Source organism: Gigantopelta aegis, chromosome 7 (genome assembly GCF_016097555.1).
Source record: "Gigantopelta aegis isolate Gae_Host chromosome 7, Gae_host_genome, whole genome shotgun sequence".
NCBI lineage: Eukaryota > Metazoa > Mollusca > Gastropoda > Neomphalida > Peltospiridae > Gigantopelta > Gigantopelta aegis.
The window spans coordinates 36,691,854-36,763,942 of NC_054705.1; the positions used below are offsets into that span (position 1 = coordinate 36,691,854).

At 38.5% G+C, this 72,089-nt stretch overlaps 1 protein-coding gene across 1 annotated transcript; it reads left to right on the forward strand.

Moving 5' to 3' along the window:
• Nucleotides 1-30,777: 30,777 nt before the first annotated feature.
• LOC121377656 (beta-1,3-galactosyltransferase 5-like) lies at nucleotides 30,778-44,064 on the forward strand. Its single transcript, XM_041505727.1, has 2 exons — nucleotides 30,778-30,879; nucleotides 42,774-44,064. The coding sequence occupies exon 2, from the start codon at nucleotides 42,784-42,786 to the stop codon at nucleotides 44,050-44,052; it is 1,269 nt and encodes a 422-aa protein (XP_041361661.1). The 5' UTR covers nucleotides 30,778-30,879; nucleotides 42,774-42,783; the 3' UTR covers nucleotides 44,053-44,064.
• Nucleotides 44,065-72,089: the final 28,025 nt, after the last annotated feature.

Below are 72,089 nucleotides of genomic sequence, written 5' to 3' on the forward strand. Positions count from 1 at the left end.
TTCAACAAAGGCCATGGTTTGTGCTATCCTGCCTGTGGGAAGCGCAAATAAAAGATCCCTTGCTGCTAATCGGAAAGAGTAGCCCATGTAGTGGCGGCAGCGGGTTTCCTCTCAATATCTGTGTGGTCCTTGACCATATGTCTGACGCCATATAACCGTAAATAAAATGTGTTGAGTGCGTCGTTAAATAAATAATTTCTTTCTTTCTTGTATCCTATATTTGACTAAAGTGATAATCAAAATTATACCCAACCATGTTTTCGTATATTATATATTATACGCGATTCACTTATCTTAGCTTAGATATGTTTTAAACGTGCTCATATACCTCTGTGGTTTCGAACACGCCTACCCCGAGTCCGGTGGTCTGACTCGGGGCTATTATAACAATTTAGAAATTTAAGGCCAGAATAATAAATAATAATATGTCAACATTAATGATTTTGACTGCGTCCTTAAAAGACAGATAACCCTGTTTTACACTTATAATAAAAATTTAATTTGACGCAATTGTGGCACATTCCTACGCCCGTGCTGAATAACAAAGGAAACGCAACTATTTTAATTTAATTCCAGTCTATAAATAGTCTATTGTTATAAATGTTTCCATTGGTCCAAATAATATCATGTGACTTAGAAACTGCAGGAACATTAGTTTTACACTACTTTCGACAATAATTAAAAACGTAAATACAGGTAGATTTGTTTTTAGCTATTTTATTTAGTGTTTAAATATTTCTCGTTCAAGCCAGTGCACCACGACTGGTATATCAAAGGCCGTGGTATGTGCTATCCTGTCTGTGAGATGATGCAGTGTTGCTAATGGAAAAATGACATCCAATAGCCGATTATTAATAAATAAATGTGATCTAGTGGTGTCGTTAAACAAAACAAACTTTAACTTTATTGTTTAAAATTAATAAAATAACTCTTAGTAAATATTATGTTAATGTTTATTAAAATAACATGCAGACATAATAATTTTTAAAAAGTTATTTGTCGTAAAAATGTTAGAAAACTCTTATTCGGCCACTGACGGAAAAAGCCGAATCGTACAATAGGGGTTCTTCTTGTGCCGTGTATTAATTTCCTCCAGAAAGAGTGCGATCTTTATTTGATAGTATTTTATATTGTTGAAATAGTTATCAATTCAGAATTATAAAAATGATCACGTTCAATTTTTAGGTACATTTTTTTTTTTTTTTTTTTTTGATGATAACATTTTTCAAAAAGGTTTCTTTTATGTAACGACGCCACTAGAGCACATTGATTTTTTATCTTATCATCGACTATTGGACGTCAAACATGTGGTCATTCAGGATAGCACAAACCATGGCCTTTGTTGAACCAGTTGAACCCAAGGAGCCTTACGGAGCATTCACTCAGTGTTTGGAGTCGGTATCTGGATTAAAAATCCCATGCCTCGACTGAGATCCGAAACCAGTACCTACCAGCCTGTAGACCTATAGCCTAACCACGACGCCACCGAGGCCGATGATAATAAAATTAATTCGGTAAACAGACTACTGTCAAAATGAAAGTAAAATGTTCACAAGACAATAATAACTTTAATATACACAAACAAACATTAACGACACCACTAGAGCACACTGATATGTTAATCATCGGCTACTGGATGTCAAACATTTGGTAATATTGACATATAATCTTAAAGAGGAAACCTGCTACATTGTTCCATTAGTAGCAATGGGTCATCCCACAGACAGGATAGCACATGCCACGGGCTTTGATATACCAGTCGAGGTGCGCTTGCTGGAACGAGAAATAGCCCAGTGGGCTCACCGACGGGGATCGATACCAGACCGACCGCGCATCAAGCGATAGCTTTATAACTAGGCTACGTCCCTCCCCTTAGACCCATACAATTATGAGATTCAAACTGAATCATTTATTTTAATTCAAGAAAACTGTATTAATGTTAGCGTTTCGTTTGTTGCTCAGTATAACAGGTCATTAAAGGGCCATTCCTGAGTTTGCTGCATTGTAAGATGTTTCCGACTAATAAAATATTTCTACGATTAAATTTACATATTAAATATATTTTCTTGTTTAGAATATCAGTGTCTGTATTTCAATGTGTTTTTGGTCGTCATAATATTTGTAAGAAGCCCAAAGTGAATTTTTTTTTTAGGAAATTAAATTAAATTTAACCTAGTACAAATATTAGAACGATCAGAAACACGTTTAATATACAGCCACTAATATTTTATGCATTTTTTTTTATTTGATATGTAATTACAATCGTGAAAAAGTCTGTTAGTCGATAACATCTTAAAAATTGCAGCAAATTCAGGAATGTCCCTTTAAAATGCTAATTTTGTTTTCAGAGATTTTCATTCATGAGTTAAATAAATATTATTAATATAATTTCAATATTTTTTTTTTAAAGAAATAATAAATTAGTATGTCCATAACTATTTTAATCAAAAATCGATGTTGAGATACCACAAAACGTTACTATGCCCAGAAATGCGTTGATTATAGAAATATTCATACTCTCAGCACGGAAATAATATAAGTAAATTATAAATTCTATAATTTAAAACAAGTTTCTTTGCGGAAAACCTTTTAAAAATGGCTACAAATTGAGGATAGCCACTTTATAAAAATTAAAAAAAGAGGAAAAAAAAAGACCCCCCCCCCCCCCCCCCCCCCCCAACCAACCCTCTCCCGGCAATAACAAAACAAAACAAACAACAACAAGCCCAACACAACAATAGTTCCCACCCCTCCACAAACAAAAAACCCCAAACAAACAAAAAACCCACAAAAACCCAACAACATATTTTACTGTAAAAACGTTGCTATTTTTAAAACAACAGAGAAGTGATGTTTAAAGGTGCTATGTCAAAGTTACAAAAATATTTATTAATGTTCGCTTTGAAAAATAAATTTTATACCTTCACCCATATACCTATAAAACGTTTACAACCAAATAATTCCAAATACTCGAAGAAAAAAATATTTTAGGGTCGGAGATTTTGAGATTGTGTCACATACAAGTGACGTCACTGTTTTATGCGTACACATTCAACGCACTAATGGGTTTTTTCCATAATTCTTTGCAGACAACTGACAAAGAAACAAAGATGATGGATGACTTTGCAATATTTATCCGAAAATTATTTGGAAAAACTCTCTTGTTGTCCAGTACAAGACTTTCAAACATTAATATTATAGAGTTAATTATGGAAAGATTATGCGTGGAATCGATTAATTTGGAGTTATTTATCACAAATAAATGTGAAAATAACAGAATATTGTAGTTACAACTTTGACATAGGACCTTTAATTAATGACGTGTAGCAGTGTCGCACCTGCAAAACGACCGGTCGTTGATTGGTCGCGGTAAAACATCAAAGCAGATCTCTTTCTCTGGAACAATCTCTGTACGTGACTTCTTACGTGTAATCGAAAGACGAAAATAAAAGTCGACAAGTAAATCTCTTTAGTAACGTTTTGGTTCAAATAACACACAAGTACTGCAGCTATAAAGGTAAATTATTGGACAAATAATAATTAAACAGCTTATCCCGAGTTTGTCGACATTGTTAAAGAGACAGACCCTAGTTTTTAAACACTACGGCATATCTTTCACTATTTTGAAAACATTTTAATAATTGAAATCAGACATTATCTTTTATGGTTTATGTTATCCACCTCTGAGAAGTAACGGTTATGGAGACGAGCTATAGTCTACGTTTTAAGACTATTCCTCCATTTCAACGTCACATGTTCTTGTTTTACTCTGTCGAAACTGTAACTAGGGGCGGGAAGTAGCCCAGAGGTAAAGCGCTCGTCTGATGCGTGGTCGGTCTGGGATCGATCCCCGTCGGTGGGACCATTGGGCTATTTCTCGCTCCAGCCAGTGCACCACGACTGGTGTTTTAAAGGCCGTGGTATGTGTTATCCTGTCTGTAGGATGGTGCATATAAAAGATCCCTTACTACTAATCGAAAAGAGTAGCTCATGAAGTGGCGACAGCGGGTTTCCTCTCTCAATATATGTGTGGTCCTTCACTTTATCCAGATATGTTACAGCTTTGTAGATTAACCAGTCTAACAGTTTATTTTGACGGGTTGAAAGGTGCAATATCAAAGTTGCGCAAAGACACCACTAGAGCACATTGATTTATTAATCATCGGCTATTAGATGTCGAACATTTGGTAATTTTGACGTGTTGACTTGAGAGAAAACCCGCTATATTTTTCCATTAGTATCAAGAGGTATTTTATGTGCACCATCTCACAGCATATTACCACGGCCTTTGATATACCAGTCGTGGTGCACTGACTGGAACGAGAAATAACCCAATGGTCTCACCGACGGAGATCGATCGTAGACCGACCGCGCATCCAGCGAGCGCTTTACCACTGGGCTACGTTCCGCACTATCAATACCGATAGTTTAACCACTGAACCAAACAAGGCAGGTGACTGGTCTGACATTTGTTTCCTACGCGCGTCTAAAGTACATTTACGAGAAATTAGCCGAAAAACTCGTGTCTTTCCCAGGCCGTTTAACCTGCCGTGTTACTGCGCGTCTGCTAATAACAATTAATGGAAATTAATTGCTCCGGAACGTTTTAACAACAAAAGCTCTCCCCTGCACAGGGAGCGGTGATTGTCTTAGCGCTGATTTACAAGCCACTGTTTAGATAGCTCCCCGATAAATCACGTGACACGCTAACTAACCGCCCCAGTTTACGAGTCCCCCTGGACTCGCGGAGTGACACTAGTCGCACGGTGTTGTTAGTCTTTGGCGCGTAAACGTCACACTGACAGACTTGGTTTGATTTAGTGGTCAAAGATACACGATTCTAGAAATCACAAAGTTACTCGGTGAACTAAAATAAACCGGGTTCGGCTCTAAATAGCAGTAGGTACTGGGTTTGCATTCCAGTATCGGCTTCCATTTAGCAGGGTAGTGGGAAGGGTCTGTAAGTTTTGGGGGTCAAGCAAATGTTGTTGTTTTTGGGGGTTTTTGTGTTGTTGTTTTTTGGGGGGGTTCTTTGAAGGGAGGGGGGTTCAAGTCAATTTATGGGGAAGCATGTCTCCACTCCGCCCTCTTCTACCCCCAACTGGTGGTGTAGTGGTTGAGATATCGGACTTAAGGCTGGTACGTACTGGGTTCGTATTCTGGTACCGGCTCCCACTTCACCCTCACTCTCAGAGCGAGCTTTAACTTTCAAAAAAAAGTACAGTTTGTTTTATTTAACGACGTCACTAGAGCACATTGATTTTGTTATCTTATCATCGGCTATTGGACGTCAAACATATGGTCATTCTGACACTGTTTTTAAGAGGAAACCCGCTGTCGCCACATAGGCTACTCTTTTACGACAGGCAGCAAGGGATCTTTTATTTGCGCTTCCCACAGGCAGGATAGCACAAACCATGGCCTTTGTTGAACCAGTTATGGATCACTGGTCGGTGCAAGTGGTTTACACCTACCCATTGAGCCTTGCGGAGCACTCACTCAGGGTTTGGAGTCGGTATCTGGATTAAAAATCCCATGCCTCGACTGAGATCCGAACCCAGTACCTACCAGCCTGTAGAATAAAATAATTGCTTAACGAATCAATGGGTAGCTGTAAAGCCACTACACCGATTTTTCTCTCGGGGGTGAGACGTAGCCCAATGGTACAGCGTTCGCTCGATGCGCGGTCGGTCTAGGATCGATCTCTGTCAGTGGGCCCATCGGGCTATTTCTCGTTCCAGCCAGTGCACCACGACTGGTATATCAAAGGCCGTGGTATTTACTACCCTGTCTGTGGGATGGTACATATAAAATATCCCTTGCTGCTAATCGAAAAGAGTAGCCCATGAAGTGGCGACAGCGGGTTTCTTCCTTCAATATATGTATGGTCCTCAACCATATGTCTGACAGCATATAACCGTAAATAAAATGTGTTGAGTGCGTCGTTAAATAAAACATGTCTTTTTTTCCGATTTCTCTCTCAGCAACCACTGACAACTAACCACTAACCCTCTATGCTGGATAGACAGCCCAGGTAGCTGAGGTGTGTGTGCCCAGAATAGCGTTCTTGAACCTTAATTGGATATAAACACAAAAATAAGTACAATTGAATGAATGAACGAATGAATGAATGAATGTTTAACGACACCCCAACAAGAAAAATACATCAGCTGTTGGGTGTCAAACTATGGTAAATGCAAAAATTAAGTGATGAACAACATTAATATAAAAATTCAAAGTATAATTGAATGAATGAATGAAAGACGTAACCCAGAGGTAAAGAGCTCGCTTAATGTGTAATCGATCAAGGATCGATCCCCGACGGTGGACTCACTGAGCTATTTCTCGTTCCAGCCAGTGGTACAATGTTTGTATTATCCTGTCTGTTGGATGGTGCATATAAAAGACTATTTGCTGCTAATCGAAAAATTATAGTTTAAAGTTATAGTTTGTTTTGTTTAACAACACCACTAGAGCACATTGATTTATTAATCATCGGCTAGTGAATGTCAAACATTTGAAAAATTATGACAAATTGTCTTAGAGAAGAAACCCGCTATATTTGTTTCCATTAGTAGCAAGGGATCTTTTATGTATACCATCCCACATACAGGATAGTTTCCGATATAAAAATCGTGGTGCAATGGCTGGAACTAGAAATAGCCCAGTGGTCCACTGTCGGGTTAATTGGATATAAGCACGAAAATAAGTATAAATGAATTCATGAAAAACGTAGCCCAGAGGTAAAGCGCTCGCCTGATGTGTGATGCATCTGGGATCGATCCCCATCTGTGGACTCACTGATAATTTCCTTGTTCCAGCCAGTAGTTTGTACTATCCTGTTTGTGGGATGCTGGATATAAAAGATTCCTTGCTGCTAATCGAAAAGAGTAGCCCATGAAGTGTGGTCCATAATCTGTGTGGTCCATAACGATATGTCCGAAGCCATATAATCGTAAATTAAATAAAACATTTCCTTTCCTTTCCCTTGCTGCTAATTGAAAAGAGTAGTCAATGGAGTGGCGGCAGCGGGTTTCCTCTCTAATTATATGTAATGTCTTTAACCATTTGATCGACATCATGCAACTGTAAATAAAGACGTGCTGAGTCTGTCGCTAAATAAAACAATTTCCTTTCTTCTTCCTTCTATGACCTGGACAGAGAGCCTAGATAACGGAGATGTGCGCCCAGGACAGCGTGCTTGAATTTTAATAGGATATAAGTACAAAAGTAAATTTTAAATGAAGAAATAGGAAAAGCTGGCTACTTGTCTATGGACCAATCGTGTGTTTTTCCGTTCCTACCACTATCCCACGATAGTCGTATGTGCCAATTGGTATAATTTCGCCTTACGATGTTTTCTTAGTCTCTCTCGCCTATATCTCTCTCTCTCTCTCGCTCTCGCGCGCTCGCTCTCTCGGAGAGCTCCTCTCTCGCGCGCTCTCGTCTCTCTCTCGACCACACACACACACACACACCACGCAGGACACGAGCGCGCTCTCTCTCGTATCTCTCCCTCTCTCTCTCTCTCTCCTCTCTCGAGAGCTCTCTCCTCTCTCTCTCACACACACTCACACACTCTCTCATTCACATCTCTCTTTCTCGCTCTCTCTCATTCACCTCTCTCTCTCTCTTTTATCTCTCTCTCTCTCTCTCTCTCTCTCTCTCCTCTCTCTCTCTCTCTCTCTCTCTCTCCACACACACACACTCACACACTCTCTCATTCACTCTCTCTTTCTCGCTCTCTCTCATTCACTCTCTGTCTCTGTCTCTCTCTCTGTCTCTCTCTCTCTATCTATCTATCTCTCTCTCTCTCTCTCTCTCTCTCTCTCTCTCTCTCACTCACACACACACTCTCCAACACTCTCTCATTCACTCTCTCTTTTCTAAAAGCTCTCTCCTCATAAGTAAATCTCTATACTCTCTCTCGCTCTAGATCTGGCGCCTCTAGCTCTCTCCCTCTCTCTCCTCTCTCTCCCTCACCCTCTCTCTTCTCTCTCTCTCACACACACACACACACTCTCTTATTCACTCTCTTTCTCGCTCTCTCTCTCTCATTCACTCTCTGTCTCTGTCTCTGTCTCTCTGTCTCTGTCTCTGTCTCTCTCTCTCTCTCTCTCTCTCTCTCTCTCTCTCTCTCTCTCTCTCTCTCTCTCTCTCTCTCTCTCTCTCTCTCTCTCCTTCTTTCCCCTAATTCTTCTCTTCTCGAATAAACAGCAACACATTCACATTCACATTCACCTTTCACATTGATGAGGTCGCGTGTTGGATTTTAAGTGACGATTTGTTGACTTCCCTGACTGCCTCTCGAGATCTCAGCGTGGATATCGCGTTCATAACGCTACTGACAGCAAACAAATACCATAATCAAGAGCTGATCCCATATTTGATGAGACCTGTTGGGCCATTGCGGCACTTGACGGGTTGTCACTAGCCCAAGTGTATGGCCGGAGCCGACGAGTTAAGAAACTCTCATCTTTAGCCCTCGAGGAAGAACTACCTACCGCGTTCGGTTTTCACTGAAGAGAGCGTTTTGAATAATATCTAAAGGTGCGTTGACACAGATCGATTTGTAATAACAGTGTGGCACAGCCAGGTGGAGGAGCAGGATCTAGCTCAGTCGATTGAAGGGTCGAATATGTTCCGTGTATCCATTCTCTGGTCCCAACCGGTGTGCCATAACCTGTATATCAAATATCATGGTATGTACTGTTCTGTCTATGGGAAAATGCATACAAGAGATATCTTGTTGCTTCATCGATAGGGCAACAGAGGGTTTCTCTTTCTCTCCACAAAGACATTAAATAGCCGTAGATTAATTTTTTAAAAAGCAAAACAAGAGCAAAAAAAAAAAAAGCTACCCCCTCCCCCCAAAAAACACCCCCAAAAAACACACCACAAAACAAAAACAAAACCACAATAAATTATATTAAAAATAATAACAATAACAATCAGTTTTAAAGTTGACCTGGGTATCTAACGAATCTCTGCTTGAATTCTTTTCCTTATCTTCCCTTACCCTTTCCTTCTCTTCTCTCTTTGGTTTTTATTTTATTCCCTTTTGACCCTCAGATTACAATTTGGAAACTAATTGTATGAGGAAGCCTATATAGATTCATATTTGTAAACAGAAAATCTTAAACATCACATATAATATATATTTTTATAATTTTGTATGTCATACTATTTGTGTATAACTTTTATGTGATACTGTAAGACAATGATTCAAGGCTCCACATTGCCTATGATCTGGGGTGAAAACCCCCCACAAAAAAAACAAACAACCCACATAAATTACAACAACAACAAAAAACATCTAAAATAAGTTCAACTTGAAACAGCAAGATTAATAACAGGTCTACCTTTGTTTGTATTACGAAATGCTCTATACTTAGAAACTGGTTTAGTTACTCTTTCTGAACGTCGAAAGGCAAAACAAATATGTACTATGTTTAAAATACTTAATGATATAGCTTCTGATGTTTTAACAAACTGCATTCCGCCTAGGATAGAACAACGTGTTCAATATAGACTAAGAAACCAAAACGATATATCTATTCCGTTTGCCAGAAGTAATATATTAAAACTATCCTTTTTTTCATTAGACTATTGCTCAGTGAGACACCTGGCCATTAGAAATTAGAAACTGTGAGCAAATTGCAACCGTTAAAAAAGCATTTGCACCTGAAAGTTACAAGGTGCCTTTGTTCCACTTATGTGGAAATCGAAAGGAAAATAACTTACATACAAGACTGAGGCACGCTTGTAGTATCTTAAATGCTGATTTATATCGCAGTGGACTAGTTACAGATCCATCCTGCAAATGTGGGTATCATTACGAGAGCAGCTTCCATTACTTCTTTCAGTGTATACTTTATACCCAGCAAAGGCAACATCTATTAGACTCTTTAAGTACATTTGTACCAATAAATCTCTAGTTAGTACTAAACGGTAGAACCACATTAAGTGACGACACAAACAAGTAAATATTTCATTGTGTTCAAAAATACATTAAACAAACAGAAAAATTCAATAAATAAAATATAGTTTAATAAATGATTAGATAAATAAATTATGACTCGATAAAAATATATCAAAATATACGGAATTTGTCGACCATCCCTCGTCAAAGCCGCGCCGTCTGATTAGAAAGATAAACTACTTTAGTTTCCCGATTTTTAAAAAAAAAATTATTATTATTTAAAACATTTTTATTATTACTTTAGCACTTTATTCACACTACAAATCTATTTTGCTTGATATTCTATGTATTAACTGTTCTGAATATTTATAGTAGTCACCAATGGAGAACCCCCCCCCCCCCCCATATCCCCCATCCCATCCCACCCCAACACCCCAAATATATACATGTATATAATTTTTATGTGTTCAGGTGTCCTTAAACAAATATAATACTCCTGTCCCCCCCCCACCCCCCCCCCCCCCCTCCCCCCCCCCCCCCCACCCCTCCCTCCTTCCCCCCCCCCCCCCCCGTACAGAGTAGCACCTGATTACCTGGGTGAATAGGACAACACATTATCACATTACAGCTTGTTAGGCGGCGTCACGCGCGTCCACGTCAGTTAATTGTCAAACATCTTTGAGTCAGAGCCGGGATCATATGACGGATGCAACCGTAAAATGTTCGGGAATGCGGTGTCGTAATGAACGTTCTCAATTATGAATTAAATTTAAAGTTTGTTTTGTTTAACAAAACCCTCTCCCTCTCTTCCTCCCTATGCTATGCTTCCCCCCCCCCCCTCTCTCTCTCTCTCTCTCTCTCTCTCTCTCTCTCTCTCTCTCTCTCTCCTCTCTCTCTCTCTCTCTCTCTCTCTCTCTCTCTCTCTCTCTGTCTCTCTCTCTCGCATTGTTTTAGTACTGGGGTGTTCGTTAAAGAGGCAGTCATGAGTTTGCTGTCATTGAAAGATGTAGCCCAGTAGTCAAGAGCTTGTCTGTTTGTCAGTCAGTCTAGGATTGACCCCATCAAGTGGACCCATTGGGCTATTTCTCGTTTCAGCCAATGCACCACGTCTGGTATATCAAAGACTGTGGTATATGCTATCCTGTCTGTTGGATGGTGCATGTAAAAGATCCCTTGCTACCAATGGAAACATGTGGCAGGTTTCCTCTCTAATACTATATGTCAAAACCACCAAATGTTTGACATTCAATAGCCGATGATAAATATGCCAATGTCCTTTATTGGTGTCGTTAAACAAAACAAACTTTAAAGGGACATTCCCGAGTTTGCTGCAATTTTAAAGAAGTTATCGACTAACAGAGACTTTTTAACGATTGTAATTACATGTCAGATATATTTTTCAGCATAAAATATTAGTGGCTGTATATTAAACGTGTTTCTTATCGTTCTGTTATTTGTACGAGGTTAAATTTCATTTTATTTCCTAAAATATATTTTTTCGTACGTACGAAATTATTTGAAGACAAAATCCAGTTTGGGCTTCTTACAAATATTAAGACGGCCAGAAACACATTGAATATACAGACACTGATATTCTAAACAAGAAAATATATTTAATATGTAAGTGTAATCGTAGAAATATTTTATTAGTCGGAAACATCTTACAATGTTGCAAAGTCAGGAATGTCCCTTTAACGAAGTCCATTTTAACAACTAGCATTACAAATCAAATACACTTTCTTGTTTAGAATATCAAAGGCTACATTTTTCATTAGTAGCAAGGGATCTTTTATATGCACTATCCTACATACAGGATAACACATACCACGGCCTTTGATATACCAGTCGTGGTGCACTGGCTGAAACGAGATCTTTATAGAAAGGAAGGAAATGTTTTATTTAACTACACACTCAACACATTTTTATTTACGGTTATATGGCGTCGGACATATGCTTAAGGACCACAAGTTAGATATTGAGAGAGGAAACCCGCTGTCGCCGCTTTGACCCATTGGGCTATTTCTCGTTCCAGCCGATGCACCACAACTGGTATATCGAATCCCGTGGTATGTACTATACTGTCTGTGGGATGGTGCATATAAAAGATCCCTTGCTGCTAATCGAAAAGAGTAGCCCATGAACTGGCCGGAACGAGAAACAGCCCAATGGGCCACCGACGGGGATCAATCCCAAACCAACCGTGCCTCAGGCGAGCATTTTACCTCTGGATTGATATTCAAAACAATAAATATTTTATATATTTAATTTTAGTCCTTAAAATGTTTTTGTTTTTTCAGCGTGAAACGTGTTACAACAGCAGCAAACTGGGAACAGTGCCTTTAAGAATGCACGGATTCATAAAACCAACAACTTCACCACAAGCATAAAGGGAACTATAGGACGCCTTTGATACAGTTGTGTTTGTTTGATTGTTTGTCTGTTTATTTGTTTGATTCTTTGATTGTTTGAATGTTTAGTGGGTTTTTTATTTTTATTTTTGTTTTTGTTTGTTCATTTTTTTTTAGGGGAGTGGGGATTGTTTGTTTCATTTTTTTTTTTGGTTGGTTGGGTTGGTGGTTAGTTGGTGTGTGTGTGTGTGTGTGTGTTGTGTGTGTGTGTGTGTGTGTGTGTGTGTGTGTGTGTTTGTGTGTGTTTGTGTGTGTGTGTGTGGAGTGTTTGTTGTTTGTGTGTGTGTGGTTTATTTTGTGTCTGTGTTGTGTACGTGGGTTGTTTTATTTTTGGAGTTGAGGGAGTTGGGTTGGGGTGTTTTGGTTGTTGTTGTTTGTTTTGTTGTTGTTTTTTGTAGTTTTTTGTGTATGTGGTTTTTTAAATTATTTTAAAAATCATTTCCACTGAAGTAAGATACACTTTTTAAATAATTCGCTTTGAGCAGGGATGATACAAACCTAATCCCTCACCACCTCTACCACCCAACCCCCATCCTATCCCACCCCACCCCGCACGCACGCGCCTGACAGCAGTCATTAACATCATTTGTTTAAAAAAGAAGAAGAAATCTACAATTAAATGGAGTGAACTTTTTTTCTCACGAAAAAACTTAGATCGTTCAAAACAGAAATAGTAGTGGTACGTGCAATTGAGTAAGAACTGTAACTCTTGTGTAAACATTTGCACACAAGCTAATGAATTATCTCCCTCTATACCAGTTTCGATAAGTCTGGTAAAATATTTGTTAACTCGCCCGAGGTACTTGTGTCGTAGGATCGAATACCATTACCATTGGTGGACCCACTTGACTTTTTCCCGTTCCAACCAGTGCCAAGCAATCGGTATACGTCCGTGGTATGTGCTGTCCTGGTTGTGGAAAAGTGCTTGTAAAAGATTTGAAAAATAAATTTTTGACATTCAGTAGCCGATGATTAGTTAATCATTGTCTAGTTGTTTTTTAAATCTATTATTTCAGAGTTATATTAGAAATATGTTTATTTTTTCATTTCTTTATGATAATCAGGGGAAGGTTAGCAGAGGACGAATGTAGGCTTTGAAAACCGCCCATATAAGATGACTCATTAATATGCATAATTATATATGCATGACGTCACAGATCAGCTGTGTAGAGGAAAGGTCAACATAAATTTGAATAGTTTGTTTTGTTTAACGACACAACCAGAGCACTTTGATTTCTTAATCATCGGCTATTGGATGTCAAACATTAAACTATCCTTTTATTGATTATGATCCTATTCCTAGACCAGGCTGGAACTAATTATTTTAAATACTAAGGTTCTAAAAGGTGGGATTTAAAACCAGTGTATTAAAATAAAGAATTTAAAAAAAAATGTATGTGCGTATGTGTATGTATGTGTATATCTATCTATATGTATGTATGTATGTTTGTATGTATGTATGTATGTATGTATGTATGTATATCTCTCTCTCTCTCTCTCTCTCTCTCTCTCTCTCTCTCTCTCTCTCTCTCTCTCTCTCTCTCTCTCTCTCTCTCTCTCTCTCACACACACACACACACACACTCTCTCTCTCTCTCTCATTCACTCTGTGTGTGTGTGTCTGTTTATCTATATATCTATCTATCTATCTATTTATCTATCTATCTATCTATTTATCTATCTATCTATCTATCTATGATTTGGGTACATGTTGTTGTTGTTATTGTTGTTGTTGTTGTTTTTAATGTTGTTCAGTAATACGTCAACTGTATCTGTTTGAGTGTTGTTTGAATTATCTTCATCATAGGGTCAACGTTGTGTCCTAACTGTGGTACGTTTACCTGGGAAGATAATGTGAAGAAATACAGCCAATATCCTCCTACATCCTCCATTCTCCTTTTCATTCCACCTCCACCCCGTCATCTTCCTGACGCTCGTCCACCTCCCCTCCTTCTTTCCCCCCCCCCTTCCCTTTCTCTCTCCTGTGCGTCTCTCTCCTTCTTCTCTCCCGCTTTATCCTTTTAACACTCCTTCTGTACCTCCTCACCTTCCCTTTCTCTCTCCTTTGCCTCTCCCTCCTTCTCCTGTCCCCTTTATCCTCTTAATCCTCCTTTCCCCCTACTCCTTTTCCTCCTTCTCATATCCTTCCTTATCCTCTTAACCCTCTTTCTCCTCTCTCCTCATCCTGTCCCATCCTCCTCCTGACCCTCCGTATTCTCTTAACCCTCCCACTCCTCTTTCTCTCTCATCCTACTCTTCCCTTCTCTCCGTCATCCTCTTGACACTCTTTCCCCTCCTCTCCCTCCTCCTCTTTTCCTTCCTTTTCTATCTCCTCTGCTACCTCCATCTCCTCTTCCTATTACTCCTCTCCCTCCTTATTTTTTCCCTCCTCCTACCCCTCCTATTTCGATCCCTTCTCATCCCCTTCTCTTCTGCCTCCTGCCCCCCCCCCCCCCCCCTCCTTCTTCTCATCACCCCTCTGCTTTGTCGTCACCGCAATGGAAATTATCAGATGATGAGAAACAAGGGAGAACATGTCGGTCGACCTCAGTGAGACCTACATCAAGCCTGGTGCGACCACGTTTCTCTCGTTTCTGTTGAGTGCTTGGGAAACAGAATCATAGTCAGAGAGAGAGAGAGAGAGAGAGAGGAGAGAGAGAGAGAGAGAGAGAGAGAGAGAGAGAGAGAGAGAGAGAGAGAGAGAGAGAGAGAGAGAGAGAGAGAGAGAGAGAGAGTGAGAGAGAGAGAGAGAGAGAGAGATTACCAAATGTCCACAATAGTGTTATCTTTTTTCTTCTTTGGTTTTGCGTTGATTCTTATCGAGTCTTAGCCAATGAAAAAAGAGAGACAGAGACAATAAATGTTCATGTATAAGCAAAATATTGCGGAAATATATCAAATTTACCGATATACAACAAATTTTAAATTTTATTCATGTATACTTATGTGTGGTTTTGTCACAAATTTGTGCTTGTTTACATTAGAATTTGTAATAAATGTCTATATTTTGTAAACATTGAAAATTAAAAAACATATTTTAATATATTATTATCAAATATTAACTATGCATGACAACAGTATAATGTTTCATGCATGCAAAAAAACCTGATAGCGACCATGACCATGGACTGTAGTGTTGTTGACTGGTATATTGTGTGTATTTACATGATCAATTCTAGACTCTCTGGCTGGTATATAGATAATAACTAGATAACGACGTAGGATATAGCTTTTATCCTGTGAAGGTAAGAATGAGCATTTCCCATTCGGCCCGAAAAGGATAAAGCCTATAAAGCCTATATGCTACGTCATCATCTAGTTATTATATTTATCCTGCAGACCATAAACATTAAGAGTGAAAGCTAGTATTTCTATAATTTCAGCTACATCGTACAACCTAGAGGTCAAATGAACAATTTTGTAATGTAGCTATGCGTGTTACGTCACATCGGTGATGTCAAAAGTCATATTCTGCTACTGTGTGTGTGTATATATATATAATATATATATGTATGTATGTATGTATGTATGTGCGTGTGTGCGTGCGTGCGTACATACATACATACATACATACATATATCGATCGACTTTCGAACTCGAGGCTTTCCGTCAAGACAGGTGACTGTGATACCGTTATAGGTTATACTATATCAACAAAACTATAACATTCATCCATCACATAAATACAGGTCACCACATTTTTCATTTCTCAAACTGGAGAAGAACTAATCCCCATTCCCTTTGCCCTACCAGTTTGGTCGGGATGAGGTGAGCAGGTATGTATACACTGTACTAAAAGCCACCCACTGTTCACATCTCTCAAGTACACCCACTGTTGCAACAGCTAAGGCAACTATGTCTGTGTCTGTAGCAGATAGCATGATCCATATGTAGCTTTGCTGATATGCATCGAATATGGAGGGGCATGTTGAAGCCCAAAATGTACCAAATGGGATATCTTGGGCAGTGCTCGGCCCAAGATGTCCTTGAGACATCTTCTTGGGCCAAGAGATGCCATATACTTTTGTTATATTCGCTTAAATCGTTCAAATTGTTTTTGTTTAACGACACCTCTAGAGCACATTAATGAATTAATAATCGGCTATTGGATGTCAAACAATTGGCAATTCTGACATGTAGCCTTGGGAGGAAACCTGTCACATTTTGCCATTAGCAGAAAAGGGTCTTTTATATGCACTTTCCTAAAGAAAGGACGGCATATACAAAATATTTTGATATACCAGACGTGGAGCTCTGGTTACACCATTTAAAGGCATGTTAACATTTTGAAGCTGTGCCTGACCATACGAGTGAGATTTTCGCTCGGTTGCAATCCGTTCGTTTGAATTAGACTACAATGAAGGGTCGATTATCTGGGTGAAGCTATTGCGTTTTCCTATTCCAACCAGTAATTCATGAATGGCATATCATAGGGAATAGTATGAAATATGCTGTGTAAATATGTATATACTTTGTATGTACATGTATATGTGTGCGTGTATCTACTATCTATATATATGCATGTATGTATGGATGAATGGATGTAAGCAGGTAGGTGGGTGGGTGGTACGTAGTTACGTACGTATGTATGGATGGATCGATGGATGGTTTAAAGTTTGTTTTGTTTAACGACACCACAAGAACATATTAATTGATTTATTAATCATCGGCTAGAGTGTTAGAGAGGAAACCCGCTACATTTCCCCCACATTTGTAGCAAGGGATAATTTGTATGCACTATACCACGGTCTTTGATATACAACTCGTGACGCACTGGCTGGAACGATAAATAGTCCAACGGTTCCACCGACGGGGATTGATCCTAGACAGACCGGGTATCAGGCGAACTATTTACCACTGGGCTACGTCCCGTCTAGGATGGATGAATGCATGCATGTATGTTTGTGTGTTCATGCGTGCCTGTATGTGTATCTGGTTATGTAAATGTGTTTGCGTGTGAATATTTAGCTTTACATATTATATATTATTTACAAATAATCCTTATGGTAATTTAAATAATACTTTATTAATCAATGAGGTTTTTTTTTTTTTTTATGGCTGGAAAGAAATAGCCCAATGGGCCCACCGACATAAAAAGTATGCCACCTCATAATAGTTTTAATCTACCTGCATCAAAAATAAGGTGTCACATGGTATTTATGATTTAAAGAGTATTTTTGTTAGTGCGAGTGCGAATAATTTGTACATGTCCGTCCCGGGGCCTGTCTCTGGATAGCCAGGGGCTTGTCCCGGGACAGAAATAAAATAAGCGGACAATTTTGAAATTTACATCCAAAAATTAAATAGTGGGCCTTTGAAATTTTGATGCGCATCTCTAATATAATTAATAAAGAAAATTCTACTCATTAAATTTGGTCGCTAGATTAGATCGGGTGGTCAAAAAGAAATTAGATAAGAGGGGGGGGGGGGGGGGTAGAGTTGAAAATGGGCAGAATTATGAAAAAAGCAATTAGTAAAACAGTTAATAGAATTTAAAAAAAAAAAAAAAAAAATTACAAGCCAAAAATAAAAAGAATTGACTGCTCGGTCGAATATTTATATAATTTGGAGCATTTTAGAAGGACAGTCCAAAAATAAATAAGAGAAAGAAGAGAGGATCGGACTATTTAATAATATTTAAAAAAAAGAAAGTAATTTCGACATAAACTTTTGAACGAAGGTCTAAAAGTTTAAAGTCCGATATATATGTCCACGTGAGTGGCCTCGTTAAGGCCGTTAGGTTGGTTTCTACTTCGGAGAGGCTGGAGATTCCCGGAGTGTCGGCATTTGGTCTTTTCGATGACGTAGTGTCTGAACTACACTGGAGTAGCCGGGGCCGCAGACTGCACTGATCATCTTGTGTATGGATCTGTTGTCGATCTTGGCGAACAAGATGCACTGTCTGTAGGTCTGGTCCCTCCGGTGCGTGACGACTACTCCACGTATTCCACTAAAGATCTTGTTGTGTAGCTCGTAGCTGCTGCCGTCATCCAGTGGTCTCCAGTCCGCGTTGAGGTATCCTCCCCGAAGTCGTGGATCCCGTGTGTCCCCCTGCATATACTGGTGCAGTTGGCGTCGAAGTCCGTTGATGGCAAGGACCCATTCGGCGTCGTCAGGGGGCGGGGCTACCGGCGGCGGCTTGGTCTTGGCTGGTTGGGTGGTCGGTGATGTCGCCTTCCGCTTCGCCGCCGCAACAACATGATGTCCCTGTGTCGACTCAACGGGAGCGGTCGGTATAATTGACCGCTGCACCGGAGTCGGCGACCGGGGAGTGGAGGTCGGTGGTACCGCCCTTGGAGGCTGGCACATCGCGATGTCCAGGCTCGAATACGGCTGATCCGGGGATGCAGGCGCCGATGGCGATCGCGTCCTCTCCGGCGAACTCGGTAGGGGCGGCGACGCAGAAGGGACCGCCGCTGGCGGTTGAGCCGCCAGCTTTGTCCCCCCCCCCCCCCCCGAGCCGTCCCTGGCACGGGTTTCTTCTTCCTCCTTCCTCTTCCAGTCCCTCCGTTCCTCTTCTTTGGAGGTGGGTCACCGTATACCAAAGACACGGTCGCCCGTGTCCCGGTATAGGTAACCCGGAACTCCAGTAGAGCCCCAACAGCTGGCTATCAGTCCCCCCAGGTGGGGGGGGGGGGGGGGGGCAACTCGAGAGCGCACGTAGACACGTCTACTCGCATCGCGAAAACAGTTGGGAGTGCTATTTTTGTTAGGAACCTTCATTTTAGCTGAAAATCGCAGTCCATTTAAGAAAAAATATTTGACCCTGTACCAGTTTCAACCTCAAGTGTACACCGGGCATATCAAATGTAGACATGGGGGGATTGATTGAGTATACCCCCCAGCCCCCACCCCCTGCTCCGCCGTGCCTGATACTACATAAAAGTATATTAACTTAGTGGGAATAGATAATAGTACAAATAATCAGCGTCGCATGTTACTACCAATTAGACCTGCATTTTTATAACAAGACAATGTCTTTATCTCGGTGTTAAATGTTTGTGGCGGGGTTTGTTTGTTTTTTTGTCACAAATATAGGAATCTACACAAATAAACAAACACAAAATAAAACAAAACAAACAGAAAACAATGCAACCGCAATTTAGTGTAAAAGAATTTTTGATTCAATGAAACAGTAAATATTTCATATCATCAAATTCAGTCACATTTTTGTTTTTACTCCAAAGATGTATACTAAATATATTTAGTTGGATAATAAACCAAATTTAATGTCAATGTGTGTGTGTGTGTGTGTGTGTGTGTGTGTGTGTTGCTCGTGCGTTTGTGTATAATAGGTATACACCAATGAAGCGTGAATGATATGTAATTTATAACTTCCCTTAAAGATATTATGCCAGTTATAATAAACATAATATTTGGCTTGATTGGTTTCTTTTTGAAGTGATATTAGCCAACTCGTTTACACCTTTGGCATATTATAAGAGTACACAATTACATACACTATTTTCTAAAGTGCTAAACGAAGTAACTAACGGGTTATTCGTTATATAAAATGTGCAAACCAATATATAACTATCAACAATAAATATTGTGTGCCTTATTCTTATTCAAAATTACATACAGCAACAAAATATACAGTTCTTGTCATGCACGTAAAATAGTGATGCGTTCAAGAACTATTTAACTGGTTCTCGATTCTGTTTAAATTCAAGCTCAATATAAAGTCTGTGATGTTTGTAATTAATTAAGAGGCCATGTAAGTTGAATAAAGTGATTGTTGGTAGCAACCGGCCTCAGTGGCGCAGTGGTTAAGCCATCGGACTACATGCTGGTAGGTACAGGGTTCACAGCCCGGTACCGGCTCAAACCCAGAGCGAGTTCTTACGGTCTCATTGGGTAGGTGTAAGACCACTACACCCTCTTCTCTCTCATCAACCACTAATAAACTAACTAACAACTAACCCAGTGTCCTGGACAGACAGCCCAGATATCTGAGATGTGTATCCAGGATAGCGTGATTGAACCTTAATTATTTCTCGCTTCAGCCAGTGCACCACGACTGGTACATCAAAGGCCGTCGTATGTGCTATCCTGTCTATGGAATGTTGCATATAAAAGATCCCTTGCTGCTAATCGAAAAAGAATTGCCTTTGAAGTTGCGACAGCGGGTTTCTTAGATCTCAATATCTGTGTGGTCCTTAACCGTAACCGCGTCAAACGATTAGTGGTTCTTCGTCAGGTCAGGTCAGGTCAGGTCAGAGAGTTTAACGTGCACATTCAGAGCAAGCTGTTCTAGCGCACGCCTGTCCTGGGCGCAGGTGTCGGCCTCTGCCGGTTCCTCCGTCCAGGACAGGAAAGGGGTGGGGAGGGTGAAGGGGGGGGGGGGGGGGCGCCTGCAAGGGAGCACCTGCAGTCCGACCGTGATCGGTAACAGGCGGAGAGGTGGTTTAGTGCTATGGAATTTTGAGTCCCGAAGGATGAGTCCAAAGAGAAATGGAGCGCATTTATGAGAAGGAAATTAGGCGTATTTTTGAACGGTCCACCGAAACAGTAAAGAAGGGAGCTACGTATATAGTTTTGGAATTTAGTAAGCCGAGAGTAGCTCGTTAAGGGGACCTAGATGGCGTTGAAATGTCTCCCTAGGTTTTCCATAGGGCCCTTAAAAGGGCCTGAACTGTTCAGCTGGTTCTTCGTGTACTGCTGAATGTTTATATTGCAATGTCCTTAAGTGGTCATCCGTATAGATAGTAAGCTCACGAATGCTCTTGGAACTTTATGGGTCACTTCGGAAGTTCAACAACAACAACAACAACATCTTCAATATAACAACTTCAACATCTGGAGATCATCATGCGTTTCACCCACCTGCTCCTTTGGGTGGACGAATGGCTTTGCTTTATCCGTCATGGATATCTGTCAACAGAAACAGTGTTTGCAGGATAAATTTGAGGTATTCACATATCACAGTATGACATATACGGTAGCGCACGACTTGTTTGTAAATATTACTTATTAACAGAATGTAGCAAAAGAAAGAAAGAAATGTTTTATTTAACGACGCACTCAACACATTTTAATTACGGTTATATGGCGTCGGACATATGGTTAAGGACCACGCAGATATTGAGAGAGGAAACCCGCTGTTGCCACTTCATGGGCTACTCTTTTCGATTAACAGCAAAGGATCTTTTATATGCACCATCCCACAGATAGGATAGCATTTGATATACCAGTCGTGGTGCACTGGCTGGAACGAGAAACAGCCCAATGGTCCCACCGACAGGGATCGATCCCAGACCGACCGCGCATCGCAGAATGTAGCATGGCGTGAACACTGGATGACTTTTTGGCTGCCATATGTCCTGAATTCATAGGTTTCGTTGTGATACGAACACTATTAGACACTGCGAATTTGTATTTATGGGCTATCCTGTCTGTGGTATGTGCTATCCTGTCTGTGGTATGGTGCATATACAAGATTCCTTGCTACTAATGGAAAACAAAATGTTTCCTCTCTAAGACAATATTTAAAAATTACCAAATGTTTGACATCCAATAGCCGATGATTAATAGAGCAATGTGCTCTAGTGGTGTCATTAAACAAAACTAACCTTTGCAGTTATTGTTTGTTTGTTGTTGTTTTTTTGTTTTTTTTTGCGGTATGAGCAACAAGTGAGGCGTGTTGGAGAAAATTTAGTCGGTCTCATCCGCAATTTGTATTTTCGTACAACTAGTCGAGCAAATCACGTGACATTACGTACACCCGGGCAAATTCTGTATTTTCCTGCAAATGACACGGTGTACTTGTGGTATGCATCAATCAAAACGCATTAAATGTATCTAAAATGTATCTAATAAATGCGTGCATATTGTTTATATGTGTGCGCACGCTTCTGCATTTCTGCATCTGTGCTTGTGCGTGTGATTTTTATACAGATGTATGAGACACATGCACAATTTAGGGGAGACACATGCACAATTTAGGGGAGACATAAACCCAACCGTATATTTCTGTTCTGTTTATTGCAATACAGGACATACAAAAGGTTGTACATGCATGGATGCATATAGCCTATATCCGTTCAACTCGTTTAAAGCAACACACCATCATTTAGCGTGTAGTTAATATAGCTCAGTTGCCGACGGACCACAATTAATTTCGCTATATATTTCTATATAGCCTTAGTGGCTATAACATTTCTATTAATATCAGGAGGCCCATGGATTTTTGCATGTACCTTTGCCTGCCTGGAGGGCACATACCCAAAAAGAACAACCCCTGTTGTCCAGCTCTTTCTCCAAGAATATTGGTTTAAACAAACACACCCACTAAACCTGGCCGGACGACGTACACCCATTTTACACAAAAAGCACTACTTTTGCATGGGCCAGAATTACCAGAAACAAGTCTTCAATGTCAACAAGTTACACATGTTTACAAATTACATGCTATGCTCGTCCCTGTCAACTTCAGTCAAATAGTTGTCACACACACACACACACACACACACACACACACACACACACACACACACACACACACACACAAAGCAAACACGCATATCGCTGTTAATTGAAGCGACACATGTCGGAGTATTGTTTAGTAACATCTGGCAATTCCAATACATTTGATGTATGCCGCAGCCGTCATCGCAATACTTACTATACGCAGGTATGGCTACTGTTGGCAAATAGCAAACTTTTCTCACACGTCGTTCCAACCAGTGCTCCACAACTGGTATATCAAAGGCCGTGGCATGTACTATGCTGTCTGTTAGATGGTGCATATAAAAGATCCCTAGCTGCTAATCGAAAAGAATAGCCCATGAAGTGGCGACAGCGCCTTTCCTCTCTCAATACCCGTGTGGTCCTTAACCATATGTATGTCGCAATATAACCGTAAATAAAATGTGCTGAGTGCGTCATTAAATAAAACATTTCCTTTCTTCCTTCACCACACAACGCATAATGGTTCTGCATTATATACTATGTATGTATGTATGTATGTATGTATGTATGTATGTATATTTATTATATACATAGAAAATAAATATATAGATCAACAGAAAACATAAGAGTAATATTCGGTAAAAAGTAATATTTTCGTTACAGTAAAAATATAGAAATCGTATAAACGTTTTTGAACAAGTTCCCTTATAAATTATTCTGTTTTGAGTATTAAGGCCAGTGTCGTTTCTTCGTCTTTAAGTTTGATGATTACCAATGGATCTGATCGTATTTGAAAGAAAAAAAGTAATTTAAACAATTGTACCTATATAAAAGGGATATGAAGTGCAATTACAATAAAATATCTAAAGCTAATTGAATACGAAGCTAAATAATGACAACACAGTGTCCTGTCATTGAGTGTAAGTTAAAATTTAACGGCGTTCGATTGTTTGTTTGTTTTTTTGTTTGTTTTTTTGTTTTGTTTTTTGTTTGTTTGTTTTTTGGGGGGAGGACCGCTTTTTCATGTACGTTTGCACAGCACTAATTGTCAGAAATCTCTGAAAGTTCGGGGATAATTAATTTGTTACATATGCTACGAATATTTAAGTGTAAATTACGCATTTCGTTACGCATCCGTGAATAATAATAATAGAAGAAGAAGAAAATAATAATAATAATAACAATAATAATAATAACAACAACAATAATAATAATAGCGTCACAGTAACTAACATCGCTGGATGTTATTAACATCGATCTCCATGATGGAGTGAAATCCATGTCAACCCTCTTGGCAATTTTAGTTTTTGAATTATGGACCATTGTCATAATTCAATTATTTTTTTACAAAATATCATTAATAAATGGAGTATGGTGGTTATGAAGATGGTTGAATAAAGTATATTTAGGGACAAATCAAATTATTTTTGTTCAGGTAATACTTTGTTAGACCATTAAATAGGTCAGTGGTCTGTGGCAATATGCGTTTAATATGATATATTAAAGGGATATTCTTGAGTTTGCTGCAATTTTTAGATGCTATTGAGCAACACAAACTTTTTAACGATTGTAATTATATATCAAGTATATTTTTCTGCATAAAATATTAGTGGCTGTATATTAAACGTGTTTCTGATCGTTCTAATATTTGTACTACATGTAGGTTAAATTAATTTATTTCCTAAATGTTTTTTGTTTCGTACGTACGAAATTATTCGAAGACAAAATCTAATTTGGGCTTCTTTCAAAATTATATTAAGACGACCAGAAACACATTGGATATACAGATACTGATATTCTAAACAAGAAAATATATTTAATATGTAAGTTTAATCGTTTAGTCGGAAACATTTTACAATGCAGCAAACTCAGCAATGTCCCTTTAAGAGACTCGCATAATAGGTCTACATATTGTTTTATTTCCAATATATAATATTGACGATACCGATACACACGTGAGTAATAACCTCTTTATTATATAGTTTCAAGCTTAATGCAACGTTGTTGTTTTTTGTAAATGTATACTTAGGTCTCACTACACAGATCACTTCCGGGTGAGAGTTCATTGATCACGGTCCATTATAGTTCCTAATTGTGACACGTTATGGTTCAAATATTCACTTCTAGGAAATGGTGAACAATTAAAACAATACGTATGTTTAATGGTAAGCCTTCTGGCTGTATTTTGCCCATGTTATTTTGTAATATTGTGCATCGACGTTTTGGGACATGGGTATATAGCGCAAGTGACAGCCGGAGTGAATCGGTTAATGAACCACCTGTTCGGACCGGTACTACAGCCAGATGCGGTCATATAGCAAAAAACTGAGACGGAAATGTTCTCAGTTTTGGAGTGAAGATACATGCTTATATAATGTATGTTCGCAATGGTGTATGTTGTTAGTGCCAACGAGAACCCGTTCTATTGGCAATCTTCTTTTGAAGTTGGGCAATTTAACATGGGTTTCAATGGCAGATGGCATCTGTGTAGTGAGACCTTAATTTAAATTGCAATCAGTCATTACGTAATATTCAAATGACGTATGAATGTGTGAAGCAGTAACGTTTTGAATGGAAAGGACTGTCATGTACTACGCTTCTTTATTTGTCAATAAAGGAAGTTCCTGATTAATTTACATTCTAATTTACAAAGTTATATAAAAAAAAGTTTGTCTTGTTTAACGACACCACTAGAGCACATTGATTTTTCATCTTATCATCGGCTATGGGACGTCAAACATATGGTCGTTCTGACTGGGTTTTTTTAGAGGAAAGCCGCTGTCGCCACATAGGCTACTCTTTTACGACATGCAGCAAGGGATCTTTTATTTGCGCTTCCCACAGGCAGGATAGCACAAACCATGGCCTTTGTTGAACCAGTCATGGATCACTGGTTGGTGCAAGTGGTTTACACTGAGCCTTGCGGAGCACTCACTCGGGGTTTGGAGTCGGTATCTGGATTAAAAATCACATGCCTCGACTGGGATCCGAACCCAGTACCTACCAGCCTGTAGACCGATGGCCTAACCACGACGCCACCAAGGCCGGGGTTTTTTTTAATAGCATGCATGTATAAACATGTTAGAAGGTCCGGACCTACCTGTGGTGAGGGCAAGATCTTATTAAGAATACTCTACACCAAATAATTGTTTACCTACCCTGGGTTTCTGCCAGAGGTTACGGAGGGTAAACTTACATGTACGTACCCCAAATCTCAGAAAATAATGGATATATTTTGTTTTAATGTTTATATAGACTATAGTAAGATAATTGCTGTTTAAAATTTGTAAAAGTGCATTAAATAAAATGTCCAATAAAAAAGTGCATTAAAGGGACATTCCTGAGTTTGCTGCAATTTGTAAGATGTTGTCGACTAACAGAGACTTTTTAACGATTGTAATTACATATCAAATATATTTTTCTGCATAAAATATTAGTGGCTGTATATTAAACGTGTTTCTGATCGTTCTAATATTTGTACTAAGTTAAATTTCATTTTCTTTCTTAAAAAAAAATTTTTTTTTCGTACGTACGAAATTATTTGAAGACAAAATCCAGTTTGGGCTTCTTACAAATATTAAGACGACCAGAAACACATTGAATATACAGACACTGATATTCTAAACAATAACAAATATTTAATATGCAAGATTAATCGTAGAAATATTTTATTAGTCGGAAACAGCAAAATCAGGAATGTCCCTTTAAATAAAATGTCCAATAAAAAAAACATTTCAAACCCATAACCACCTTTGAATATATTTAGTTTTTATTACGTACCTTCAAATTATTTTCTGGCAGAAAGCCTGCTACCTTTGGCAGAGATTAAAACAATTGGTGTTCTAAGTTTTGACTGTTACCATAAAATAATATAATTAATCACTTTTGGCATCTAGCAATTTAAAGCAAAATTTACAACAGTTAACACTTGGAATAAGCATAATATATTATTTTGTTTTGTTTTACCTGTGATATATTTTCACTAGGACTTCCTTCTTACTCCTTGAATGATTAACGAAAATGACACTGGATATATTGTAGTTATTTCTGTTTTATTCTAATATATAATAACAAATGTGTTTTATGTCAGTATGTGGAGCAAACTACCTGAAACAAATGGTTTGAAATCAGGATTACAAAATCCCAAAGATAAAATGAACTGACTCCTAACCTCAGCCTCTACATATTATCTATATTTGTACAGGCCTGAAGTGTGTGTGGGTGGGGTGGGGGGGGGGGGGGGGGTACAGTCTGTAGTGAGGAATACAAACTAGATTTTCATCTTTATATCATCTTTATTTTTGTAGAGTAGTGAAAATTTAAAACATACATTTTCGTCCTCAAGTGTGGGATAAAGAACAAGCGCCTAGGCCCGCCCCTCCACCCACTCCACCCCAGTTTCTGCGGGCCTGATATATTTTATATTAATAAATACATGTTTACAGACTACATAATGCTATTATCTATAGGACATATTAGTTGTAAAGTGATTGTCAGTATGTGGCAACATTATAATATTTTCCAACATTTCTGTGTTTTTGTGCCAGGCTGTGGACAGTTTCGGCAGACGGGTAACATATTTGCTTAATAACTAACAATGCACGGTTTAACCAAACACATTAAAACCAGGAGAATAAAAAGAAAATTTGTTTATTTTAGGGGTTTTTCAAAATAGTATAACTTGCTTTGGTGAGGAGGGAACGCTTTTTTTTTTTGTTGTAAATTTGCGAAATTGGCCTCTGGAATATCCATTGTCATGTTTACATCTATGTTGGACAAGATTTATGATAAAATATTATTACATTTTGTGTGTTTTTCTTCTAATTATGTCCATTTACTTCAGTTTACATTAAAAAAAAAAGTCATAAAAAAATAATGTTTAAAAAAATGCTTGTTGTATGCTACAACAGTAACCCACCCAGAAACCCCACATAAATTTGAATAAAAATTATCTTTATTTAATTATTAAATTAAAATTTATTTAATAATATTGCTGTGCAAACATACTTGACAAAGCGATCCTAAAAAAAATAAAAAAAAAAATAAAAAAACCGACATAAAAAAAAAACCCAAAACCCACCCAAAACCCACCCAGAAACCCCACAAAAACAAAACGAGTTAAATTTTAACTTACATTCAATGATAGGACATTTGTGTCATCATTATTAAGCTTCGAATTCAACTAGTTTTAGATATTTTATCGTACTTGCACTTCATATCCCTTTTATCTAGGTACAATTTACTCAAATACGATCAGATTCATTGGTAATCACGTTTAATGTTGGAAAATAAAATACAAGAACCTACATCACCAACTTGCGACATATGACAATTAAAAAAAAAGAAAAAAAGAAATTATAATACAAGGGTTTTTTGTTTATTATTCACAACTTACCTGTTTTACCATAAAATAAAAAAGGGATGTCACGTGAAAAACATTTCACATCACACCTAGCATCATATTGTGTTGGATATATGTTTTTTAATCTCCACTTTATTAACACGCGTCCGGTTAGGATCTAGCTTAATTGTCATTATATTGAAGAACAACATAATACGGTAATGAAAACTCGATGAAAACAAATACATTTTGATAAGCGATCGCGCAGTCAGGAGAAAACCGGATATCCGTCCACTCAGCTATACCAGGATGATGTTTACTCCGGGTCCTCATAAGGTTCCAGTGGACTAAATCAATTCCATTTCCGATAATGTTAACGTTTACTAATAAAACTGATATAAACAGCGTATCAACACACCCAGGGAGTACACCAATGAAAAATGAAAAGTGTGACACCTCACATCTAATCTACCTGCAAAACAACGGGGGGGGGGGGGGGGGGGGGGGGGGGGGGAGGAGGAGGGTTACATCCCATTTAAAAGATGTAATAAATATTTTATTAGCAACCGTCATTTTTTTCTAATGGTGGCGAGGCGTAGCCCAGTGGTAGAGCGCTCGCTTGATGCGCGGTCGGTTTGGGATCGATCCCCGTCAGTGGGCCCATTGGTCTATTTCTCGCTCCAGCCAGTGCACCACGACTGGTACACCAAAGGTCGTGGTATGTGCTATCCTGGCTATGGGATGGTGCATATAAAATATCCCTTGCTACTAATGGAAAAGAGTAGCCCATGAAGTGGCGACAGCGGGTTTCCTCTCTCAATATCAAAAAATTATAGAAACTTAAAGAAAATTCTCTTCTTAACCGTTTAAGAAAAGAAACACTTCAATGAATATGTAGGCCTATTGTGCAGCATAGTGACATCGTAAGTCGCATGTTTCCAATAGGCTACATACATCTGGATACGTTCAAATATACTGACGTAAATCATCAATAAGTATATAAAATTTTTTTTGACTACATTAAAGTTTGAGTTAAAATTTGCTTTTGTTTAACGACACCACTGGAGCACATTGATTTATAAATCATCGGCTATTGGATGTCAAACGTTTGATAATACTGAGATATATAGTCTTAGAGTTAAAGTTTATTTTGTTTTACGACACCACTAGAGCACACTGATTTATTAATCATCATCTACTGGATGTCATTTGATATATATATATATATATATATATATATATATATATATATATATATATATATATATATGGTCTTAGCTGTGGCGTAGCCAGAGAGGACAAAACACCAAGGAAAACCCAGACCTGTAAAATAAATATCAGTGTCATGGGAAAAATAAAATAAATCTGGGGAAATTCCAGACGAGGCAATGCTTAGAGAGGAGACCTGCTACATTTTCATTAGTAGCAAAGGGTCTTTTATATGCACCATCCATCAGACATGATAGCACATACCACGACCTTTTATATACAAGTGCACTGGCTTTAACGACCAATAGCCCAAATGGGCGTACCTTCGGGGATAGATCCTAGACGGACCGCGCATCAGCCGAGCGCTTTAACACTGGGCTATATACGTTTCAGGGTAGTACATACCGCGGCCTTTGATATGCCAGTCGTGGGGCATTGGCTGAAACGACTGCGCATCAAGTGGGCGTTTTTAACATAGGGCTACGTCCCGCCGCTCAAAAATCCCTAATAAATGTTGATAGAAAAACACAGCTTGGCAGGAAACAGTATATATATATCGCAACATGTCTTCAGTGATAAAAAAAAACAGCTTGGCAGGAAACAGTATATATATATATATATCGCAACATGTCTTCAGTGATAAAAAAACCCAGCTTGGCAGGAAACAGTATATATCGCAACATGTCTTCAGTGATAAAAAAAACAGCTTGGCAGGAAACAGTATATATATATCGCAACATGTCTTCAGTGATAAAAAAAAACCCAGCTTGGCAGGAAACAGTATATATATATATATATATATATATATATATATATATATATACCGCAACATGTCTTCAGTGATAAAAAAAACAGCTTGGCAGGAAACAGTATATATCGCAACATGTCTTCAGTGATAAAAAAAAAAATTAATATCAAGCATTGCAAAACTTCAACGAATTCCAAAACTGATTTAATTTGATACACGCATAGCCGATTTGAGTCAGGTCCATTATAGGCAGCGCACCAATCTAATTAAAATTAGCTCCACTATTACATGTGGATCTAACAGCAGCCCGTTGGAGCTCATGTCCAATTGACCTTTCATTCGACCAATCAAAATCTTACTTGCAAAATCATGGCAGTGATTTGAAAAGAATTTGAAAACATTCGGGTTTATGCCGAGGGTATACGAAATGATTCGGGTGAATTACGAAGTATGCCGGAAACTAATTTCAATATAAAATTTTATATAAAATTCGTTTCAAGACACAAAAAACCGTGATGGTATATCGATGAAATCAGTTTATACTAGTATATAATACAGAGTTTATTACTACACTTTTCCCCCTGTTATTTCAATGTTGAAATGGACCAACAAGTTCGCCTATTACATAAATAGTCTCGACCGATATTGGTCGATATTTAAATTGTTATTTATAGATTAAATGTCACCTGGATATGGGAGTCCATGCAATGCTGTTAGATCTACTGGCGCGACCAGTATAGCTAATTTTAATCAGATAGGCAGCGCACAGCACTGATTCAGACACACACACATCTGGCGAAAATAACCGACGGATCAGTTTATCTAGTGCTCTTGGTTTTAGGTAAGCCATTTTAAAGTCAGTTTGTTTTATTTAACGACACCACTAGAGCACATTGATTTATTAATCATCAGCTTTTAGATGTCAAACACTTAGTATTTCTGTCAAATAGTCTTAGAAGGGAAATCCGCATTTGTCATGTGTGCGTGTGTGTGCGTGTGCGTGTGCGTGTGCGCGTGCGTGTCTGTGTGCGTGTGTGTGTGGCTGTGTGTGTGTGTGTCTGTGTGTGTGTCTGTGTGTGTGTGTGTGTGTCTCTGTGTGTGTGTGTGTGTGTCTGTGTGTGTGTGTGTCTGTGTGTGTGTGTGTCCGTGTGTCTGTGTGTGTGTGTGTGTGTGTGTATGTGTGTGTGTGGAGAATTGCCCGAATTAAACGAAAATGCCCGGATCTGGATACAATTCATTTTAGCATTAATTTACTGCCAAACAGCTATATACATAAGGTTGTAAACGAATCGCTACGCATTTTAAATGGATTACAGCCAATTTCTTATATAAAAACAGTTAATTCATACAATGTTATTACATGCATATAATATATCGAGGCTTTGTCATGGAGTTTGTTTTTCGAATATGACTTTTATGTCAAGAAATGATGTGTAAAAAACATATTTTCACAAATTGTGAAGCAATGAGTGAAAATATGTTTTTCACACATCACGAGTCTGTTTATAATATAAATGTTTTCCTAATTTTTGACAATACCGTTCGCTTTTTGTTAATATCTTTCGGTTATTCTGTCGAAAACACGTAACGCCGTGATATACTTCTTCCTAAGGAACTTTTACAGAAAATGTATTTGACCATAGACTATATTAAAATAAATTTGAATAAAAATTATCTTTATTTAATTATTAAATTAAAATTTATTTAATAATATTGCTGTGCAAACATACCTGACAAAGCGATCCTAAAAAAATAACAACAACAAAAAAACGACATAAAAAACCCCCAAAACCCCCCCAAAAACTCACCCAGAAACCCCACAAAAACAAAATGAGTTAAATGTTAACTTACACTCAATGATAGGACATTTGTGTCATCATTATTAAGCTTCGAATGCAACTAGTTTTAAATATTTTATCGTAAATGCACTTCATATCCCTTTTATCTAGGTACAATTGTTTAAATTACGTTTTATTCAAATACGATCAGATCCATTGGTAATCACGTTTAATGTTGGAAAGTAAAATACAAGAACTTACATCACCAACTTATGTTCCTTCACTAACATTTAAAAAAACAAAACAAAAAAACAAACAAACACCAAACACCAAACAAAAATAACTAAATAAAATAAAAATACTCTGTGACTCAACTTGCGACTCATGTTCTTTCACTAACATTCCGGTAAAAAAAAAAAAAAACAATTAATTTTGTTTTAATAATAATACAATGACGTAGATCATCAGTAAGTATAAAATGTTATTGTTGTTTTTTTTTGTTGTTTTTTTGTTTTTTGTCCCCAGACCATTAGACAGTGCCAGGGTTGGGGAGCCCTGATAAACCGCCTTACAATTTATCTTAAAATTAATATTCATACATGTGTAAACATACATACATATATACACACATACACACATACATACGCATACACGCACGCACGTACGCACTCACATTACATTCTATTCTGATATATGCAGGTACAAATCAAAATAAAATAGTACTTCCTTTTATGCACGTCTTATGGTCCAGGACTTTTAAAAAAGAAAAAGAAAAAAGGGTAACAACGAGAGAAGAAGAAGAAGAAAAACAAGGAAAACAAGAAGAACAAGAAGAAGAAAAAAAAAGAAGAAGAAGAAGAAGAGAAAAACCCCTACCTAAAATTGATAATGAGTAACGAAGTAGAATTAAACTGATGATATTAACAACAGGAACAGCAGTCGGGCCTGTGTTGGAATGTTATATGAACATGCAATTACAAAACGTTTTTCCTTTGAGTAGATCGTTATCTGAGTGTAATGGGTTTTTTCTCTTTCTTTCACTATATAAAAAGGTTGAGCCATTGTGCCCATTCTTTATTAAACTTTTCATAGTTGCAGTTTTTGAAATAAATATATTTCTCACTTTCAAGTTTGTTTTACAACACGTTTTGAACGGACGCGATAGTTAATTTTTTTTCTTGCATTTTCGTACAGTATATATAATATTTAATGTTAATAATTAGCCAGTTAATTATATTAACGTTCTTTTTGTTAATAATACCAAACATAACAATATGTTTGTCAAAGTGGACAACAATTCCTGTTTTGGACAAAACCCAGTCTTCTACAGCTTTCCATAAAGTATTAACCTGAGTGCATTCATAGAAAAGATGTTGTAGAGTTTCTGGGAAGTTATTACAGAATATACACATATTAGAATCTACATAATGAATCATATATAGAAAAGTGTTTGTTGCTCAAATCCGATGTAGGATGCGATACTGAAACCATAATAAAGTTGTATCATTAATGCTTTCGAAAGGTAATTCATAGTATTGTTCCCAATCACTTGAGTCAAAATTAAATCCTCGATTTCATATTTTATCTGCGCTTTTGGGATTATGTGTTTATGGTTGAGTATGCAATACATGTCCGTACATCCCTGTTTACTTTTCAAAATAAGTCTTAACCTAAAAGGAAAAATAGGATTATTCACTTTTTTGAAACGATCGTTCCTTAAATCACTAAATGTTGATATGAATGATTTCACAGCATTTATTAGTGAAGCATATCTAATGAAATTTGAATTAATATGATATTTTTCTGCAAATTGTTCATACTTTAAAAATTCTCCATAATCATCTACTAAATCGTTTATGAAGAGTATACCTTTTGGGGCATAATGTTTATATAAAAATGGTTTATGATTTATAACTATTTCACTATTATGCCAAATATTAACTGATAAAATATCATCTACAGATTGTGGCTTATGTTTCTGTTCAGTAGTTATCCAACTCAGTAATGTATCTTTCCAAAACATGTTTGACATCTCATTGCATTTTTTAGAAATAAAAGGATCACCATATATTATTAAATCGTTCTTTGAGATACCTGTAACGGATCTGAAAAGAGTAACCCACTTTGAATTGTTTAAAAACAGTCTTCGTATTCATGAACATTTTAATGAGTTTTTAAAATGATATATGTTTAACATTTTAATACCCCCTGCTTTATAACCTTGTGCTATTAAATCACGTTTGAGCTTTTCTGGTTTATTCTGCCAAATAAATTTATGAAATAGCGTCGCTATATTTTTTTAAAAACCTTTCCCTGGGTCGTGCAATGATATTAGTAAATATATTAGCTTGGGTATTATTAAGGTTTTAAGAACAGTTATTCTCCCCAAAACCGTTAATTTTCTAATGGACCATAATTTTATTAATTTTTGAATTTCCAGTACTTTAATATTATAATTTAGATGCATGATATGTTCCAAGGTAACTGAGAAATTAATACCAAGTATACAAAAATATGTTGCCCCCCATTCCAACTTCCATCGTGCATGGTGAAAAACCTCGTTAGAGAACTTTTTACTTCCAATCCATATGGCTTTTGATTTAGAATAATTTATTTTTAAACCAGAAATACGTGCGTAATAATCTAAAACTTTAAATGTACCGTACAAGGACTCGGGAGATCCGTCAAGAATGAAGGTTTTGTCATCGGCGTATTGTGATATAAGGTATTCTTGGCCGTCTATATCAATACCTTTAATGGCTTCGTTATTTCTAACAATAATAGCTAAAATTTCAGCACAAATAATAAAAATATATGGCGACAACGGGTCCCCTTGTCTACACCCCCTTTCTAGCATGAACGGTTCAGATAGAAAACCATTTTGCAATATTCTTGATAAGGAGATGTTATACAATGTTTTGATCCAATTTTTAATCGAAGATTTAAAATTAAAAATATCAAGTACTTTATTTATGAATGACCACGATACCGAATCAAAGGCCTTCTCGAAATCGACAAGTAGCAATAAACCTGGAATGTTCTGTGTTTCAGTGTACTGCATAATGTCGTATATGAGTCTAATGTTTTCTCCAATATATCGTCCTTTAATAAAGCCGGTTTGAACATTATTTATTATTTTATCTAATACCTGTTTTATTCTGTTTGCGATACAGCCGGATGCTATTTTATAAGTACAGTTCAATAAAGTTAACGGCCTCCAGTTTTTAAGAAATTCTTTAGGTTTATTTGCTTTGGGGACACATGTAATTATACCTAATTTTTGTACACTGGACATTTCCTTAATAGAGTAACTATGGTTAATAGACCTGACTATAAAGTGACCGAGATCAGTCCAGAAGAATTTAAAGAACTCTGCAGTAAATCCATCAGATCCAGGACTTTTATCGTTTTTCATAGTTTTGAGAAATGCTAGTACTTCTGAGTATTTTAATTCACCTTCTAATTGTTCAGATTCTTCATCAGTTAATTTATTAAAGTTTAATCCACCCATTTTTTTCTATTATATCGTTGTCATCTTGTCCTTCTGGTGCGGAGTAAAGTTTTTGATAGAAAGCTCTAGTTTCTTTAAGAATTTCTTCTTGATCTCGGATTTCTTTTCCATTTTCTAAACGTATTCTTGAAACAAGTTTGCTAAAATAGTTCCTTGATTCTAAGTTACAAAAATATTTTGTTGGTTTTTCTCCTTCTTCTATCCATTTTGCACGTGACCGAATATAATGACCTTTAAGCTTTTCTCTTCGCAGTTCCATTAATACATAAGAATTTTTTTCAATTTCTTTTGAATCAATATTTTCTTCTTCCTCCAAACGTTTAATATCATCGCACAACTTAGTTTCTAATTCATTATTTTAGAGCACATTGATTTATTAATCATCGACCGGCCTCGGTGGCGTCGTGGTAGGCCATCAGTCTACAGGCTGGTAGGTACTGGGTTCGGATCCCAGTCGAGGCATGGGATTTTTAATCCAGATACCGATTCCAAACCTTGAGCAAGGCTCAGCGGGTAGGTGTAAACCACTTGCACCGACCAGTGATCCATAACTGGTTCAACAAAGGCCATGGTTTGTACTATCCTGCCTGTGGGAAGCGCAAATAAAAGAGCCCTTGCTGCTAATCGGAAAGAGTAGCCCATGTAGTGGCGACAGCGGGTTTCCTCTCAAAATCTGTGTGGTCCATAACCATATGTCTGACGCCATATAATTGTAAATAAAATGTGTTGAGTGCATCGTTAAATAAAACATTTCTTTCTTTATTAATCATCGCGCATTGGATGTCAAACATTTGGTAATTTTGACATAGTCTTAGAGAAGAAACCCGCTACATTTTTTTATTACTAGCAAGGGATCTTTTATATGCACTATACCACAGACAGGACTGTACATACCGCGGCATTTGACATACCAGTTGTGGAGCATTGGCCGAAACGACTCCGCATCAAGTGAGCGTTTTACCACAGGTTTACCACAGGCCCAATAAAACTAATAAATGTTGATAGTAAAAAGACCCAGCTGGACAGGAAACAATATATATTCCAATATGTCATTAGTGAAGAATACAATATGTTAACAGTGATAAAAACAAATTAATATCAAGCATTGTAAAAATTCGGAAGTCGGAAACTGGTTTAATTAGATGCATGCGAAGAGAAACTAGTTTTTGCCCGAATTAAACGAAAATGGCCGAATCTGGATACAATTCATATTAGCATTAATTTACTGCCAAACAGCTATAGATAGATATAGAGATAGATAGATAGAGATAGATAGAGATAGATATATAGATAGATAGATAGATAGATAGATAGATAGATAGATATAAATATATCACTAAACATTGTTACATGGATTACAACTAATTTTACGGGTAGAATGATAGAAATACATGGTAGAATGATAAAAATATATGGTAGAATGATAGAAATACATGGTAAATAGGACTCAAGTTACCACTTTGTGCCCGAATATATCTATCCTTTTTACCTCCCGTCTCATACACTTATGGAAACACGCTACACGTTTCCATTAGTACCAAGGGGTCTTTTATATGCACCATCCCACAGACAGGATAGCCCATACCACGGTCTCTGATATACCAGTCATGGTTCACTGGATAGAACGAGAAATAGAACGAGAAATAGTCCAATGGGTCCACCAACGGGTATCGATCACAGATGGACCGCGCATCAGGCGACCGCTTTGATTCTATTGATATATGTTTTTGTTCAATACTAAGTTTTTATATAAACAGTTAATTCATATACTGTTATTACATGTATATAATAGACATTATTATTAACTAATGCCGCATTTAAAGATGCTGGAAATAAAAGTAGATTTCTTAGAGTCTTTAGGGTGTACACTACCAAATCAAATCCCATAGACGACAATAGTAACATATACGGCTAAAACTCCTACCTGCAACGTATCAACCGACATAAACGCCACGGATATAAATACTACCACCCCTTACACTTAAAGTGAATCAGAAAAAAATGGGGGTCAAGCTGCTCGTTTCTGAGATAACGGGTAGCGTCTATGACTACCCTAGTTTCGCACAAAATTTGAGTACTTTTTTTTACAGGTACCCCATACATGTTTCAAGCACAAGGCTACTTGACACATTGGTACTAGATGAAATAAAATTGCACATTTATTTTACCCAGATGAAACTATTATTTTTTACAACCAACACACTCACATTTATAACCAATCACAGGACTTGTGGTGTTCACTTCTCTATCAAAAGTTCGGTGCACCTCGAACTTTGACCCAGCCGGAAGTTATTTGGTATTGTACTACCTTTAGTAAAAAAAGAAAGAAATGTTTTACTCAACACATTTTATTTACGGTTATATGGCGTCAGACATATCGTTAAGGACCACACAGATTTTGAGAGGAAACCCGCTGTCGCCACTACATAGGCTACTCTTTCCGATTAGTAGCAAGGGATCTTTTATTTGCGTTTCCCACAGGTAGGATATCACAAACCATGGCCTTTGTTGAACCAGTTATGGATCACTGGTCGGTGCAAGTGGTTTACACCTACCCATTGAGCCTTGCGGAGCACTCACTCAGGGTTTGGATTCTGTATCTGGATTAAAAATCCCATGCCTCGACTGGGATCCGAACCCAGTACCTACCAGCCTGTAGACCGATGGCCTAACCACGACGCCACCGAGGCCGGTAGTCTTTAGTGCATACATAAACGTTTGGGTTGGTTGTACATGAATATTGATTGCTATGTATTATGTATTTTATTTTTGTTATTGCTATTATTCACAGAACGCCTGTATCCATCGCAACCTAATTGCTATGTATTACTAATACATAGCATGTGACAAATACGCAAACTTTCATGTGTAAACAATATCAACTATCAAGCGGCAAATGTATAGAGGCTATGGGGGGGGGGGGGGGATTAGAAAAAAGCCCTATTAAATGGTCTGTTACTTTATATTTTAATATCTTTCGATTATTATGTCGAAAACACGTAACGCCATGATATATTTCTTCCGATGAAACTTTTGCAGAAAATGTATTTGACCATAGAATATTTTAAAAGAAATTTGAATAAAAATGATCTTTATTAAACAAAACGATTCGATTGCCAAGTTTAATGTTAACTTACACTCAATGATACGACATTGTGTCATCATCATTTAGCTTCGTATTCAATTAGTTTTAGATATTTTATCATAATTGCACTTCGAAGCCTTTTTTATACGTACAGTTGTCTAAATTACTTTTTTTTTTTTTCAAATATAAGGTGGGGGGCATTTAGGCTTATGGTGATATGCCTCACACGATGGCACGAAGCGCCCGAGTTGCTTTAGGGGATCCGGGGCATATTGAAAAAAAGCCCACCACAGTCGACCGACCCCCCGACCTCCCACTGGCTACGGGCCTGATTGGTAATCATCAAACATAAACACGAAGAAGCGACACTGGCCTCAATAATCAAAACAGAATAATTTAATCATGAACTTGTTCAAAAAAGCAAAAACTATTTCTATATTTTCACTTTTATGACTTCTATAGATCTATATATTTTATTTCTATGTATATAATAAACGTTATTATTAATTAATGCCGCATTTAGAAATGTTGGAAATAACAGTAGAATTGTTAGATTCTTTAGTTAGTAGATACATAAACGTTTGTCATTGCTGTACATGGATATTGATTGCTATTATTAATACTTAGTATGTGAACAAAATACGCAAAACTTCATGTGTATACAATGTCGAATATCAAAGGGTAAATATATAGAGGTTATTTCATAGACTGGTTTTTTCCCGAATTAAACTTACATTCTCTGGTTACCATGTTATAACATCATGTACAAATGTGAAATACAAGCTCAAATGCACTTTTTAAAAAGTTTTGTGTGTTCGCTATGAACGGATATCGTCAAACGTATACGCTTGATTCGTCGCCTGTGCCGCCATAGCTCTGCAAAGCACAAACGACAGCCTGTTGTCAGTTTCAGTTAACACGTGCATTTGCCGATTTTAAATTGTAGGGTTCGTCTCCAAAAATTAAAAGAGAAATCTTGCGCTGTACGAAGAACGTTCGGTTGAGGATACGGTACTAGAGTCTTTAATTAAAACCGGTTGATCTTGACAACGTATTATCGACAGTCGTACCTTCCTATTTCAGAATTGATAGTTTAGTAGAACTTTCAAAGTTCAGTTTGTATACTAGTAACACATTAATCATGTATATATTTTAAAAATAAAATATACTAAAGTAGACAATGAACATTTTCACTTCTTAATTTTACGTGTTAAAATCGACAAATTCAAATAAATATTATTTTGTTTGGAAATGGTAAAGTTGGGGGAGGGGGGGGGGGAGGGTGTTTAACGACATCAAAGATAAAGCATATTGATTTAATAATCATCCGACCCCATACAACCGTAAATAAAATGTGTTGAGTGTGTCGTTAAATAAAACATAACCTATCCTTCCTTCCATCTGCTGTTGGATGTCTAACATTTTGTAATTTTGACATATAATCTTACAGAGGAAGCTTAAAAAAAATTGAAATGTATTTTTTGGGGGAGCTCAACACAGTCTATAACCCTAACCCCGCTGAAATCCCTGCACACGCGCCTTGGAAACCGGCTACATTTTTTTTTAGCAAGGGATCGTTTATATGTACCATCCCACAGACAGAATATTACATACCATGGGGTTTTTTTGTATACCCACCGATGGAGATCGATCCTAGACTGAACGTGCATTTCCAAAAACACCTTTTTAGGTCTAAGTAATGAATAAAAATAACATATAGTCTTGAAAAATGTTACATAAATCGAACACAGTACCCTCTTCCTCTACCCTGGAGCGTTACGTAATTAGTAACACCCCCTTACATGTAACGCGTATGCCAACAGCTGGCCACTGTCAACATTTCACGGCAAATCCCCCACTCACCGACGCCTGGAAAGGCGTTGTACCATACCTCTATGGATATAAATATGTTTTGGAGATATGAGACGACCCCTCAATCAAGACAATTAAATTTGTTCAAAAATTGCGAAATCTCACGTGATCTCTTGTTGGGAAATTCTATACTTGTGATAAGCCAATGAAAACCGAGATCAGTACGAGCCCGTCAAAAGTGTTCCACTTTCAAAACCATGGCTTTGTTTTTGACCTGGATACGCCAGCGTAGTGAAACCAATGCGGAGTGCGGCGTCATATATGCACCAAATGTAATTGGATTTTCTGTTCTATATGCTTAAGTAATAAAAATATTCCAGGGAATGTAGTTTTAAACGAAACTGCCCGAATCTGGATACAATTCATATTAGCATTCATTTACTGCCAAACAGCTATATACACAGGGTTGCAAAAGAATCACTACGCATTTTTACATGGATTACAGCTAATTTCTTATTTAAAAACAGTTAATTATTACAATGTTACTACATGCATATAATATATCGAGGCTATGTCATGGGGTTTGCTTTTCGAATACGACTTTTATGTCAACAAATGATGTGTTTTTCACACATCACAAGTCTATATATTATATACATCTTTACTTAATTTTTGACAATACCGTTCACTTTTTGTTAATATCTTTCGGTTATTCTGTCGAAAACACGTAACGCCATGATATACGTCTTCCTAGGGAACTTTTACAGAAAATGTATTTGACCATAGACTATATTAAAATAAATTTGAATAAAAATGTATGTGAAAACCATATATATATATATATATATATATATATGATATTTCATATTATCTGTCCTTATTCTGTAGTTATATTTTCTACACACATCAGTCTACAATAAATTGGAAAGCATAGCTTTATCGCAGACAGAATAAATCTTTATTTGATGTAAATACTTGTGCATTACCTTCATGACAGTCAATACGTTTCAGTGTCCATTCATAAAATATGTTCTACATAACGTCCATTCTGGGCAATTATGACGTCGTCCTTGTTTAAAGTTACTGATGACATTTGCGCACGTTTCTCGGTGAATGGCACGGATCTCCTCTTGATTACAACGTTCAGTTCATTGATATTGGCAAGAGTAGGGCTATACACCCTATCTTTCAGATATCCCCACAAGAAAAAGTCAAGGGGACTCAAATCGGGCGAGTGTGGTGGCCATTCCTGGTCAGTCCTGAAAGAAATGAAGTTGCGCTCGAATGTTTGTGATAGCCATTCAGTTACACCACCAGCTGTGTGTGTGTGTGGGGGGGGGGGGGGGTAGCATCATCTTGTTGAAACCGTATATCATCAATGTTTATACCTTTCCTTCTCAATGCTGGAATGAATTTCCTCGCAGCTTTCACTTGTTCAACGGTTTCAGCATTTCTTAGATCTTGGGCGTCCAGGATTTCCGTGCCGCCTGTCTTCTACTGATCCCAAGTCTTCAAATCTTTTTACAATTCTCTGGATCTGTTTAGTGTTCAACTGCCCAAAGTCTGGATGATTCTTTTCCATCATTTTAATCACTGTTTTTAGTGATTTACTTTGGTAGTACAATTTAACAACTTCACAACACTGGTCTTTGGACAGTACCATTTTGAAAACAAGCCGACACGAAGTGACTTCATTGATGACGTCATGACTTCAGTTGATTTCCCATAATTTTATGTTGGTAAAACGTTCCATCTATCTACTTCGTGATGGTGCATAAACTGCGAAGCAATAATTGAAAATATGGTTTTCACACACCATGAGTTGACATAAAAATCGTATTCGAAAACACACCATGAAATGGTATATTTATTATATATATCTTTCCTAATTGTTTTACAATATTTCGCTTTATCCTGTCGAAAACACGCATCGCCATGATCTATTTGTTCTGTTGGAGCTTTCGCAGATAATTTACTTGACCATTCTGCTGTGCAAAAATGTCTGACAAAACTATTGTTAAAAAAATCCCTCACTAAAACAAAATATGAATCGAACTGAAACTTAAACGTTAACTTACACTTAAAAACAGTTTGTTTTGTTTAACGACACCACTAGAGCACATTGATTAATTAATCATCGGCTCCTGGATGTCAAATTTTTGGCAATTTTTGACGTATAGTCTAAGAGAAAAAAACCGCTACATTTTTCCATTAGTAGCAAGGGATCTTGTATAGGCACCATTCAACAGACAACAGCATATACCACGTCTTTTGATATACCAGTCGTGGTGCGCTGGTTAGAACGAGAAATAGCCCAATGGCCCCACCGACGGGGATCGATCCCAGATTGACCTCGCATTAGGCGAGCGCATTACCATTGGGCTACATCCCAACCTACTTTTTAAATTATTCCATATTCAGTAGGGTTATATTTGATTTTATGTTGTTGTTGTTTTTTGTTTTGTTTTTTGTTGTTGGGGTTTTTCAGGGGAAGGGGAGGCGGCCTACCTGATATAACCTGTTTTTTATTATTTTAAAATCTTTTGCAGGCTTCTAACGATGAAGATATTTTATTCAAAGAAAAGAACACTTTTGATGGTCCTAATTCTTGTGGCAGTTACATTTTCTATTATTGAAGTTAATTTCATGACATTGACGAATACTGTTCCATCATTCACTGTGGCGACAACCCAATCGTCGCATAGCTTAATCGTCAGAAACACGTTGCATAGCAACCAGTCGGTAAATGCCACCGGGAGGATAACGTCATACAGCAACCAGCCAAGAAATGTTACCGGGAGGATAACGTCACATAGCAACCCGCCAACAAATGTTACCGGGAGGACATGCTCATATAGCAATGCGGGCGTATGTCTATCAGAACTGCCTGTTCCCGAAGCATTTTCCGAGTCAGGATTTTATGGAGACAGAAGAATAATGAAGTACCGATGGTTTTTTAAGCCAAATAAAACCAGACATTTCCAGTTAGATCATCGGTTCTTGAAAGGTTCTGCCAAAGCATGCACACCCAATGAGCGACATCAGCTGGTTGTGTTAGTGCTGACAATGCATCACATGGAGTCACAAAGACAGGCGATTCGTGATACCTGGGGTAGTGTGTCTACCCTGGGTACATGGCCTGGGTCAACAGAGAAATTTTCCATCAAATTACTGTTCATCTTAGGTGTTAGTAAAAACGATTCCTTAAACATCGCGGTCTCTAAGGAAGGAGAGAAAACGGGCGACTTGATCATAGCTGGATTTGACGAAAGCTACTACAACTTGACACGCAAAGTCTTGGTGGGGTTCAAGTGGATTAGAGAATTCTGCCCCACTGCCAAGTACGTCATGAAGGTTGACGAGGATATATATATAAATATACCACAGTTTGCAGCGTCGATGAATTCCCGCAAATGGGACAATCTCATATATGGGTTATACTTTATGGCGTCTTCTGTTGAGAGAGGCGGGAAATACATGGTGTCGAGAGAAATTTACCCTATAGAGATGTATCCGCCGCACGTCAAGGGCATCGTGTACTTCATGACCACTGATGCTGCAATGAAGATCCTAGCCGTGTCTGAATATATGCCATATATAAATATCGAAGACGTGCATATGACAGGCATACTGGCTAAAATATTCAATTTCAGACATGTTGCCCTGTCTCCAGACCTGTATTACACAAATAAACCTGCTACATCGTGTCAGCTCGTAAACGGAAATAAGATGATTTCACAACAAATATTTACTAAACAATTGTACGAGATATGGAGTAGAGTTAAAGACCCCTCGTTGTGCGAAACTGTCCAATCAAAGTCATTGTAAGAGCTTCCTCGTGTTCATGTGTCCAATCAAAGTCATTGTAAGAGTTTCCTCTTCTTCATTTGTTCAATCGAAGTCATCGTAAGAGCTTCTTCGTATTCATGTGTCCAGTCAAAGTCATTGTAAGAGCTTCCTCTTTTTAATTTTTCCAATTAAAGTCATCGTAAGAGCTTCCTTATGTCCATGTGTCGAATCAAAGTCACTGTAACAGTTTCATTGTATCCAGTTGTCCAATGAAAATAACAGTACCAGCTTCCTTGTATCCAGTTATCCAAAGTCACTATTTTATTTTATTTTTAATTTTAATATGTAAATTTATAATTTAACTTCTAATTTTTGTGTTTAGACCAGCTCGACTGAAATTATGGCACCAGCTAAGTTATTGTATAAAATACATATCCATTAATTTTTATGGTGCACTTTAAAAGCTAATTATGTAACACACACACACACACACACACACACACACACACACACACACACACACACACACACACACACACACACACACCCCCCGTTGATTTTTGGCCATGGTTATAAGTTCAAAATTCTTTACATTGTCCCATTCATCTCAACTGTCCCCTCACTAACCTCCCTCTCCTGCCCCGGCGTCGGTCACTGGCGATGTTAGAGACTGAATCCGGAGTAGACGTGTCTCAACCATCGGGATATGGGCACGTTAAAACAGTTCCCAGTTCCAAAATCACTGTAACAGCTTCCTTACTTTTTGACTTAATCCTACGGGATATTCAAAATTCAATAGCACCAAAATTGCCCCCTCCTCCTCCCACCCAACCCAAACCCGGAGGAGCAGGTCCAGGCCGACACCCGCGCCCATGACAGGCGTGCGCTACAACAGCTTGTTCTGAATGTGCACGATAAACCATATGACCTGACCTGACCTGACCTGACCTAACAGTTTCCTTGTGTCTAGCTATCCATTCAAAGTTATGGGACGAGACGTAGCCCAGTGGTAAAGCGCTCGCTTGATGCGCGGTCAGTTTGGGATCGATCGCCGTCGGTGGGCCCATTGGGCTATTTCTCGCTCCAGCCAGTACACCACGAGTGGTACATCAAAGGCCGTGGTATGTGCTATCCTGTCTATATGATGGTGCATATAAAAGATTCCTTGCTGCCAATCGAAAATAGTAGCCCATAAAGTGGCGACAGCGGGTTTCCTCCTTCAATATCTGTGTGGTCCTATGTCTGACGCCATATAACTGTAAATAAAATGTGTTGAGTGCGTCGTTAAATAAAACTCTTTTTTTAAATTTTTTTCCTTTAGTTATTAATTTGAGCAATACTTGTGTAAATGCCTATAGTTCTCTGCTTGAAATTCATTCATTTTAACATATTTTCGTGCTTTTATCCAATTAAGGTTTAAGCACGCTGTCCTGGGTACACACTTCAGCTATCTGGGCTGTCTGTCCAGGACAGTTGGTTAGTTTTTAGTTGTTAGTGGTTAGTGAGAGAGAACAGAGTGTAGTGGTCTTACACCTACCCATTGAATCGTTACAACTCGCTCTGGGTGAGGAGCCGGTACCGGGCTGCGAACCCAGTATCTTATGTCCGATGGCTTAACCTCGACACTATCGAGGCTGGTCAGTATTATTCTTTGACTTACTGATCAGTCTCAACACGAGCTACTAGATTGACTTCAGAAAGTACCAGAAAGGACATGATGTAGCCCTTTGTGACCGGCATCGGTGGCGTCGTGGTTAGGCCATCGGTCTACAGGCTGGTAGGTACTGGGTTCGGATCCCAGTCGAGGTATGGGATTTTTAATCCAGATACCGACTCCAAACTCTGAGTGAGTGCTCCGCAAGGCTCAATGGGTAGGTGCAAACCACTTGCACCGACCAGTGATCCATAACTGGTTCAACAAAGGCCATGGTTTGTGCTATACTGCCTGTGGGAAGCCCAAATAAAAGATCCCTTGCTGTTAATCGGAAAGAGTAGCACATGTAGTGGCGACAGCGGGTTTCTTCTCAAAATCTGTGTGGTCCTTAACCATGTCTGACGCCATATAACCGTAAATAAAATGTGTTGAAACATTTCTTTCTTTCTTTTTTTTTTCCTTTCTTTTTTTGTATTTCTTATCAAATATCTTAACATTCCTTTCATTTCAGCTTATTTTCGTGTTTATATCCAAGTAAGGTTCAAGCACGCTGTCCTGGGCACACACCTCAGCTATCTGAGCTGTCTGTCCAGGACAGTGGGTTAGTTGTTAGTGGTTAGTGAGAGAGAAGAGAGAGTAGTGGTCTTACACCTGCCCATTGAGTCGGTGTAGCATTTAATTTGCACTCCACAAGAATATGCACTCCCCCAGTCATTATTATACGTATAATTTGCACTCCCCCAGTTGTTATTAGTATATACGGAACGTGGTAACTTCGGACTTTGGTAACTTCAGCCTGGTAACTTCGGACCCGAGTAATCTCGGCCCCAGGTAATTTCGGACCGGTAATCTCGGCCTCTGTCATTCCCAGTCTGGAGCTCCACGCGGTAAGACGTGTTTGTTTCGCGTGTGCACACTGCACGTGCTTTCGTGTGCTCGACTTGGGGGTCCTTCATTTCGTTGTTTTTGTCAGCGAAATGAAGTTTTCTACTGGGAAGTATGCGGCCATTGGAATTGATTGAACACTGGAACGCTTCTCGTTTCGACAGCCTGCACCGCCAGGTTGGATTCTTTTTTAGCGAGATTCCTTGCCTCCACGTCATTTCTCCGTCTGACTGTCGACTTGTTTTTTTCGTGACTCGTATGACGGCCATTCTGCAGAACGCCACGATTGTTCGCGTTTAGTCTCTATATGTCCGAGCCTGTCCTAGCAGCACTGGAAGATTGACCGCCCCATTCTAAGAAGAGATAGGAAGCGGGGTCGGCCCCTACTACTCTTGTTCTAGACTTTACCTTGCTTTATAGTGATACCATCTCGTATCCTCCGGAGTCGGGTCCGTCCGCACCACTATACCAACCCATGACGACTGGACTATACCCTAGTCTGATACTCTTTCTCGTTCAGACGGATCCGGCTTCTCAAGATCTGTATTTCAGCACACCACTACACCTTCAACGTCTATCGACCGTCAATCTAGGGGTTTTCTTGACGGGATGCAACCCATCTCGTCCCTTTAAGCTGTGCACCCAAACGGCCTTAACGAGGCCACTCGCGTGGACATATCGATCGGACTTTAAACTTTTAGATCTGTGTTCAAAATTTGATGTCGAAATTACTTCTTTTTTTTAATATTATTAAATAGTCCGATCCTCTCTTCTTTCTCTTATTTAATTTTGGACTGTCCTTCTAAAATGCTCCAAATTATATAAGTATTCGGCCGAGCAGTCAATTTTTTTTTATATTTGGCTTGTAACCTTTTTATTTTTTTTATTTATTCTATTAACTTTTTTACTAATTGCTATTTTCAAAATTCTTCCCATTTTCAACCCCCCCCTCCATCCCGAGTCAGGCCACCGATCTTATCAGAGGTCGGACTCGGGATGGGCGTGTTCGAAACCCTAGTGGTATATGGGCACGTTAAACTAGTTATCATCATCATCATGATCATCGGCCTCTGTATTAATGAAAGCAACTTACATCTGGGTTATACGCAAACGAAAGTTTGTTGTTAAACAATCTGATATTATTATTTCAAGATGAGTTTGTTATTTAATTAAACATTATTATATATTCATTGTACATTTTGTTTTGTATATTTTGTTTATTAACTTTTAAAAATTTATTCTGCTCATACCCCGTCCGCTTGTTACTATGGTTTGATTTGGTATGTGTTCCTGATTTTAATCAGATGCTATGCCCACACTAAGCATGTTTGAATCCTCAGCATATAAGCATTTTAATACCTATCAAACAATCCGAATTTAGCCATTGGTGAATAATGCATTGAGAGGTCATTTAGTGTATATGAACTGTAATCTGGACGTTCATCGAATAGAATTAGACATGTGGTCTATAATTCTCTGACAACTGTGAACTTTCAGTTTACTTTTAGAAACTAAATGCCTAGATTACTGATTAATAAAAATATTGCTTAATCGTTTATATAATATTTGATGTTACCACAAATTGTTTTAGTTTATTGATGTAAGCATATAAATTTAAAAAAACGCAACATTTATTTATTCAGGATTTTACTTTTACGTTTGGAATATATATATATATATATATATATATACACACACACACACACACACACACACACACACACACACACACACACACACACACACACACACACATATATATATATATATATATATATATATATATATATATAGTTGGTTAGTATATATTTTATATTCACGACGCGTAAAGTATGATGATAATTGCCCCTCGGATATATCTAGAGTATGTACTATTAAACCTGATTTTAAATACAACTGGTAAAAACTGTCTTAACAAAACGTTTTTAAATGTTTAGAAAATAAAGATATACATGTATATGAAATTGAAACTTCTTGTTTTATTTACTAGAAATAAAATATATGTACAACTGGGTATATGTCCCATACTTTTGGAGAAATATGCGTATTGAAATGAACGTTTGAACTGCATATGCCATCAAATGAAAAAACGTATTTCATTTCAACTATTTTTGTGCTTATATTCAATTAAGGTTCAAGCACACTTGTTATGGCACACACCTCAGTGGTTAATTGTTAGTAGATTTATATGTTATTGAGAGTGTTAATGAGAAAAAAGGAGGGTGTAGTGGTCTTACATCTACCCGTTGTGCCCTTAAGAACTCACTCTGGGCTGGAGCCGGTACCGGGATGCGAACCCTGTACCTGTCATCCTTGTAAGACCGACGTTTGCTTAGGCACTGCGCCGTCGAGACCAGTAGAAAAATGTCATCGGAATTCCTCTTAACTAAGCCGATGGGGTCCGAGAATACCTGGGGCCGAGATTACTCGGGTCCGAAGCTACCCATATTACCCTATATTACGCACTCGCTTGGAATTATTTGCACTCCCCTAGTTATTATTATACATACAATATGCACTCTCCACTACTATGTTAAAATCTTAATACATTAATTGTCTCTTAAAAGAAATTTGGATTGATAATAATTTAAGTGCTGTTCAATTAATGTAATTCACATTTATTGTTAGTCTAACCGGAGAGTGTTATGGGTTTCATATCCGTCCGTCTCTCTGTCCGTCTGTCCGTCTGTCCGTCCGTCTGTCCTGGATAGGGTTTATTTTAAAATTCCTCGATATATTGAGCTGATATTTTGTATATAATTTTATCATACATCATTAAATATCAAGTTTGACTTTCATGACACATTTTGACCGAATTGTGACCCTTGACCTACGGAAATGTGTTTTCCGGACTCTTTTTACCCCTAGACCGGCCTTGGTGGCGTCGTGGTTAGGCCATCGGTCTACAGGCTGGTAGGTACAGGGTTCGGATCCCAGTCGAGGCATGGGATTTTTAATCCAGATACCGACTCCAAACCCTGAGTGAGCACTCCGCAAGGCTCAATGGGTAGGTGTAAACCACTTGCACCGACCAGTGATCCATAACTGGTTCAAAAACGTCCATTGTTTGTGCCATCCTGCCTGTGGGAAGTGCAAATAAAAGATCCCTTGCTGATAATCGGAAAGAGTAGCCCATGAAGTGGCGACAGCGGGTGTCCTCTCAAAATCTGTGTGGTCCTTAACCATATGTCTGACGCCATATAACCGTAAATAAAATGTGTTGAGTGCGTCGTTAAATAAAACATTTCTTTATTTCTTTTCGTTTTACCCCCAATGCCTCAAGATACTGAGCTGACGTCTTGCGTATAGCTTTATAGTGTACCACTGCAGACCAAGTTTGACTTTCTTGACGATTTACCTATTTTTGACAAAGATATTTCCCTTGAATTTAGGAGATACAAAAATTAGGTTTCAGGACTTTGTTTTTGCAATGCCTCAAGCTATTGAGCTGGGATTGTGTATATAGCTTTATCATATACTATCATGATTTACCCATTTGTGACAGAGTTATTGCCCTCGACGTTAGGAGATACCAAAAAAAAAACTAATTCTGATTCTATATGTATAGTAACGAGTGTAGATTATATGTATAGTAATGAATTGGGAGTGTAGATTATATGGATAGTAATGAATGGGGAGTGCGGATTTCATGTATAATAATGAATGGGGAGTGTATATTATATGTATAATTATGCATGTGGAGTGTAGATTATATATAATAATAATGAACGGAGAGCGCAGAGTATATGTATTATAATGAATGTTGAGGGTAGGTTATATGTATTATAATGAATGTCTAGTTTAGATTATGTGTAGTTAGAATAATGAATGTTTAGTTTAGATTATGTGTAGTTAGAGTAATGAATGTTTAGTTTAGAGTATGTGTAGTTAGAATAATGAATGTCTAGTTTAGATTATGTGTAGTTAGATTAATGAATGTGGAGTTTAGATTATGGGTATAGTAATGAATGGGTAGTGTGCATTATATGTATAGTAATGAACATGGAGTATATATTTAATACTAAAATATGTGTATAATAATGATCTATTTATTATCAAAAAGAAAAAAGAAATGTTTTATTTAACGACGCACTCATTACATTTTATTTACGGTTATATGGCGTCAGACAGTTGGTTAAAGACCACACAAATATTGACCACTGAAGTCACCATTTCATGGGCTACTCTTTTCGATTAGCAACAATATATCTTTTATATGCACCATCCCACAGACAGGGTAGTACATACCACGGCCTTTGATATACCAGTCGTGGATCACTGTATTTATTATCACGCACTGAACTTAATTGTATAACATCAACTGACTGCTCCTAGGCTTGTGCAACGTTTTTCTATGGGTTTTTAACGACACCACTACAGCACACTGATGTATTAATGATCGAATATAGGATAGCAAACATTTGGTAATTTTGACATAGTCTTAGATTTAGCAAACCCGCTACATTTTTCCATTAGTAACAAGTGATTTTGTGTTTTAATATGCACCACCCCTAAGACATGATAGCACATACCATGACCTTTGATTTACCAGTCATCGTGCACTGGTTAGAACGAGTGTAGAGTATACGTATAATAATGACTGGGTAGCGCAGGTGGTCTGTATATTGATGAATAAGTTGTGTAGTTTATGTGTATAATGGTCAATATGGAGGGCAGATTATATTTATATCAATGAAAGAAAAAAAAAAAAAAATGTTATATTTAACGACGCACTCAGCACATGTTATTTACGGTTTTATGGCGTCAGACATATGGTTAAGGACCACACAGATATTGAGAGAGGAAACCAGCTGTCGCCACTTCATGGGCTTTAAGTCGGTCTAAGTATGTAATAAAGTCAATTCAGGGTAACATATGGCATCGAAAGTAGACATTTCATGAATGTCGGGGTTGTGAGCCCCGGATCTATGCTTTACATACATCTCCATGTTATGATAAACATTTCATGAATGTCGGGGATGTGGGCCCCGGATCTATGCTTTACATACATCTCCATGATATGATAAACATTTCATGAATGTCGGGGTTGTGAGCCCCGGATCTATGCTTTACATACATCTCCATGTTATGATAAACCTTTCATGAATGTCGGGGTTGTGAGCCCCGGATCTATCCTTTACATACATCTCCATGTTATGATAAACCTTTCATGAATGTCGGGGTTGTGGGCCCCGAATCTATGCTTTACATACATCTCCATGTTATGATAAACCTTTCATGAATGTCGGAGTTGTGGACCAGGGATCTATGCTTTACATAGTTCTCCATGTTATGATAAACCTTTCATGAATGTCGGGGTTGTGGGCCCCGGATCTATGCTTTACATACATCTCCATGTTATGATAAACCTTTCATGAATGTCGGGGTTGTGGGCCCCGGATCTATGCTTTACATACATCTCCATGTTATGATAAACCTTTCATGAATGTCGGGGTTGTGAGCCCCTGATCTATGCTTTACATACATCTCCATGTTATGATAAACCTTTCATGAATGTCGGGGTTGTGGGCCCCGGATCTATGCTTTACATACATCTCCATGTTATGATAAACCTTTCATGAATGTCGGGGTTCTGAGCCCCGGATCTATGCTTTACATACATCTCCATGTTATGATAAACCTTTCATGAATGTCGGAGTTGTGGGCCCCGGATCTATGCTTTACATACATGTCCATGTTATGATACACCTTTCATGAATGTCGGCGTTGTGAGCCCCGAATCTATGCTTTACATACATCTCCATGTTATGATAAACCTTTCATGAATGTCGGGGTTGTGAGCCCCGGATCTATACTTTACATACATCTCCATGTTATGATAAACCTTTCATGAATGTCGGGGTTGTGGGACCCGGATCTATGCTTTACATACATCTCCATGTTATGATAAACCTTTCATGAATGTCGGGGTTGTGGGCCCCGGATCTATGCTTTACATACATCTCCATGTTATGATAAACCTTTCATGAATGTCGGGGTTGTGGGCCCCGGATCTATGCTTTACATACATCTCCATGTTATGATAAACCTTTCATGAATGTCGGGGTTGTGGGCCCCGGATCTATGCTTTACATACATTTCCATGTTATGATAAACCTTTCATGAATGTCGGGGTTGTGAGCCCCGGATCTATGCTTTACATACATCTCCATGTTATGATAAGCCTTTCATGAATGTCTGGGTTGTAGGCCCCGGATCTATGCTTTACATACATCTCCATGTTATAAGAAACATTTCATTAATGTCGGGGTTGTGGGCCCCGGATCTATGCTTTACATACATCTCCATCTTATGATAAACATTTCATGAATGTCGGGGTTGTGGGCCCCGGATCTATGCTTTACATACATCTCCATCTTATGATAAACATTTCATGAATGTCGGGGTTGTGATCCCCGGATCTATGCTTTACATACATCTCCATGTTATGATAAACCTTTCATGAATGTCGGGGTTGTGAGCCCCGGATCTATCCTTTATATACATCTCCATGTTATGATAAACCTTTCATGAATGTCGGGGTTGTGGGCCCCGGATCTATGCTTTACATACATCTCCATGTTATGATAAACCTTTCATGAATGTCGGGGTTGTGGGCCCCGGATCTATGCTTTACATAGTTCTCCATGTTATGATAAACCTTTCATGAATGTCGGGGTTGTGGGCCCCGGATCTATGCTTTACATACATCTCCATGTTATGATAAACCTTTCATGAATGTCGGGGTTGTGGGCCCCGGATCTATGCTTTACATACATCTCCATGTTATGATAAACCTTTCATGAATGTCGGGGTTGTGGGCCCCGGATCTATGCTTTACATACATCTCCATGTTATGATAAACCTTTCATGAATGTCGGGGTTGTGGGCCCCGGATCTATGCTTTACATACATCTCCATGTTATGATAAACCTTTCATGAATGTCGGGGTTGTGAGCCCCGGATCTATGCTTTACATACATCTCCATGTTATGATAAACCTTTCATGAATGTCGGGGTTGTGAGCCCCGGATCTATGCTTTACATACATCTCCATGTTATGATAAACCTTTCATGAATGTCGGGGTTGTGGGCCCCGGATCTATGCTTTACATACATCTCCATGTTATGATAAACCTTTCATGAATGTCGGGGTTGTGAGCCCCGGATCTATGCTTTACATACATCTCCATGTTATGATAAACCTTTCATGAATGTCGGGGTTGTGAGCCCCGGATCTATGCTTTACATACATCTCCATGTTATGAGAAACATTTCATTAATGTCGGGGTTGTGGGCCCCGGATCTATGCTTTACATACATCTCCATCTTATGATAAACATTTCATGAATGTCGGGGTTGTGAGCCCCGGATCTATGCTTTACATACATCTCCATGTTATGATAAACATTTCATGAATGTCGGGGCTGTGAGCCCCGGATCTATGCTTTACATACATCTCCATGTTATGATAAACATTTCAAGAATGTCGGGGCTGTGAGCCCCGGATCTATGCTTTACATACATCTCCATTTTATGATAAACCTTTCATGAATGTCGGGGCTGTGAGCCCCGGATCTATGCTTTACATACATCTCCATGTTATGATAAACCTTTCATGAATGTCGGGGCTGTGAGCCCCGGATCTATGCTTTACATACATCTCCATGTTATGATAAACCTTTCATGAATGTCGGGGCTGTGAGCCCCGGATCTATGCTTTACATACATCTCCATTTTATGATAAACCTTTCATGAATGTCGGGGCTGTGAGCCCCGGATCTATGCTTTACATACATCTCCATGTTATGATAAACCTTTCATGAATGTCGGGGCTGTGAGCCCCGGATCTATGCTTTACATACATCTCCATGTTATGATAAACCTTTCATGAATGTCGGGGCTGTGAGCCCCGGATCTATGCTTTACACACATCTCCATGTTATGATAAACCTTTCATGAATGTCGGGGCTGTGGGCCCCGGATCTATGCTTTAAATACATCTCCATGTTATGATAAACCTTTCATGAATGTCGGGGCTGTGGGCCCCGGATCTATGCTTTACATACATCTCCATGTTATGATAAACCTTTCATGAATGTCGGGGCTGTGGGCCCCGGATCTATGCTTTACATACATCTCCATGTTATGAGAAACCTTTCATGAATGTCGGGGCTGTGAGCCCCGGATCTATGCTTTACATACATCTCCATGTTATGATAAACCTTTCATGAATGTCGGGGTTGTGAGCCCAGGATCTATGCTTTACATACATCTCCATGAATGTCGGGGCTGTGAGCCCCGGATCTATGCTTTACATACATCTCCATGTTATGATAAACCTTTCATGAATGTCGGGGCTGTGAGCCCCGGATCTATGCTTTACATACATCTCCATGTTATGATAAACCTTTCATGAATGTCGGGGCTGTGAGCCCCGGATCTATGCTTTACATACATCTCCATGTTATGATAAACCTTTCATGAATGTCGGGGTTGTGGGCCCCGGATCTATGCTTTACATACATCTCCATGTTATGATAAACATTTCATGAATGTCGGGGTTGTGAGCCCCGGATCTATGCTTTACATACATCTCCATGTTATGATAAACCTTTCATGAATGTCGGGGTTGTGGGCCCCGGATCTATGCTTTACATACATCTCCATGTTATGATAAACCTTTCATGAATGTCGGGGCTGTGAGCCCCGGATCTATGCTTTACATACATCTCCATGTTATGATAAACCTTTCATGAATGTCGGGGCTGTGAGCCCCGGATCTATGCTTTACATACATCTCCATGTTATGATAAACATTTCATGAATGTCGGGGCTGTGATCCCCGGATCTATGCTTTACATACATCTCCATGTTATGATAAACATTTCATGAATGTCGGGGCTGTGATCCCCGGATCTATGCTTTACATACATCTCCATGTTATGATAAACATTTCATGAATGACGGGGCTGTGATCCCCGGATCTAGGCTTTACATACATCTCCATGTTATGATAAACATTTCATGAATGTCGGGGCTGTGATCCCCGGATCTATGCTTTACATACATCTCCATGTTATGATAAACAAAAAACACCTTTAAAGGGACAGTCCCTAGTTTCAGCCCGTGAAAATTAACACTAAGTTTATTTAATCTATAAACCTGTGACACATTTGGATAAAGTTACAATTCAGTCAAACATGAGTCTGTGACTTTTGAAATGGTGAAATACCCTCTAAAATAGACTAAAACTCGACTCCATAACTGTTACTTCTCAGACGCACGTCCGTTTTTAAAAATATGAGAAATGAATTTTGTGATAAGAAAACACAATGATGACCAAAAACACTTCGAATGTACGGAAACTGATAATCTGAACCATAAAATCTAAGTAAAGTATGATTTCAGTTATCAAAAACGGCTATAACAGTAAAAAAAACATATTCCTTAGTGTTTAAAAACTAGGGTGTGTCCCTTTAAAAATAACAAAACTAAGAGAAACGTTTTCACATTCAAGTTTAACACATGCATTCGCCAGGGTTTCTACAATGGTTAAAAACGTCCACTAGCCAAAGGATAAGTCATATAAAACAGTTATTCTTTTCGATTATCAGCAATGGATCTTTTATATGCATCACCCCACAGACAGGGTAGTACATACCACGGCCTTTGATATACCAGTCGTGGTGCACTGGCTGGAACGAGAAATAGCCCAATGGGCCCAATGGGCCCACTGACGGGGATCGATCCCACACCGACCGCGCATCGAGCAAGCGCTTTTCTACTGGGCTACGTCCGGCCCCTATATCAAAGGCCGTGGTATGTACTACCATGTCTGTGAGATAGTGCATATAAAAGATCTCTTGCTGCTAATCGAAAAGAGTAGCCCATGAAGTGGCGACAGCGGGTTTCGTCTCTCAATATATGTGTGGTTCTTAACCATATGTCTGACGCCATATAACCGTAAATAAAATGTGTTGAGTGCGTCGTTAAATAAAACATTTCCTTCTTTCTATTCAAGTCATCCGTTGATTAATGATTAACGGGTTTATCCTTGTAGCGTATGTAGCACATGCTACGGGCTCTGCGCTTCAGGGGCCCCCGCGGTGACGTGTACATTTATTTTCCCCAGCTCATTTTTCCTCTCTCCCCGAGGTGGTTGCAAAATATATATTCTGAGAAGGGGGACCCGATGTTATTTGTGCTACATGCTTCATGGATCCTTAAACCGGCTGTGGTACGTAGCAGTATTGCCGAAGAGACCACCTCTCGAGTCAGTTCTTTGTCATAGTCGCCAGAGGTGTTTTATGACAGAAAGAAGGAAGGAAAATGTTTTATTTAACGACGCACTCAACACATATTATTTACGGTTATATGGCGTCAGACATATGGTTAAGGACCACTCAGACATTGATAGAGGAAACCAGCTGTCACCATTCCATGGGTTAATCTTTTCCATTAGCAGCAAGGGATCTTTTATATGCACCATCCAACAGCCAGGGTAGTACATACCACGGCCTTTGTTACACCAGCTGTGGAGCACTCGCTGGAACGAGAATGAGTCTAATGGGTCCACCGACGGCGATCGATCCTAGACCGACCGCGCATCAAGTGAACGCTTTACCACTGGGCTATGTCCCGCTCATTTTTATGACTGATGTCTCAAAACCAACGTTGCTTGAAACCAAATCCTTTTCCCAAAAGATATAATTGGTTAGGTCTATTCTAGCGTGATTGTGGGGGAAATGGAAGTCCGTGAACAGTGACAGTCCAGGATTTATTTGAACTCACGCAGATCTGCTGATAATATATGCTTAGTACAGTGATGATCATATCAATGGCATGCATGATTACAATTTGTGATCCGTTTTACAAGGTATGAAAATAAGCACACTGTAACTTCTATTTGTGTTGATTGCAGTATAGCAAATTTTAATATAAAAACAATCTTTCTAGAGAATGCTTCTTTAATGAAATTGTAAGATGTTTCCGACTAATAAAATATTTCGACGATTAAACTTACATATTAAATGTATTTCCTTGTTTAGAATATCAGTATCTAGTTGTGTCGTTAAACAAAACAATCTTTCTTTCCAACATTTCTCACCATAACATGGCAATTACTAGTATGCTTTGAATATACCTACAAATGGTCAACCATCACCAAATCAACTTAATAGCCAGTAGCCATGTACACACAGGATTCCAATAAAAGAAAGAAAGAAATGTTTTATTTAACGACGCACTCAACACATTTTAATTACGGTTATATGTCGTCAGACATATGGTTAAGAACCACACATATATTGAGAGAGGATAGCCGCTGTCGCCACTTCATGGGCTACTCTTTTCGATTAGCAGCAAGGGATCTTTTATATGCACCATCCCATAGACAGGATAGCACATACCACGGCCTTTGATGTACCAGTCGTGGAGCACTGTATTTATTATCACGCACTGAACTTAATTGTATAACATCAACTGACTGCTCATAGGCTTGTGCAACGTTTTTCTAGGGTTTATTAACGACACCACTAGAGCACACTGATGTATTAATGATCGAATATAGGATGGCAAACATTTGGTAATTTTGACATGGTCTTAGATTTAGCAAACCCGCTACCTTTTTCCATTAGTAGCAAGTGATTTTGTTTTTAATATGCACCACCCCTAAGACATGATAGCACATACCATGACCTTTGATTTACCAGTCATCGTGCACTGGCTAGAACGAGTGTAGATTATACGTATAATAATGACTGGGTAGCGCAGATGGTCTGTATACTGATGAATAAGTTGTGTAGTTTATATGTATAATGGTCGATATGGAGTGCAGATTATATTTATATCAATGAAAGAAAAAAAAGAAAGAAATGCTTTATTTAACGACGCACTTAACACATTTTATTTACGGTTATATCGCGTCAGACATATGGTTAAGTACCACACAGATATTGAGAGAGGAAACCAGCTGTCGCCACTTCATGAGCTTTAAGTCGGTCTAAGTATTTAATAAAATCAATTCAGGGTAACATATGGAATCGAAAGTAAACATTTCATGAATGTCGGGGTTGTGAGCCCCGGATCTATGCTTTACATACATCTCCATGTTATGAGAAACAGTTCATGAATGTCGGGGTTGTGGGCCCCGGATCTATGCTTTACATACATCTCCATGTTATGAGAAACATTTCATGAATGTCGGGGTTGCGGGCCCCGGATCTATGCTTTACATACATCTCCATGTTATGATAAACCTTTCATGAATGTCGGGGCTGTGAGCCCCGGATCTATGCTTTACATACATCTCCATGTTATGATAAACCTTTCATGAATGTCGGGGTTGTGGGCCCCGGATCTATGCTTTACATACATCTCCATGTTATGATAAACCTTTCATGAATGTCGGGGTTGTGATCCCCGGATCTATGCTTTACATACATCTCCATGTTATGATAAACCTTTCATGAATGTCGGGGCTGTGATCCCCGGATCTATGCTTTACATACATCTCCATGTTATGATAAACCTTTCATGAATGTCGGGGCTGTGATCCCCGGATCTATGCTTTACATACATCTCCATGTTATGATAAACCTTTCATGAATGTCGGGGCTGTGATCCCCGGATCTATGCTTTACATACATCTCCATGTTATGATAAACCTTTCATGAATGTCGGGGCTGTGAGCCCCGGATCTATGGTTTACATACATCTCCATGTCATGATAAACCTTTCATGAATGTCGGGGCTGTGATCCCCGGATCTATGGTTTACATACATCTCCATGTCATGATAAACCTTTCATGAATGTCGGGGCTGTGATCCCCGGATCTATGCTTTACATACATCTCCATGTTATGATAAACCTTTCATGAATGTCGGGGCTGTGATCCCCGGATCTATGCTTTACATACATCTCCATGTTATGATAAACATTTCATGAATGTCGGGGTTGTGGGCCCCGGATCTATGCTTTACATACATCTCCATGTTATGATAAACATTTCATGAATGTCGGGGCTGTGATCCCCGGATCTATGCTTTACATACATCTCCATGTTATGATAAACAAAAAACACCTTTAAAGGAACAGTCCCTAGTTTCAGCCCGTGAAAATTAACACTAAGTTTATTTAATCTACAAACCTGTGACACATTTGGATAAAGTTACAATTCAGTCAAACATGAGTCTGTGACTTTTGAAATGGTGAAATACCCTCTAAAATAGACTAAAACTCGACTCCATAACTGTTACTTCTCAGACGCACGTCCGTTTTTAAAAATATGAGAAATGAATTTTGTGATAAGAAAACACAATGATGACCAAAAACACTTCGAATGTACGGAAACTGATAATCTAAACCATAAAATCTAAGTAAAGTATGATTTCAGTTATCAAAAACGGCTATAACAGTAAAAAAAACATATTCCTTAGTGTTTAAAAACTAGGGTGTGTCCCTTTAAAAATAACCAAACTAAGAGAAACGTTTTCACATTCAAGTTTAACACATGCATTCGCCAGGGCTTCTAGAATGGTTATCAACATCCACTAGCCAAAGGATAAGTCATATAAAACAGTTACTCTTTTCGATTAGCAGCAAGGGATCTTTTATATGCATCACCCCACAGACAGGGTAGTACATACCACGGCCTTTGATATACCAGTCGTGGTGCACTGGCTGGAACGAGAAATAGCCCAATGCGCTTTTCCACTGGGCTACGTCCGGCCCCTATATCAAAGGCCGTGGTATGTACTACCATGTCTGTGAGATAGTGCATATAAAAGATCTCTTGCTGCTAATCGAAAAGAGTAGCCCATGAAGTGGCGACAGCGGGTTTCGTCTCTCAATATATGTGTGGTTCTTAACCATATGTCTGACGCCATATAACCGTAAATAAAATGTGTTGAGTGCGTCGTTAAATAAAACATTTCCTTCTTTCTATTCAAGTCATCCGTTGATTAATGATTAACGGGTTTATCCTTGTAGCGTATGTAGCACATGCTACGGGCTCTGCGCTTCAGGGGCCCCCGCGGTGACGTGTACATTTATTTTCCCCAGCTCATTTTTCCTCTCTCCCCGAGGTGGTTGCAAAATATATATTCTGAGAAGGGGGACCCGATGTTATTTGTGCTACATGCTTCATGGATCCTTAAACCGGCTGTGGTACGTAGCAGTATTGCCGAAGAGACCACCTCTCGAGTCAGTTCTTTGTCATAGTCGCCAGAGGTGTTTTATGACAGAAAGAAGGAAGGAAAATGTTTTATTTAACGACGCACTCAACACATATTATTTACGGTTATATGGCGTCAGACATATGGTTAAGGACCACTCAGACATTGATAGAGGAAACCAGCTGTCACCATTCCATGGGTTAATCTTTTCCATTAGCAGCAAGGGATCTTTTATATGCACCATCCAACAGCCAGGGTAGTACATACCACGGCCTTTGTTACACCAGCTGTGGAGCACTCGCTGGAACGAGAATGAGTCTAATGGGTCCACCGACGGCGATCGCTCCTAGACCGACCGCGCATCAAGTGAACGCTTTACCATTGGGCTATGTCCCGCTCATTTTTATGACTGATGTCTCAAAACCAACGTTGCTTAAAACCAAATCCTTTTCCCAAAAGATATAATTGGTTAGGTCTATTCTAGCGTGATTGTGGGGGAAATGGAAGTCCGTGAACAGTGACAGTCCAGGATTTATTTGAACTCGCGCAGATCTGCTGATAATATATGCTTAGTACAGTGATGCTCATATCAATGGCATGCATGATTACAATTTGTGATCCGTTTTACAAGGTATGAAAATAAGCACACTGTAACTTCTATTTGTGTTGATTGCAGTACAGCAAATTTTAATACAAAAAACAATCTTTCTAGAGAATGCTTCAATAATGAAATTGTAAGATGTTTCCGACTAATAAAATATTTCGACGATTAAAGTTACATATTAAATGTTTTTCCTTGTTTAGAATATCAGTATCTAGTTGTGTCGTTAAAAAAACAATCTTTCTTTCCAACATTTCTCACCATAACATGGCAATTACTAGTATGCTTTGAATATACCTGCAAATGGTCAACCATCACCAAATCAACTTAATAGCCAGTAGCCATGTACTCACAGGATTCCAATAAAAGAAAGAAAGACATGTTTTATTTAACGACGCACTCAACACATTTTAATTACAGTTATATGTCGTCAGACATATGGTTAAGAACTACACATATATTGAGAGAGGAAAGCCGCTGTCGCCACTTCATGGGCTACTCTTTTCGATTAGCAGCAAGGGATCTTTTATATGCACCATCCCATAGACAGGATAGCACATATCACGGCCTTTGATGTACCAGTCGTGGTGTACTGGCTGGAGCGAGAAATAGCGCAATGGGCCCACTGACGAGGATCGATTCCAAACCGACCGCGCATCAAGCAAGCGCTTAAACGCATTCAAATGCGTTCTTGTGGCTATCTGATTAGCCTGTGACAGCTCATCAAACCACTGGAACACAGCAGCGACCCATGAAGAAAAGTTTGTTTTGTTTAACAACACCACTAGAGCATATTGATTTATTAATCATCGGCTATTGGATGTCAAACATTTGGTAATTTTGACATATAGTTTAAAAGGAAACCCGCTATATTTTTCCATTAATAGCAAGGGATCTTTTATATGTACCATCCCACAGGCAGTATAGCAGATACCACGGCTTTTGATATACCAGTCGTGGTGCACTGTCTGGAACAAGAAATAGCCCAATGGGCCCACCGACGGGGATCAATCCCAAACCGATCGCGCATCAAGCATCAGTGCCAACGACCCATCAGTGCCAGCGACCCATCAGTGCCAACGACCCATCAGTGCCAGCGACCCATCAGTGCCTTCTCGGACCCCTATTCTTCCAAACCATCACCGGAAGGGACAACTGGAATGGGCCACAGCTAGCCAACAGTGGCGCCATCAGCAGTGAACAGATAACTCAGGGGAAAGTCGGTGCTGTGGTTCCACTGCAGATAGCAGAGTAAGGGTCTGGCGAAGAATTGACAAATTTTACATAGATGCGTGTATGATGGAGAGAGACCTATAGGAAGGGTAAAGAATCATGGCCTGTATACAATGAACAGAGCATAATTGAAATGTTACTTTAAAGGAAAAACAGTACTGCAGTGCAACAAATACGACCACACCGAATAGAATCTTTGTTTTTACTCAGTAAAGTGGTGCTAATTAAAGGGACATTCCTGAGTTTGCTGCGTTGTAAGATGTTTCCAACTAATAAAATATTTCTACGATTAAACTTACATATTAAATATTTGTTATTGTTTCGAATATCAGTGTCTGTATATTCAATGTGTTTCTGGTCGTCTTAATATTTGTAAGAAGCCCAAACTGGAGTCTGTCTTCAAATAATTGCGTACGTACGAAAAAAACATATTTTAGGAAATAAAATGAAATTTAACCTAGTACAAATATTAGAACGATCAGAAACATGCTTAATATACAGCCACTAATATGTTATACAGAAAAATATATTTGATATGTAATTACAATCGTGAAAAAGTCTGTTAGTCGATAACATCTTTAAAATTGCAGCAAACTCGAGAATGTCCCTTTAAGAGAACGTTCTCTTATCACTGTTGTTGTTTCGCTGGTTCAAGTCCATTTCTCTTTTTATTGAACGGCGTGACATGTGGATGGGTTCATATGTACAGGCGTATCAAGCCCCTGAGTGCCACCGCAACATGTGGTTGAGCGTAGTGATTTCTTAACGTTCTCCGACCATAACAGTTTGAAGTACAAGTCTTGAGTTTGGCAGCTAGGTGAGAACACGTCATGCGTCTAACTGTTAGTATGTTAAGTACATTTTCCCGACTCGTCAACCACTGTAGCACACGACAGAACGTTTTATTTGCAGAACTGAAAATATCCGTGCTAGTTAAGTACATTGTATTAGATTTCGCAACCCTGCGATTCGATCTAGGTATAAAGCGACGGTATCGTAATGCTGCAAGAAGAAAAAAACAACAACTCAAGATCTAAATATCAACAATTGTTTTTATTAAAGGGACATTCCTGAGTTTACTCAGTGCTAGCTCTGGGTGGCTATTTTTGTTCTCCAAAACATTCGCCAATCTTCAATTTCTTTCGCCAATCTAAATATGTGTTCGCCAATTACATTTTGGCATTTCAGTTAAAATATTTTGTTTTTAATCCTGTTCTTTATGATAATATAATATATGCTAAGATGTACTTATTATTCAGTTTACGTCTTGTATGACACTGTTTTAGGGGATTATTGTTTAGCAGATGTTTCAACCTGAAAACAAAAATTAATTAGATCTGCTTGAATTTTAGTATAAACCATCCGCGTATTAGACCAAACTCTGTGGTTATCGCGAGCCCTGTTACTGCAATTTTTAAGATCTTATCGACTAACAGAGACTTTTTAACGATAGTAATTACATATCAAATATATGTTTCTGCATAAAATATTAGTGGCTGTATACTAAACGTGTTTCTGATCGTTCTAATATTTGTACTAGGTTAAATTTCATTTTATTTTTAAATTTTAAAATTCAGTTTGGGCTTCTTACAAATATTAAGACCACTAAAAACACATTGAATATACAGACACTGATATACTAAATAAAAAAAATATATTTAATATGTAAATTTAATCGTAGAAATATTTTATTAGTCGGAAACATCTTACAATGCAGCAAACTCAGGAATGACCCTTTAAGACGTCGTTCATTAATTTCACTTCAACTTATTTCCATGTGCTTGTATCCAATTTAGGTTCAAACACGCTGTCCTGGGCACACACCTCAGCTATCTGGGCTGTCTGTTCAGGACAATGAGTTAGTGGTTAGTGAGAAAGAAGAGGGTGTAGTGGTCTTACACCTCTGGCTGGGAGCCGGTACCGGGCTGCAAACCCAGTACCTATCAGTCTTATGTCCGATGGAACCACGACACCACCGAGGCCGATTTTTTTTTTATATCAAGACGCCGTTCATTCATTTCATTTCATTTCATTTCATTTCCACTTATTTTCGTGCTTATATCCAATTAAGGTTCAAGCACGCTGTCCTGGGCACACACCTGAGCTATCTGGGCTGCCTGTCCAGGACAGTGGGTTAATTGTTAGTCGGTTAGTGATTAGTGAGAGAGAAGAGGGTATAGTGGTCTTACACCTACCCACTGAGTCGTTAAATCTCGCTCTGAATGGGAGCCTTTACCGGGCTGCGAACTCTGTATCTACCAGCCTTATGACCGATGGCTTAACCACGACAGCACTGTGGCCTGTACCAGTAGATTTCGCCACCCGACGTTTCGGCCTAGGTATAAAGTGACGGTATCGTAATGCTGCAAGAAACAAAATACTGAAGATCTAAATATCAACATATTAAAACGCCGTCTATTCAAATAACGCCAAGTACAGATAGCTCAGTGCGCTCCTGTGCAAACAAATCGACCAGAGTTACTTCCCATTTCGGATGATCGAAATAAAACATCCGGTCATTCCCAGTCTGGAGCTCGTCGCGGTAACACGTGCTTGTTTCGCCTGTGCACACTGCACGTGCTTTCGTGTGCTCGACTTGGGAATCCTCCATTTTGTTTTGTTTTTCAACGAAATAGAGTTTTCTACTATGATGTATGCGGCCATCGTGACTGATTGAATGCTGGGACGCTTCTCGTTTCGACAGTCTGCACCACCAGGATGGATTCGTTTTTAGCTAGATTCCTTGCCTCCACGATATTTTTCTGGCCTGAATTTTGTCGACATTTTTCCGTGACTCGTAAGTCGGCCATTCTGCAGAACGTCACGGTTGTTTAGTCTATACCTGTTTGTCACGGGGATTCTATAATACCCTAACTGAATGAAACACGATTGTCCAAATATCTCTCCTAACTGTATATCTATTAGATCTCTCTGTAACAGGCAGTTATACCCGCTGTGGCTCGTCTCTAGGTATGATCAGAGATACGATCTTATATAAAGTATATATTATTATAGCACGTTTAGTTCACTAGAAAACACAACAAAAACACAATACACTTTGGAATCTGTATTAACCTACGCAGACCAATGTACTGCCGCAGTAGTTAATTAACAACAACAAATAATAACAACCCAGAACTGATCACTTAATTAGTTAATCTCTAGGTGTCTAGTTTACACAATATGCTAATCACTTCACCGTGACACAACACCCACGCGTGTGATAATTGAGAAACGCTTCCAGGAGAACTTAATTAATAAAGGAATTACACTCTATTCCTAACTGTTTAATTTTTAATTAACCCTTACTACTCGTTCAATAACGTGTGATAATTGAGGAACGCTAACACACACACGTGTGATAATGGAGAAACGCTTCCAGGAGAACTTACTTAATAAAGGAATTACACTCTATTCCTAACTGGTTAATTTTTAATTAACCCTAACTACTCATTCAATAACCTTGTAATACAGACTTAATACTGGTACCTATCACAATAAAGACAATAACCTACAGTTTACCTAGGTCCTCTAGGATGACTGGCTAAGCTTTATATATATATATCAGAACGGTGAGCCTACAGTATACTGCGTCAGATGACCGGCGGCACCGTCTAAATAATATTGGTATAATACAGTATTAAAATATTTAAAGTCACATCAATCACATCAAGGTTATACAACAGAGCAGAAATGATATTTACCAAGTCCAAACGGACTAACGTTCCCCCTGGACGCCTTCCAATATGTTTCTCCTCGATATCTCTAAAATCCTAGCTATTTATTCAAAACTCTCAGAGACAGCGAATATCGCCTGGGGGTACAAGGCGGTACCTCACGTATCATGTGGATTTTCCACAGCCACCAAGACGGCGTATCTTTCTCTGATCGTCAGACTGGCTGTCGCCATTCCGCGAGCAATCCCCTGGTCATAAATAGCACTAGCGGAGTTATTACGTAACTACTGGTCAAATGGCTAGGTGTGTATTAGAAAAGCTCGATGACCGTCGCGCAAAGGTATCACATAACAAGTTGCCCATCTGGGCTAAGTGCATTTGGAACTGCACACGGCCTTCTAAAACAATTAATATCGCCACAGGCGAAAAGAAATTAAGAGCATGTACCGTCACACTGTTAGAGACTGCCCTAGCAGCACTGGAAGATTGACTGACCCACTCTAAGAAGCTGAAATAGGAAGCGGGGTCGGCCCCTACTACTCCTTTCTAGACTTTACTTCGTTTCATATTGATACCATCTCGTATCCTCCGTAGCCGGGGCCGTCCGCACCACTATACCAATCATGATGACTGGAGTATACCCTAGTATGATACTCTTTCGTTCAGACAGATTCAGCTTCTCAAGAACTGTATTTCAGCACAGTACTACACCTTCAACGTCTGATGACCGTCACTCTAGGCGTTTTCTTGAGGTGATGCAGCCCATCTGGTCCCTACAAGCTGTGCACCTTAACGGCCTTAACGAGGCCAGACACGTGGATATATATAGACCGGACTTTAAACTTTTAGACCTTCGTTCAAAATTTTATTACAAAATTACTTTTTATCTATATTATTCAATAGTCCGATCCTCTCTTCTTTCTCTCATTTATTTTTGGACTGTCCTTCTAAAATGCTCCAAAGTATATAATATTCGGCCGAGCAGTCAATTCCTTTTTTATTTTTGGCTAGTTAACTTTTTAATTAAACAAATATATATATTCAAAAATTCTGTCCATTTCCAGTTCACTCTACCCATCCCTTCTGTCCCGGACCCAGTCACTGGCTAAGTCAGAAATTGTGCCCGGGAGAGACGTGCTTGAACCTTGATTGGATATAGGCACGTTAGTATGTTATCCAATCAATCCGATTTATCGCATTATCAAGCTGATCCTACCAGAGGAGGACGAGAGGTAGCCCAGTGGTAAAGCGTTCGCTTGATGCACAGTCGGTCTGGGATCGATCCCCGTCGGTGGGCCCATTGGGCTATTTCTCGATCCAGCCAGTGCACCACAACTGGTATATTAAAGGCCGTGGTATGTGTTATCCTGTCTGTGGGATGGTGCATATAAAATATCCCTTGCTGCTAATCGAAAAGAGTAGCCCATGAAGTGGCGACAGCGGGTTTCAAAATTTTATGGGGTGTGTGTGGGGGGGGGGGGGGGGTTAAACAGTCCGACGCATTTTATTTTGGCAGCCCGTCTAAATTGCTCAAATCACCTTAAAACCTTTTTAAATTTTATGTTTGGACTTGTTTTTGTTTTTATTCCAGACATGAGTAGAGTGAATAAATCAGTCGATTTTGGTCTTAGGTCTCTGACCTAACTTCTAAATTTTTATTCCAAATTCCACCCACCTCAGACTTAAACCCTCTCCCTCCTGGCTAGAACTTAGTCACTGGCGATATCAGAGGTTAAGCTCGTGACAGGCGTGTTCGAAACCTTCGTGGTATATGAGCACTTAAAACAGTTTCAAGTCAAGTCAAAAATGGGTACCCGTACGCCTATGGAGCTTATTTTTGTTTGTTTGTTTTGTTTGTTTTGTTTGTATTGTTTTGTTTGTTTTGTTTGTATTGTTTTGGAAGTTCTTTTTTAGGATTACGGTTACGGTTCTGTGTAGCATTTGTGTTTGTGCGTGTTTTGTTTTCTTCTGTTGTTATTTCATTTAATTTACTCGTATTAGGCTCTACTATTTCTAACTGCAACTCAACCCTTTTTTAATGTGAAATGTGGGTGTTTAACTGCTTAGAAAAAGTACTGTCGGAAATAGGATCTAACACCAGCCAGTTGGAGCTCATGTCCACCCAATCTAATTAAAATTGGCTCCACTATTACATGTGGATCTAACAGCAGCCAGTTGGAGCTCATGTCCACCCAATCTAATTAAAATTGGCTCCACTATTACATGTGGATCTAACAGCAGCCAGTTGGAGCTCATGTCCACCAATCAAAACCTTACTTGCAGAATCATGCCAGTGATTTAAAAATAATTTGAAAATATTCCGAATTATCCTGAGGGTATACGACATATTTCGTATGAATTACGAATGCCTTAAAACATGTTTTATTTTATAAAATAAATAATTTGTAATGTAAAACTGAAGACTGATTTAGTTGGGGTTTTTTATAAATAAATAAATAATTTTTAATGTAAAACTGAAGACTGATAACCCATCCCGTACGTACTGGTATGGTTCGCTGTACTGCGTCCACTAAAATAGACTCGCCCGATATTTTTAGAATTTGTATGCTACCAAATAACGTTATAAAAGGCGAAGTGTGATTGGTCAATATTTAAAGGGACATACCCTAGGTTTTAAACACTAACGCATATTTTTTCTATTATAACCGTTTTTGATAACTTAAATCATACGTTACTTAGAGTTTACTGTTTAGATTATCAATTTCCGTACATTCGAAGTTTTTAAAAATTATCCTGGTGTTTTTAATATCACAAAATGCATTTCTCATATTTTTAAAAACGCACGTGCGTTTGAGAAGTAACAGTTATGGAGTCGAGTTTTAGTCTATTTCTAGAGGGTATTTCACCATTTCAAAGTCACAGACTCATGTTTCATTCAATTGTAACTTTATCCAAATGTGTTACAGGTTTGTAGATTAAATAAACGTAGTGTTAATTTTCACGGGTTGAAACTAGGGTATGTCCCTTTAAATTATTATTTACAGACGAAATGTTACCTGGAGATTGGAGACTACGCAGTGTTGTTTGCAATCTGATTAAAATTAGTTTTACTGGTCTAAATAAGGCATTCGTAATTCATATGAAACATATCGTATACCCTCAGGATAATTCGGAATATTTTCAAATTATTTTCAAATCACTGGCATAATTCTGCAAGTAAGGTTTTGATTGGTGGACATGAGCTCTAACTGGCTGCTGTTAGATCCACATGTAATAGTGGAGCTAATTTTAATTAGATTCTCAGTAAACAGGATATTTGTGACCTTTATTGGAACAGACTATAACACATTTTGATGGATATATGTCAATTTCATTTACCCGTAAATAAACTTTTAATTTAAAACTGCAAGATAACTGATTATTTTGAATTGCAGCATAAATTATTAATTTTGACCAGCATATTTAGTGAATATAAATTCAATATAAATACAGTAGAAATTTACACAATACAGTAGAAATTTACACAATCTTGCAACCACTTAAAGGTGCTATATCACAAGTTATATGTGAGCATCTGTTTGTGATAAAGATTCTCCAATAAAAATGTATTTTTGTACTAGTAGATAAAATCAATCATTTATGGGCATATAGTTAAAGGTGTAGTCTTTAAATGTTGAAGCAAAATTTAATAAAAACATGATTTGCAATAGCTGTCATTATGCAACTTTGAGATAGCACCTTTAATACCGGAAAATAGATCACAACCTCAAAATGGTTCTTGACAGTTTTGCTCAAAAGTTACTTATAAATGTCAACAAATATTTTGTTTTGGAGAGGAATAGGGGTAAACCATCATCAGAAACGGTCCCTCACATATTGTAACAGCAATGAAATTGACATATATTGACCAAACTTTGTTATAGTCTGTTCCAATAAAGTGCACAAAATCACCTGTTGACCGACATATTTCTTTTAATTTCAAGAGTAAACACCACCTTGTACATCAATGAGAGCCAAAACAAGTAAATGCTAAATTAGGTAGACTATAATTAAATAGATATTTACAAAATATTTACTTGTCTGTTTAATATGTAAGAAATAATCGACGTAAATCATTTTTTTATTCTACCGGGTATTTCCGACAGCACTTATAGTTACCATATAATGTTCTATATCTGTCATGGGACAAATGTTCGAACAACCGCTGCACTCAGAAGCAACTTAACTCAATGTTACGAGGAGGATGAAAAGTAAAGTTTGTTTTATATAACGACGCCACTAGTGCACATTGATTTTTTATCTTATCATCGGCTATTGGACGTCAAACATATGGTCATTCTGACACTATTTTTAGAGGAAACCCGCTGTCGCCACATAGGCTACTCTTTTTACGACAGGCAGCAAGGGATCTTTTATTTGCGCTTCCCACAGGCAGGATAGCACAAACCATGACCTTTGTTGAACCAGTTATGGATCACTGGTCGGTGCAAGTGGTTTACACCTACCCATTGAGCCTTGCGGAGCACTCACTCAGGGTTTGGAGTCGGTATCTGGATTAAAAATCCCATGCCTCGACTGGGCTCCGAACCCATTACCTACCAGCCTGTAGACCGATGGCCTGCCACGACGCCACCGAGGCCGGTTGAGGAGGATGAAAGTGAAGTGGCTGAATGCAAGACATGTATATCATGACAAATCTACTGTGTTAGCTCATTGATCATTGGGTGGTGTATTTTCAAAGTAAAGTACTTTTTATTGGGCAGCAATCCTTTTGTCGTTATTGGAATCATTATCCTGGGGCGGGACATAGCTCAGTGGTACAGTGCTCGCTCGATGCGCGGTCGGTCTGGGATCGATCCCCATCGGTGGGCCCATTGGGCTATTTCTCGTCACATCCAGTGATTGGGGTTTTTCTCGTTCCAACCAGCGTACCACAAATGGACAAAGGCCGTGGTATGTGTTTTACTGTCTGTGGGAAAGTGCATAATAAAATCTCTTCCTGCATCAGGAAAAATGTAGCGGGTTTCCTCTGATGACTATGAGTCAGAATTACCCATAGTTTGACATCCAATAGCGGGTGATTAATTAATCAATGTGCCCCAGTTGTGTCGTTAAACAAAACCTTCAACTTGATATAGAGATAAAAGTATGGACAGTGGGTTAGTGGTTAGTGAAAGTTAAGTCGGTGTAGTGGGCTTACCTTACCCACTGAATCGTTACAACTCGCTCTGGTTGGGAGCCGGTACCGGGCTGCGAACCCTGTACCTACCAGCCTTATGTCCGATGGTTTAACCACGACACCACCGAGGACAGTAACTTTAAACTATAGATTCTGTAAATCAGGAAATAACAGTTAAACGTTTGTTTTTGTTTAACGACACCACTAGAGCGTATTGATTTATTAATCATCGGCTATTGAATGTCAAACATTTTGTCATTTTGACGTATAGTCTTAGAGAGAAAACCCGGTACATCTGTCCATTAGTAGCAAGGGATCTTTTATATGCACCATGCCAAAGACAGAATAGCACATACCACGGTCTTCAATACCAGGAAATATTAGCGAGCATAAAATATTAGCGAATTAGCGAGGTCAAACAAGACGCTAATTATATTCGATGACGCTACATTTAAAAAGATATATAAGTACAACAGACGGTTCCAAAATAGGCTAGTAGGTACAGGGTTCGCAGCTCGGTACCGGCTCCCACACAGAGCGAGTATTAACGACTTAATGGGTAGGTGTAAGACCACTACACCCTCTTCTCTCACACTAACCACTAACAGCTATCCCTCTGTCCTGGACAGATAGCCCAGATAGTTGAGATGTGTGTGTGCCCAGGACAGCGTACTTGAACCTTAATTGGATGAAGGCACGAACATAAGT

Coding starts and splice junctions, on each gene's coding strand:
- LOC121377656 (XM_041505727.1), top strand. CDS start 42,784: ATGAAGATATTTTATTCAAAGAAAAGAACACTTTTGATGGTCCTAATT.